The sequence below is a fragment of the Sminthopsis crassicaudata genome, chromosome 1, assembly GCF_048593235.1.
Source record: "Sminthopsis crassicaudata isolate SCR6 chromosome 1, ASM4859323v1, whole genome shotgun sequence".
NCBI lineage: Eukaryota > Metazoa > Chordata > Mammalia > Dasyuromorphia > Dasyuridae > Sminthopsis > Sminthopsis crassicaudata.
In genome coordinates, this window is record NC_133617.1 from 397,421,102 (window position 1) to 397,478,449 (window position 57,348).

The 57,348-nt window shown below is 37.8% G+C and overlaps 2 protein-coding genes and 1 long non-coding RNA gene across 3 annotated transcripts; 1 reads left to right on the forward strand and 2 right to left on the reverse strand.

The window, feature by feature from the left end:
* Nucleotides 1-2,109: 2,109 nt before the first annotated feature.
* Nucleotides 2,110-8,654, reverse strand: ZSCAN10 (zinc finger and SCAN domain containing 10). Its single transcript, XM_074280345.1, has 5 exons — nucleotides 8,250-8,654; nucleotides 6,094-6,292; nucleotides 5,763-5,836; nucleotides 5,154-5,211; nucleotides 2,110-3,752 (listed from the first exon to the last, which is right to left on the reverse strand). Exons 1-5 carry the CDS (start codon nucleotides 8,652-8,654, stop codon nucleotides 2,110-2,112), a joined length of 2,379 nt encoding a protein of 792 aa, XP_074136446.1.
* Nucleotides 8,655-16,737: 8,083 nt separating this feature from the next.
* Nucleotides 16,738-43,721, forward strand: LOC141549914 (uncharacterized). Its single transcript, XR_012484464.1, has 2 exons — nucleotides 16,738-16,856; nucleotides 37,959-43,721. It is a non-coding gene; the product is annotated as an uncharacterized LOC141549914 (long non-coding RNA).
* A 4,502-nt stretch (nucleotides 43,722-48,223) lies between these two features.
* Nucleotides 48,224-53,942, reverse strand: LOC141549908 (uncharacterized). Its single transcript, XM_074279961.1, has 2 exons — nucleotides 53,641-53,942; nucleotides 48,224-50,688 (listed from the first exon to the last, which is right to left on the reverse strand). Exon 2 carries the CDS (start codon nucleotides 50,485-50,487, stop codon nucleotides 49,555-49,557), a length of 933 nt encoding a protein of 310 aa, XP_074136062.1. The 5' UTR covers nucleotides 50,488-50,688; nucleotides 53,641-53,942; the 3' UTR covers nucleotides 48,224-49,554.
* Nucleotides 53,943-57,348: the final 3,406 nt, after the last annotated feature.

The following is a 57,348-nucleotide window of genomic DNA, read 5'->3' on the forward strand; positions in this document are numbered from 1 at the left end:
CCTCATCTACTTTTCACTGCCTTTGCTTACCTGTAAAAGGCTAGAACTGAGCAGATGCACTTAATGCAAGATAACCTAGCACTTGAGGCTAATTACCAATTGGACAATACTCTATATGCTTGGAGGATGACCCTACTCAACTCTGTGCTGGCTTGCTCTGTGGGTGTGGACAGAAAAGGGGGAGAGAGATCAGAGGGTGGAGTGGGACAAGCAGATCATTCTTTGGTGGGGGAAAGAGAAAAGTGTGTAGAATCCTATATCTAATCCCCTGAAGGTGACCCCAAAAGACCAAGAATAAAGACTTTTGCTTATCCTGACTCCGGCCAATTCTAAGTTATCTAGGGTACTAATGCAGTCACAACACTTACCTTGTCCCTATTTCTGAAATGCTTTCCTTCAGTCTCTACCTGATTAATTCCTGCCCTTTCTTCAAGAACTATCTCAAAGTCCCTTTTTCTAGAAAGCCCTCCTCATTTTCTAGTTGAATAAGACTTTCCCTAAGTATTGAAATGCACTATTTTTTATCTTATGCTATAATCTTATCCTATTTTGAATTATACCTGTCCGTGAGTCATGTTCTTACTTGACACTACATTCCATCAAGACAGAAACCATCTTTCTAGCTATTTTTCCCCATCACCACGCACAGAGAGATTTAATAAATGGTTGAAGGAAACCTATGCAGAAGGGCCCACAGAAGTCACAGTTGGAAATTTGGCTAGGTTTAAGGATCTGAAACAAGATGGAAAGATACTGAATATGTATAATTGATTTTTAAAAAAGAAATGTGGGATGTTTTTAAGGAAAGGAATAGGGCATCTGATTGAATGCACTAAAGGTACAAAATTAACTTTAGAAAGCTAGCCAAGTAGATATGTTTTTTAATATTCCTTTTTTATAAATTCCTATGTTTTACATTTCGGGACATGTCAAATATATGGATTTGCTTGACTATGCTTATATTACAAGAATTGTCTTTTTAAAAAATATATTATTTGGCAGTAGAGGGAATAAGCATTTATGCAGTACATAATCTGTGCCATACACTATGCTAATTCCTTCTTGCAAATATTATTTTATTTGATCCTTATAACCTTCTTGCAAAATAAGTGATATGATTATCTCCATTTTACAGTTGAGAACTCTGAAGCAAACAGATTGTGACTTGACCATGATCACACTGCTTGTAAAGATCTGAGACCAAATTTGAATTCATGTTCCTGACTCCAGGCCCAGAGTTTTAACCATTGAGAACAGCTATCAATAATATTGGGAGAAAAAGAGATAATTAAAGAGATAGAGAGATGAGGTCACTGGCAATATTTTTCTTACATACACAGAAGGAAATTCAGGGAAAAACACAAGCATATTAACTTTAAAAGTAGCATAATATATTTATTATAAACTTTTAAAAAGTAAATTGTATTAGAGGCTCAATTTTACATATACTCCTTTGTTAGTTTTACTTTGTATGTAGAATTTTTTTTGTTAAATTCAAAATACAAAACAATTTTAAGAATAATTTTGTCTAAAGAAAAAAACATTTCAAATCTTGTCTAGGTGGACACTCCAGTTGAGTGGGATTCTTCCCCAAAATGCCTGGGAGTATGTTAACTGTCCTTTCCCTAGAATAGTTAAGGTAGGAGTCTGGATAGAATGCTTAGAACGTTTAATTTCAGGAAGGTAAAGGGTCTCCCTCCATATGAAGTGTTTTGTAAAGCTGACTGTTTTTAAGCCTTTTACCAATATAAGGTAGTGTCCAGTTTTAGGATCTATTAATAATCAGGTCCCAAGGAGGAGTTAATTAGGATGCATAAGATCAACAGCCCAAAGGTCCAAGTCTTTGGGTCTGCAAAATCAGGGTCATTAAAGAAACATTCAGGATAATCCTGTCTGTAAGAGGGTTGTGCATGAAGAGTCCAAGAAGACTAAAAAAAAAAAAAACCAGTTATTTTGTTTCAAGGGAGGAGTGAGAGAATGATGCACAAATGCGGAGCTAGATGAAGTCACTTTCTCTGAAGACTGGAAGTCCGCAAGCAAGCCCAGCACAGACCCCTCTGAGCAGAGCTCAGGATTTGGGTATTGGTCAAGTAAGGATTTCATGGTTGCCTAATACAGAGTTTCCTTGACGTGGGTCCTTAGGTGTCTCATCAGGTGAGAATTCCGGCTGAAGCTCCGCCCACACTGGTTACAGGTGTAAGGCCTGGCCCCGGTGTGGATGGCTTGGTGCCGAAGCAGGTTACAGCCCCGGCTGAAGCTCTTCCCACACTGGTGGCACTGCTGGGGAGCCTCCTTGACGGCCCCCCCCATTTCTGGAAGCTCTTTGCTTGCTTCTGGGGCATTGGTGACCGGGTGGGTCCCCAGGTGGCGCTGCAGGTGGGCATTGCGGCGGAAGCTCCGCCCACAAGCTTTGCAGTGGTAGGGCCTCTCCCCCGTGTGGGTGCGGATGTGCCGGACCAGGTTGGAGCTGTTTCGGAAGCAGCGGCCGCAGGTGTCACAAGGGTGCGGTTTCTCCCCGGTGTGGATACGTTGGTGGCGAGCCAGGTGGGCGCTCTGGCTGAAACTCTCGCCACACTCGCTGCAGCGGCAGGGCCGCTCCCCGGTGTGACTGCGCTGGTGGCGGCTCAGGTCTTGGCTCTGGCTGAAGCGCTTGTTGCACTGGCCGCAGTGATGGGGCCGCTCCCCACCGTGGGTCAGCATGTGGCGGGCAAGGCCCGCCCGGCGCACAAAGTGCTTCCCACACTCCGTACAGGCGTACGGCTTCTCCCCGGTGTGTACGCGGCGATGGCTGGTGAGCTGGGAGCTCTGGCTAAAGGCCCGCCCACAGTCCTGGCAGGAGAAGGGCTTTTCTCCGGTGTGGATCCGCTGGTGAGTGACCAGGTGCTCGCTCCTCTGGAAGGCCTTGCCACATTCACCGCACACGTGGGGCTTCTTCTCCAGGGGAGCTTGCTGCTGCTGCTGCTCATTGGTACCTTGAAGGAGGCTTTTGCCACACTCGGCCCCTTGGAGGGGCTTTTCCTCCGCATGGAGACCCAGGTGACGTTGGAAATTGGCTTGCCGCTGGAAACCCTGCCCACAGATGGAGCACAGGAAGGCGGGTTTGAGGTCCGGCTCTGTTTCCTTGGCGTGGCTGTGTAAATGTCGCAAGAGGCTGGACCGTTGTTGGAAACCCTGACCGCAGTCGGCGCACAAGAAGGCTGTCTCCGCAGAGTGGGTCTGCTGGTGTTTTCTCAGGTGACCACTCTGCCGGAAGCATTCCCCACACTCGGAACACACATAGGGACGTTCATCTGTGTGCGTTCTCAGGTGCAGCTTGAGGATGGAGCCCCGGCCAAAGTTTTTCCCACAACATGGGCACTGATGGGACTTGGGGGAATCGTGGGTTCTTCTATGTGCCTGGAGGCATGACAACTGGGAAAAGCTTACTCCACAATCAGGGCACGTCTTTGGTGTCTCCTCAGGTCCAGAATCCGGCTTATCTTGGCCGTCACAGACTTTTCCTTCCCAAACTTCGTTTTTACTGGAGGGGGCTGTTACTTTGCCCTCTGAAGTGGTAGAGCCCCTCTGAATCTCTTGTACATCTTCCCTATTGGACATCAAACAAATATCCTTGTCCACCCTTTCTGGAAGTGTTGCAGGTTTTTCTGAACCTTCTTGCTTTATTTTTTCCCTATTCTGCATCCCAATTCCAAGCCCTGGGTGATGTAAAACAGACACATAGGTAGGCAACAGGCTCGTCACAGAGAAGGATACTTGATGACAATGTGGGACATGGGAGAAAACCACAAGGCAGAATATGGGAGGTAAAGCGGTAAATCAACTAAATACTGTACTTCAGGAGAGGAGAAAGAAGGATCTTACTCTGGTGTTCCCTCAGAGAGGGGAATGAGGAAGGGAGTGAATGACACTAGGAAGCAAATAGCATCAATGAGATGAACTCATGTACTGAAATTCTTTCCGGCAATTTAGTAATTATAGAATTGTCTATGACAGTGAGAGGTGGAGTGACCTGCCCTACATCACAGAAAGAGCACAGCAGCAGAGGCAGTGGCAAAGGCCATGTCTTATGGCAAAGTACTCTTTCTTTGCTTCCGAATAACAATATAATTTTCACTTGTTGGAGATGACACATTTTTAAAAATTTATTTTGCTTTGAGTCACAGAATTTGGGGACTGCCAGAGATATTAAGATAGCATTTGACTCAACGAGAAGCCCAGGTCACACTCTCACAATAAGCCAATAGTATCCTGGCTGCGAACAGTCTATGCGTCCTATCCCCCATTGATTCGAATTGCCTGGGTTATGATAGAATGTTCTGTTTGTGGCTATTTGTAATGCTTGGAGTGATCAAGGATAAAGAAATGCTTCATATGAATGACCATAAACTAGCACTCAGGGCTGAACTTCTCCTCTCCCTATAATTTCTTTGCTCCTTTCTAGAATCTTTTGGGATAGCAGTGACATAGCTATAGTTGCTTCAGATCCCCTCCTAGTCCACTTTTGCTCTCCTGAGCTATATGAATATTAGCAAAGAGGAAACTTTCTTAGTTTAAGGCAAAAGGAAGATTAAGCAATAGATATAAAGCATTGACTACTGGTCTTTGGTAGTTTTGCCCCCATTTGCAAAACTGTCATTATTTTTTAGAACCTATGTATTAAGACATCAACTATTAGTTGTCCCTATCCTAGAAATGTACTGAGGCTGCTGAGAGTAAATTATTTAGATAATTTATAGGTTAGCAGTATAGTTAGAACTGGGGAATTGGGTCAGATCACTGGCATTTACAAAAGGCATTTTCTTCCTTTTGCCTGGTCTTCCCATTCTAGTTTAAGGCTTCCCAACTGGGGTATTTATGGGTGTGGGTATTGCAGGGGTCAAAGAAGAGCTGTGAGCAAGCAAGAGGGAGGGCTCATTGCTTTAAAGATCTAGTGTGGAGTCTATTAGGGAGCAAGGAAAACACAACAGAAAACAATCTAGTGTTTTTCTTTACATTCCCAGTAATTAGTGCATAAAAATATACTTGGTGAATTGAATTTTACCCTTTCCTTGATGGAATGCTTATTTACATGGGGATAAGTGATTTAAAAAGTCAAATGAGAAGAAATTGCAATACAGATAATGCTCAAACCTTCTATAGGTGAGGAATCTTACCTAGACGGGGTGCAGGCCAGACTTTCTCCACTATAACATCCTCAACAGTCAGGGACTCCTAGAAATCCCAAGAAAGAGAAAGAGATAAAGATAAAGACACAATTGGCTTTCCTCACCCCCCCCCCCACCCTTTCTCAGAATTACAAAAAGAATTATAAAATAGAATGGGGGATTGGGAACAAAGTATATACTGTAGATTTGGAAGAAAGGAGATGATGAACAAAGTATGAGGAAGAGATTGGGAAAACCTACTGGCAGCAATAATTAAGAGACTAGAACAGACAAGTCAAACACTCTGCCTGAATCAGATTAAATTTTTAATCAGGAAATAGAATGCAATTAAAAAATAAGATAATAGTGATGTAGCTTTTTTAGTCAATATATACATACAGGGCTTCCTTTTCCATTTGAGATTGATATAACTGGTCTAAATGACTTATGGTTCTCTTTGAGGGAAAGGAACTGAATTCCCAAAAGTTAATTTGTTGCTAGACTGGGTCTGTTTATCCCTGTCCGTATTCCCATTGCTCTCTTTCTTTCCTCCCTCTTGGGATCCCAATAGGAGTCATTCTGTAAACCTGAGAGAAACGTTTACAACCCTTAGCTCACCAGCACAGTTGCCAACTCCAGGTCTCTAGATCTCTCCTCCTGGGAAGGAGAAGGGCCTTGAGGAACAGTTGAGCCTGAGGGAGGTGAAAAGCATTATTAAAATGTCCATAACTATCTTACAACTTCTCTGCTCACTATTCAGGGCCAATTATAGCAATATGTGGGATAGGAAGAGTTAGGACAACACTTACTGATGAAGAAAAGACCTAGCAAAAACTAACTACTAAACATTGTTCTCCTTTTCCCTGCCATGTGTTTATACCCCTATTCTCTCTCACCTTGGACCATTCCCAAGCTTCCCAGGCTCCCCAGGAGAAACATAGCTCCTCACCTCTCTCTTGGTAGACATGGCATTCCCCTTGTAGGCCAGGAGTTAACTGTTGCTTGGACTTAGCTAGAAGACTCCACTTTCCCTCTTTTGAAGAGTTGGCTGGTTCCAGTTGGAATTTCCGGGGCTCCTCTCCAGTGATCAGGCTTATTGGCTTTTCCGAGGGCACTAGCCACCTGGATGTGTGGCCAAAAACCTGGGACTACCCATAAAGATGAGATTTTAATAAAAGATCATTCATTCCTCAGATAGTGAAAATTCTAAACCCCCTTAAAATAAAGCTACCTCTAGAAAGGTGGGACTAGAAGAAACAAATATTTCATTGAATTCTAGGAATTCTAGGTCAGCAAGGAAAAGAGCAAGAGTGGGAGAGAAGAGAGAAGTTGGGAGAGGTTAATACTATATCATAAATCCTGAAAATAAAACCAATTGCCAGTTGGTGAGATAAAAATTAGACAAGTATTTCAGTGGTTCCTCAATGCGTAATGAATTAAGATCAGACGTTTTAGGGTAAATTCAAAGGTTCCATAATCTGACTTTAATCTACCTTTCCTGCCTTCTCTTACATTATTTCCTCATGATCTGGAATCAGCAAGTAAATTCCCACAGGTTCCCATATCTGATGCCTAGAACGCCCATGTTATACTCTTCCTCCATCTTCTGTTGAAGTCCTACCCATCCTTCAAGACCTAGCTCTTATTGCTATTTCCACAAGCTTTTCCTCCCTACTTTCCAAGTGAAAATGATTTCACTTTCATTGGATCACCTGATGACATAATACTTCATTAGATCTGTGATTTCATAGGTGTGGGAAGCTTTAAGGGAGTTAACTTCTTCCACCAATGCAGTTTGGTACCTTCTTTGCAACTTCCTGGGGCAGAGATTAGCTGATTTGCCCAAGATGACTTTGCCAGTATGAATCAGAGATCAGACATGGAACTGGGCCTTCCCTGCTCCCAAGGTGTCTCTCATACTACTTTTATCATAGTCTCAATCTGTGGTGAATTTGCCTATGTAGCCATTTTATATAATTCCCCTAGACTGTAAGCTCCTAAAGGGCAAGAATATTGCCTTATTTATTTATTAATTCAAGATGGAACACAGTGGTGAACTGATGGACTTTCAGATCATTAAGTGAATAAGTCACTAGAACAAATAAAAGAAGGTCCCTTTTCTAAGAGATTTCTTCCTCTACTTCCCCAAATTCAGTTAGCGACTTTATCTGGATGGGGATTTCCCTCTACTATTCCAATTCCATGATAGCTATGTCTAGGTCGCTCTCGAGGGTCACACATAGCAGCAGAGGACTTGATTCTTCAATACTTTGAGGGTAGTTCTCTATCCACATCCACTCTTTATACTTGTACAGTCCCCACTTCATTGCTTTAGGTATTTCTTCTAGCATAATCTCGTAAGCATAGCTCACTAGAAAAAGAAGGCTATGGAACTTCCTTATTACAACTACACGGATGGTACAAAAGTCTCCACCCCAAGGCACCTAACTCCCAGATCTATCAGCTTTAGAAATCAAAGAACCTCCTGTAAATAATAATCTAGTTACTTGTTTTATTTTTGGAGTAAAAAAAGCCTAGTCTCTTTTCCAGGGATCAGCCTTTCAAATATTTGGACACTTTCACTCAGGTCCCCTGAGTTTGATCTTTTCTGGCTGAACCCTAGTTCACCCAGGTCATGCTTATATGTTCCTTCCTCCCCACCTCAGATGACCCCTGTGTTTATATTTCATCCAGCTGGCCATTCCTTCAACATTAAGTCCCTACTCTATGGAGACACTGAGGGGAGACATAAAAAATTTTGATAAGGCCAGCTGTCAGCTTCAAGGAATATATAGCCTAGAAATGCCTAAAATCTCAGTAGCTTTATTCTATACTGTTGACTCACTCTCTCTAGTCTACTAAATGTCTTGGGAGCTATCTGTCTAGGCATGTAATTCTCCTGTCTTAGATCTGTGCAATAACTGTTTCTGAGTCCAAATGAAAGGAATCTATTTCCCCCTTAAATAACATATTAATGATTGGGGTCATTTTTCTAGCCTGAAGAGATCAGCTTTGGTTATTCAGAACTTCTATTACTCCAGCTTGCCTAATCTTAACCCTCTCCCAAGTAGATTTTATTACAACAAACTAGATTTTTCTTCTTACCGTAGGCTTTGCTTTGCTAAACTCTGTCTGCAAATCCTCCACAAGGGTCACCACTTCATCGCCATTCTTGGGGTGCTTCCCACGCACCCAGTCCTGAATATCTCCAGGTAGGACAAGGAGGAACTGCTCAAGTACCAGCAACTCCAAGATCTGTTTTTTGGTGTGGGCCTCTGGCCTTAACCACTGGCAGCAAAGCTCCCGGAGTCTGTTGAGAGCTTCCTTTGGGCCAGCTGCCTCCTGATAGCAGAAGTGTCTGAAACGCTGTCGGCAGGCTTCTCGTCTGGGCAGACCTCCTCCATGGATGGATTCCTGATCCCAAGAAAACTCTTCAAGTTTCACTGTTGGTAGTTCTTGTGTCAGGGGAGTTTGGGAACGGAGGACAGCCACATTTGGTCTAGTAGACATCATAACCTTGGGTGGGTGGATGGGGAGCCTCACTTCAGTTGAGATCAATGAAAACTTTAGAAACCCAATATCTAGTTCACAATCTACAAGGCCCTTCCTTCTCCACACTTTAACAGGTTACCTGGGGGAAAAAAGTTTCTATCTGGGGTGGGTGGGGATATTGCCTAGCCAAAAAAAAAAAAAAAAAACAAACCACAGAAAGAAGATTAGGAGAAAAATCTCCCCAGCCACTAGACTTCTGGTTAATCTACTTTTAAAGGACTGTTTAAATATGCTAACAGAGTAATTGTTAAGAGTTAATGGGTAGAGGTTATCACAATGGTTAGCCTGGAGGGGCTGGGAATTTTATAAAAAACCGGATTCAGATTGCTAAAGAGTTTGTCAGTTGATAAGTTAGGTAGAAATTGGAGGCCCGGATAGAATGGCCACAGTTCTACAATTAGTGAAGCCAGTAATGTGACTAAAACTGGAGAATCAGAATCAAAAAGGTGAAATTTACTTCATTTCAACAGAAAATAAAGCAACTATAACAAACAAAGGCATTGGGACAGACCCTACACATGCTTCTACTCCTACTGCTAGAGGCAGCATTATGAATAGTGGGTAGGGCATAGAACTTCAGGAAGAAAATAACTTCCCATTGCTAGGTGGTAAAATGAATAGAGTATTGGTCCTGGAGAAATAGGAAGACCAAAGTTCAAATCCAGCCCAAGTATTTACTAGCTGTATGATCCTGGGTAAGTCATTTAAAGTTATCTGCCTCAGTTTTTTCAGTTGTAAAATGGGGATAATATAATACCATCTAGGCTCCATGGTTATTATGAGGATCAAATAAGATGTTTTAAATAGCTACACAAAAGCCGGGTTTTTTGTTTTTTTGTTTTATTAAAATGCCCAGCTGACTTGTGGAATGATTGGGAATAGAATCTAAGTTCCCAGACTCCAGGGCCTAGGACCTTCCATTGTACTATGCCGGCACATTATTTAATAACTGATAAGAGAAACTCTGGAAAAAACAATTCTTATTCTTGAGCAGAAGTGGAATTAGGAAAGGAATACATAATTCCAAGGAAACCGAATTGATGATCGCATCCCAAATGACCCCTTTCATCCAGCTGGCCATTCCTTCAACATTGATTGTCTCTACTCGGCAGACATTGAGGGGAGGCATAAAGTTTTGATAAGGCAAGCTGCCAGCATCACTTTTAAGAGTCCTTAATTTCTTTCAAAGCTCATACTCTTAAGATATTCCTGTTTCCTTCCTCTCCTTCCCTCAAGTTACTTAGTTTTTAAGAATTTGAACCTCAAAGGGCAGGAGCTGTTTTTTATATATATATATGTTTTTTTATCATTGCATTCTTTTTTGTGATTTCCCTCCCCCCCATTTGTACAGTAAGTCAGTATAGACATTTATGATCTACATTGCAGTTAGCATGCAATTCAATGAACATTTACAAAACATTTACTATGTAGGTCTCTGTAGCACTTACTATATGAAAGCCTCAATGATTTCAAAAATAAAAAAACCACAATCACTTGTCTTCAGGGAGTTTTTCTATTATAAATTTTAGATAACTAGTATCTTTGGTTAAGGTTTTACTGAATAATAGTATCAATCTACAAAGTAAAGTTTGGCCTACTTTTTCGAGCCTTTTCTGGCAAGAGGCAATTTTCAGATTGCAGGGAGGTCCGCTATCAGCTAATTGCAGAGCACCCTCTGGTGGTCTAGCCCTCTCAAAACCACTTCCATCCCCCAAACCCAACTTTTTTTTTAGTGTACTGTTTATGGCATTGCTAGACTTCAAATCCAGAGTTCTGGGTCAGTTTTCAGTTATTAAACTTGAGAATTCTCTTAGTGTTGCTAAACTGAGTTGAAGGGAACAATTTTGTTTTAACTAGCTGTGTCCTATGCTTAAAAGGGCTCATCTCTGACTTATTGTTTCCTTTGAATCAGACCAAGCCCCACCTTTTGCTGAACGCTTTTTCCAATCTTCCTTTATCTCACTGCTGTCCCTCTAAAGATTATTTCTAAATTTATCCTGTATTTACCTTGTTCAGATAGCTGTTTGCTATTTTGTTTGTATGTTTCCTCTCCCATTAGATTGTGAGTTCCTTGAAAACAAACAGGTTTTTTTTTTTGTTGTTGTTGTTGTTTTGTTTTTTTGTTTTATCCCCAGCTCTTAGCACAGGTCTGACTATGATTGTAAAGAGACTTCAATTTGCAGCTGGAGACCTAGGTTCAAATACCTACAGCTACACATCACCTATGTGACTTTGAGCAAATCACCTAACCCCTCGACTTAGTTTCCTTAAGGGTGTGCATTAGATGATCTTCAAGCTCCCCTTTCTAAAGTTTTATTATCTACAGTTCTGAGCTTTGTTGTTGTAATGCACAAAAGAGAGAATGTATTGCCGGAAGTAGCATTGAAATAGTACTGATATGATCTGGTCACCTCTTGAAGTTAGATGAGATTGGTTTTCCCTTTCCTTGGCGTGATAACACCCTTTAGAGAAGAAGTCCTCTGCACTGCTATTTTTACATACTTTTACACTAAGATGATTTCATCCTTCTATAGATTACAATACTTTTCTTCCACCACCCTTTCTTCCCTCTGCTTTGCCCATCTGCACTACCAGCCTGATTCCAAAGCCTCCTATATTTCAGCCTCTTCCAAAAGTCCAGACTAATGTTAGTTAGCATCATTTACGTATGAGAATACAAAGGGCAAGGTTTTGGGAAGGGAGGTCTATTATTTGAGTTCAAAGACAGGGTTGACAGTTTTCCCAGTAGAAACTCAGCTCTCCTTGCCTTTAAGACTTTGTAGAGAGTAGATGAATATTCTGTATCTCCTAACACTGTCCCAATGTAGTGGAAGTAACACTGAACAATGTGGTCAGAAGCCATGGATTTGAATCCAGATATGGTATTACAAGATTCAGTTGTTGGGTTTTTTTTTTTTTTACATGTAAAATTTGGGTGGATAGTACTTCTGCATTCTATCCCACAGAGTTTTTGAGAGGAAAATTTTTTTGCAACCTATGAATGCTGTAGAAATTCGTACTATAATTACTAATGTTTTGGAAAGGCATTGAAATGAGAGAACTGGATTCTATTCCTGGCTCTACTTCTAACAAGCTATGTGATCATAGCTACCTCTTTTTCTCTAGGATTTCTGTAAAATGGAGGGGAGAAGATAGATTAGATAAGTTTTCTCAAAATTCCACTTTGGTTTTGTTTATAGAAGCAGCAGGAAGTCCAGGTTCAAATCTCTGCTCTAATATGTCATAACTATAAGTCTCTGGGCAAATCACCTTTTAAAGCCTATTTCTGCAAGTATAAAATTAACACGATGATATATTTCTATTACTCATTCCACTGTGGTTGTAAAAAACCAAAAATAAAAATAGGTTAAGTGTGAGTTGTAACTTACAGTTCTCAGTCATTAACATGACTAGCTAATTCTTTTCTCTTCCCACAGTCCAGTCAGTCTGATTACATATTCATGACAGCAGTCAGGTAGATGGAATTGGAGTCAGGAAGCTGTGAATTAGAATTCTTCCCATGCCACTTATACATCTGTTACCTTGGGCAAGTCATTTAACTACATTTAACTACAGTTATGTTGATTTGAGCCTAGTCTGTGGACTTGGCCACATTCCTTTCAACAAATTTTTATAAAGCACATACTTACTATGTGCTTACTACTATGAAAGAAACATGGTATGGACCATGAGGTCCTTGACAGTCTGAAGTCTATTATATGAATTTGGAAAAAAGTAACAAATTTATGGTAATGTTGATATGATGTGAAAATGAAATGAGAGGTACAACATTCATAATCCATATTGAAACATTAAAGCTAAGAAGTATTTTGCATAATCAACTAATTTCTTATTTTCATAAGGAAGAAACTGATACCATTAAAAGGAAAAAGAAATAGTTCAAGATTGGTTACACCATGACTTAGTAGCAAGATCAGGAAACTCATGTCATTCATGCTACCTGAGGGAAAAAGCTTTCCTTCTCATCATAGAAAGGATTAGTTAATTTCATTAACTATTCATTTTTAAAACTGTGGGAGTCACTAATCATGAGGTGAAACACAACTGGAGGGGGAGCATAGAATCAGACATTCAGGGAAAGTAATTCTAAAAATATACTTTCCATACTATGCAATTTTGTCTAAAACACATTTTGCTCAGTCTGAAGTCTATTATATGAATTTGGAAAAAAGTAACAAATTTATGGTAATGTTGATATGATGTGAAAATGAAATGAGAGGTACAACATTCATAATCCATATTGAAACATTAAAGCTAAGAAGTATTTTGCATAATCAACTAATTTCTTATTTTCATAAGGAAGAAACTGATACCATTAAAAGGAAAAAGAAATAGTTCAAGATTGGTTACACCATGCTTGTACAATTGGGATAATAATAGCACCTAACAAGGTTGATATAAAAATCAAATGAGATAGCATGTAAAATATTTTGTAAACCTTAGAGCACTATATAAAAGCTAGCAATTATTATTTGAGCAAAGGGATGCTGGTAGCATAATATACTTTGGTTTTGAGATAATTTGATTAAATTAGGTACAAGGTAGTTCTCAACTGCAAAAGTCTAAAATAAATGCTGAGGAAATATAGTACCACTGTGGCTTTCTCCATCATTGTGGAGAAGTCAACCTCTCCAGACTTTTTTTTTTTTTTAATACATATTGTCTACATTATACTCTGATATACAAGACAAGGCACAATTTCTGAAACATCGCATGAAAAGAGTTTTTTCATATTGCTTGCTTCTTCTTAAGCATTAAATTCCAACTTTTAATGTCATGATATGAGTTTTTGTGTTACTAAAGGAATAATGTTTCAACCCATAGCTAGGTTCCAGGGTTACAAAGACAAAAATAGCAACAGAGTTTACTTTCCACTAGATTTGAATTCCAACTTTAAATTTATGTAACAACAAATACTTCTCAAAAGCTTACAGTGAGCCCTATCTCAGTTAGGAAATGTTAAAAAAAAATTCTGATGGATAACTCAGACCTTGTTCTCATGGAGCTCTCTAACATGGGAATAAGATATGCAGAATATATGACTCTTAGGGGCTTTGAACAAGTTGAAAGATTAAAGTATGAAGCTTCAACAAAACATATAGCTCCCTGTTCAGGGAGAAGATTTCCCTACTAATACCACATTTGGGAATGTGAAAATAGATATCTCTTGGATGGGGTGTGAGCCAGTGACTGGATACCACAGATAGCACATTTAGAGTGACTAACTGAATCATAAGTTATGTTGATTTGAGCCTAGTCTGTGGACTTGGCCACATTCCTTTCAACAAATTTTTATAAAGCACATACTTACTATGTGCTAACTACTATGAAAGAAACATGGTATGGACCATGAGGTCCTTGACAGTCTGAAGTCTATTATATGAATTTGGAAAAAAGTAACAAATTTATGGTAATGTTGATATGATGTGAAAATGAAATGAGAGGTACAACATTCATAATCCATATTGAAACATTAAAGCTAAGAAGTATTTTGCATAATCAACTAATTTCTTATTTTCATAAGGAAGAAACTGATACCATTAAAAGGAAAAAGAAATAGTTCAAGATTGGTTACACCATGACTTAGTAGCAAGATCAGGAAACTCATGTCATTCATGCTACCTAAGGGAAAAAGCTTTCCTTCTCATCATAGAAAGGATTAGTTAATTTCATTAACTATTCATTTTTAAAACTGTGGGAGTCACTAATCATGAGGTGAAACACAACTGGAGGGGGAGCATAGAATCAGACATTCAGGGAAAGTAATTCTAAAAATATACTTTCCATACTATGCAATTTTGTCTAAAACACATTTTGCTCAGACTTTAGAAGTAGAAAGGCTCTCAAAAACCATCTTGGTTCAATTTTCTCATTTTCTAGGTGGAAGATAGTGAGAACTAGGGGAAAACACTTATTAAAGTCACCTGGTCAGAATGAAAGAATGGGAAGAATTCAGGTTTTCTGTTATGATTCTTAAGCCCAGAATATTTATCACCTCACCCTTCAATGCTTATCTTAGGGATAAGAGGTTTAGATAAGGAGAACGATTGGGTCTCGACTTCAGAGATTCATTTGGTCCTTCTCAAGGAAAAATAGGAGCTGCAAAGGGTCAGTTGGAATAAGGTTGTGGTATGTATGTATGCATAGAAAGAGGAGAAGGAAGCTGAGGGAAAGTAAGAAAAAGGAAGGTGGAAAGCAGAGTGTGAAATAAAAAAGGAGAAAATAACTTGATGTATAAAGTCTATCCTGTAATATCTCTAAGGAATAGTTGCTTAGAGCTTCATAGAGTCTTACAAAATTTATGGAAAATAAAACCATATTTAGTATTAATTCAGACACCAAGAAAGTACAAGCCCATTTCACAGAAGTTTCAGCTATTCACTTTTTCTATATTGTTCTAGAGCAGGCTTACCAAAAAAAAAAAAAAAAAAAAAAAAAGGATTGGGTAGCTGGCCTAATATGTGGGCACCTTCGAATCCACACTTTTTCTTTTAGTCATTTCCAATCTTGTTTGAGATAAATCTTCTCCTTCCTACCCCCGTCCTATTCCCTTCTCCTTTTCTTCTTTCCAATCACTTTGGTACATCTCATGTCAAGCCCACACCCTTAGTCCCTCAGACTCACCTTTCTATGGGGAAGCACTTGATTAGGGTTGGGAAAGGCAGAATTTTTTTTTTTTTTTTAATGCCTGTAGGATTTCTCTTCCTTGGGGTTCCAAGAATCAATACCCTGCCACTTCCACTCAGGCTGTTCTGAGATGTGTGAATGAATGGGAATTGGAACAGGAAGTTCCCTTCTCTAGTTCCATGCAGGTACTTAGAGGGTCTTCAAAGCTTTAACCCTTAATGTTCCAGTTATTGGGATAAAAGCCAGTAAGTAGTAAATGAAAAGGAATTTCTACAGTACAATATAGAGCAGACTCATTTTCCAGGGCTATGGATATACATGAATTTTTCATGACTATGCATGTGAACAATTCCACCTGCCACCCTCTGTTCTTGACACTGGTTTTTATCACTACTAATTAATCATGCCATCTGTGACATCTATTGCTGAAATCAAATTATCTCCTTGATTTATTTTCTCTTGTCTTGGCATCCATTTCTCTTGCTTTTTATCTACTTAGTTCTAGTTTCTCCAAGCTAATGGAAGGCAAGACATTATTGTATCATTCTATTGGGCAATTGGCTCCTAGTTGGCAAATAAGAAATCTAGAGCTAAGGAAATCGACTTTTAATGTCCCCTCAATTCCAAAGCAGGTTAAGGAAAGGAAAACTGAAATGGGAATTAGGATAGTGAAGAGAGAAAACCGTTTTGTTGGGAAGAGAAAGACTAAGGGTAGCTATGATACCCTTGATTTCAGTGCTTTGGTGTTTTTCTGTGTCACTCACCCATTACACTAATTCCCAAGCCTCAATTCTGTATGCCTGGACTGTCTGCTTTCCTAGGCTCTGCCGAGAGTACTTAGATAAGGATGTAGACGTTTCAAAAGTCTCTTTTTCAAAGGTCTCGGTCTGGTCTCCCGCCCCCTCGGTTTTAGGAGGTATGGTAGTGTAGAAAAACGTGGAAAGTAGATAAGGAATAAGAATTGAATTTAAATTTCCACTTTATGTGGCTTTTGCCACAGTGACTTAGGCAAGTCACTCAACTTCTCCCGGTTTCAATTTCCTTATCTGTAACTATCTATTAGGTGACTTTGTACGTGCCCTTCCATCTTCAAATTTATGATCCTTTGAAATTGCATGAGGCTTATTGCTATGTTCCCCCCGGAAAATCACTCTTAAGTAACTCTCAGAGAATCTATTTCCCCATCTGTAAGAGGGGACCAGCACTCCACTTTCGAAGGGTATCAATGGTTTAAATGCGAAATGCCAACCCTGCTGCGCCGAGCTGCCGTGGTCGGAACTGGAGCGGCGAGGAGCCCCACTGGGGAACAGCTCCCACCAAGGTTAGGGGCAGGGGAAGGGGCGGAGTCGAGAGACTCCCGGGGCCCCGCCCCCCACTCGTCTGGGCGGAGTCTGGGGCCTACGAGGCGGGACGTGTCCCAGTTCGAAGAAGTGACTGCTGGAAGTGCCGGCCCGCCCGTGGCTAGCTGCGCCGACAGGTCGAAACCGCTGCCCAGTGTCCCGGCATTGAGAGGTGAGGGTGGGCCCGAGGATCCTGGGACTTTGGGCCTCACCTGAGTCGAGCACTGAAGAGACTGCACGGGGGAAAGAGGGGTGGGGATTGCTGGGACCGAATGTTTTAGAGGGAAGTGGTAGAGAGAAGGGGGAGGAGTCTGCAGAGGGGGGAGGGGAATGGATAGGAAATGGGGAGGGGAAGAGAAATGAAAGAGAGGAAAAGGGGTGGGGAAATAGGAAGAGAAAGGAAAGCAAAGGTGAGGAGGAGGGAATAGGCTAGGAAATGGGGAAAAGAAAGGATGGGAAGTGAGATAGGAGAAGAAAAGGTGGAAGGAAGGGGGGAGAAGAATGAAGGGGGAGAAGAAAGGATAGAAAGTGAGATGGGAGAGGGAAAGAATGGGAAGGGAGGGAAAAAGAGTAGGGGAGAAAAGGATTGGGAAGGGAGGAAGAGAGAAAAAGGGGATAGGATAGTGGAATGAGTCACAGGTGCAAAATTCTTGGGGCTTAGTGGTGAGTCCATGAAGTAGTTGTTACAGTTCTGTCTCTAGTCCCCTAGACTTGCTCCCACCCACTAAAGCAGGATTTCTTTCTTTCTCTTTAATGTGTGTGTATGTGTGTGTACACATATATATTTATTTATTTTTAAAGGTTTTTTATTTTCAAGACATGCTCATATAATTTTTCAACATTGACTCTTGCATAGCCTTGTGTTTCAGATTTTCCCCTCCTTCCCCTTACACCCTCCTCTAGATGGCAAACAATCCAATTTATGTTAAACATGTTAAAATATATGTTAAATTCAATACATATAAACATTTATACAATTCTCTTGGTGCACAAGAAAAATCAGATCAAAGAGGAAAGAAAATGAGTAAGAAAACAAAATGCAAGCAAACAACAAAGTGAAGAGTGAGAACTTTATGTTGTGATCCACATTTGGTTCCCACAGTTCTCTGAGTATAGATAGCTCTCTTCAATAATATTGATGTTGCCGTGTACAATGATGTTCTGGTTCTGCTCATTTCACTCAGCATCAGTTCATGTAAGTCTCTCCAGGCCTCTGTATTCATCCTGCTTGATTGTTTCTCATAGAACAATAATATTCTATAACATTGATATACCATAACTTATTCAGCCATTCTCCAACTGAGGGGCATCCACTCAGTTTCCAGTTTCTTGCCTCTACAAAAATGGCTGCCACAAACATTTTTCACATATGGGTCCCTTTCCTTCAAGATTTCTGCTGGATCAAAGGGTATGCCCATTTTGAGAGCCCTTTGAGCATAGTTCCCCAGAATGTCAGATCAGTTCACAGTTCCACCAAACATGTATTGGTGTCCCAGTTTTCCCCCATCCCCTCCAACATTCGTCATTATCTTTACCTATCATGTTAGCCAATCTGAGAGGTATGTAATGGTATCTCAGAGTTGTCTTAATTTGCATTTCTCTGATCCATAATGATTTAGAGCACCTTTTCAATATGATTAGAAACTGTTTCAATTTCTTCATCTGAAAATTGTCTGTTCATATCCTTTGACCATTTATCAATTGGAGAATGGCTTGAATTTTTATAAATTAGAGTCACTTGTCTATATTTTAGAAATGAGGCTTTTATCAAAACCCTTGAATATAAAAATGTTTTCCCAATTTATTTCTTCCCTTCTGATCTTGTCTGCATTCGTTTTATTTGTACAAAAACTTTTAAACTTAATATAATCAAAATTATCTATTTGGTGTTCAATTATGAGTTCCAGTTCTTTGGACACAAATTCCTTCCTTCTCTACAGATCTGAGAGGTAAACTATCCTATGTTCTTATAATTTGCTTATAATATCACTCTTTATGTTTAAATCATGAACCTATTTTGACCTTATCTTGGTATGTGGTGTTAGCTATGGGCCAATGCCTAGTTTCTGCCATACTGGTTTCCAATTTTCCCAGCAGTTTTTGTTAGATAGTGAGTTCTTATCCCAAAAGCTGGGGTCTTTGGGTTTGTCAAACACTAGATTGCTATAGTTATTGACTATTTTGTCCTGTGAATCTAACTTTTTCCACTGATCAACTACTCTTATTTCTTAGCCAGTACCAAGTGGTTTTGATGACCACTGCTTTATAGTGTAGTTTTAGGTCTGGCAGAGGTAGGCCACCTTCATTGGCATTTTTTTTCATGAATTCCTAAAGCAGGATTTTTTAACCTGGGATCCCTGTTTACGTGATATTTTTATAACCAATGGTTCATGTTCACTTAATATTTTTATAATAATTTTCAGCATAATTGATGTCCTTTGTAATCTTATGTATTCTATGCATTTAAAAGCATTATTCTGAGAAGGGGTCTGTTGGGTTCTCGAACCCCTGCCCTAAAGTATAAACTTGATGTTTAGACTGCCGATATTTAGGCTGTTTTCCTGCCTCCACTCCTTTCCATCCTTTTCCTGCCTCTTTTCTCCAAGCCAGAAATGAGGCCTAAAGCACTGGCTTTTGAGGATATGGCTGTATACCTTGCCCAAGGGGAATGAGGGCAGCTGGACTCTGGGCAAAGAGCCCCTCATACAAGCATGTTTATGAAGGAGAACTACCGAAGCTTACTGCCATTGGGTGTAGGCCTTTTTTGTGAGATCAACATCCTAGAATAGTTTTTTTGTAGAAGAAAAACACCTTGCAAATATCAACATTGAGTCAATATTCTCCACCAGAAAAAAATATTACTACTTATTGATGTATCAGAAGAAAATTATTATTTTTTAATAATGAAGTTTTTTAATTAATGTCTGAAAGGCAATTGGAGATGGGAATTTGGAGATTAGGAGAATGATTAGAGGAGGAAAGGTAGATTTGGGAATCATCAGCATAAAGATGATAATTAAATCCATAGTCACTGATGAGTTCAGCAAATGAAGTAGTATGGAGAAAGAAGAGAAGAAACCATAAAAGACCACAGTGGTGAGAAGAAGAGATGAAGTGGTTAAATAGATAGGAGAACCAAGAGAGATCTGTGTCTTGAAAACCTAGAGAGGAGTATCAAAAAGAGGACAATCAATGGTGTCAAAGGCTGCAGAGTCAAGGAAAATGAGGATTGAGAAATAGCCATTGGATCAGCAACTAGGAGATCATTGGCAACTTTGAGAAAGCAGTTCTGGTGCAGTGATGTTAGAAGTCAGATTTTTGAGAGGGGAGAAATTAGAGCACTAATTATAGAACACTTTTTTGAGAATTTAGCTACAAAGGGCTGAAAAGATAAAGGATCAGAGTTAACAAGGATGGAAGGATTGATCAAATGAGAGTTTTTTTTCAGGTTAGGGGAGACATGGACACATTTATGGGTAGTAGAGAAGGAGCCAACACAATACAATAAACATTTATTAAATTTTTACTTTGTGCTAGATACTTCAGTAAATGCTGTGGATACAGAGAGGCAAGAGAGTTCCTAATCTTAAGGATCTTCATGACTTGAGACCAGCCACTGTTGTGGAGTTGTACTCTGATCCCATCACCACTTAGCTGCCCCATGGGTGAAATACAGGAGACAATTAAACAAATACATGTGTATGTGTGTGTGCCCCTCCCCACCCATGAGATAAATAGGAAATTAGAGAAAAAGCACTGGTATTAAGAGGTGTTAGAGAAACCATCCTGTAGAAAGTGGGATTTTGCTATTTTATCCTTTAGGAAAATAGGAGAGGAATGGAATAAGGGGGAGAGGGAGGGGGACAAAAGAGAGGGCATATTGGGGGAGGAGTGGTCAGTACCAAAACACTTTTGAGTAGGGACAGGATGAAAGGAGAGAATAAATGAGGGGAAATAGTTATAATAGTAATTGTAAAAAAAAAAAAAAAAAAAATTTCCAAGCAAATTTCTCTGATAAGGCCTCATTTTTCAGACATAGAAGGAAATGAAATGCTCTCAGAAAAAAAACAACAATAACTTGATAAGTCTCCATGAACTCAAGCAAAGTGAAACGGATTGTATACTAAGTAACAGCAATGTTCTGGGTTGACCAACTGTAAATAACTTTGCCATTCTCAGCAGTACAATGAGCTAAGCTTGCTCTGAAGAACAGAGGATAAAAAATCCTATCCATACCCAGAGAAGAAACTGATTGCGTCTGAATACCGATTGAAGCTTTCTGTTTCTCTCTCTCTTTCTTTTTCACTTAATTTTTCTTAGGGTTTTTCTTTCATTTGAGTAGGAGATGTTTGTTTTCTTTCACCACTTGACTTTTATGGAAATGTGCATAGCTAGCTTCATGTGTGGTTTCTTAATTGTGGGTAGGGATAAAAGAGAGAACCTAGAACTCAAAAAATTTTAAAACAAATATAAAAAAGTTTGATTTTGAATATAACTGGGGAAACATTTTTTTAAAAAGAAGGTGGGATTTTAGTTGAAACATAAAGGAAGCGATGGATCAATAGTCGAGTAGAACGAGAGTGTTGTTACAGACTTTAGGGACAGCCAGAGAAAATGCCCAGACCAGAAAGATAGTATGTTCTAAGGGAACTGCCAGGAAGTCAGTGTCTCTGGACTGTGGAGGGAAGTAAGGTATAAAAAGATTGGAAAGATAGGAGGGGGCTAGAATATATAGAGAGGGGGAGTGAAAATAATGAAATGATGAGGATAACTGAGGGAATAATCTGTTGAAAGAGACAGGTTGGAACAGCATTTTGTGTCTAATTCTGGAGGTAACAGGAAGTTGAGTGAATTGAGTTTGGGAATAAGATGATCAGATCTTCACTTTAGTAAAATCACTTTAGTGGATGAATGTAGAATAGACTAGAGAGAGGAGAGACTTGAGACAGCCCACCTACATATATATTCCAGATCTGAGGTAATAGGACTTGCACCAATGTAGTGGAAGTATTTGTTGGAAAAGAGAAGGGCCTATTTTATGTTTTCTTCCTTAGATTGTTGTTTGGGAAATAGAGCCCACATTTCTATAGCATTCTGTTGCTTGAAAGTAAATTTTCACATTATGATAACCTTGTTAATTAATGCTACGCACAAGCATTCCTTGTTTTGCCTTTCAGTGAGGAAATAGATTCAGAGGTGCAATGAATGAGTTCCCCAATCACATAGCTAGTAAATTGAATTCAGAATGATTCCAAATCTGATACTTTTTTTATTATGCTACATTGTCCCTAGCAAATCATACTGGTTACAAATGTGAATTAAAAAATATTTCAGCCATGTCAGCATTAGAAACTTTAAAAGAAAGGTGCTAAATGCTCATTCAATTTTTACCTTCCTGATGATTTATAAATTGGAAAAGAAAGGCTAGATATCTTGTTCTTTCAGTTTTGAAAATATCTCCAAAATTTCAGGAAAAAAAAAGCTTCTTTTTAGGTTTCAATTATCTCTAATGTGTCTGATTCATCCACGTGTTTGATTTTTCAAAACTTTTTTTGGACTGGTTGTTCTTTAATTAGGTTAGTTTACAAGATAAAGAGAGGATTGCTGCATACTTTTGTCTGGAAAAAGCCTTAGAGGTTACTTAGCCTAGTTGGGCACTCGAATTGCTCTCCCCATTTCCTCACTTTACAAGTGACTTACCCTTAAGTCTCTGTATTGCTCTAGAGAGCTATTGTAATTTCTGTCAGGAAGTTTGAGCCTGGCCTCGGCACGAGAGCCTGTAATAGGTTTTACTAACAAGTGATTTTATTGTGCAATAGTTTTTAGGTATGGGTGTATCAAACACTAATTTTTTTTTAAAATCAATTTCTTCACTCTGTTGTGTTCTATTGATTTTTTTTTTTCTCTTCAGTACCAAGGAATTTAAAAAAAAATATTTCTTTATGTTATATTTTAAAATCTGTAGGTACTAGTTCCAGTTTTTTGTGCATTTTTGTCATCATTGTAAAAGGTTTTTCTTTATCACATTTCTTTGATTCTTATATGTGTATTGGAATTTAGATGATTTTAGTAATCTTATATATCCAAAAATTTCTTTGAAGTGCATATTTCTGTAAAGACATCAAAGTTTAAGTGCTTCTCTATGGTATAGTCTCGACTTAAAAAAATGAAGATTGAAAATAATACTGGGTTTCTGCCAGGTGTCTTAATTTTGAATATGTTGTAGTGCAAGTTTTTTTTTTTTTAATCTCCCCAATTTTTTTTTTTGAAAAGAGGCTTTGATCTTGATTTCATAAATATGTATATATTATATTAATATTTGAAATGTTTTAGCTATTAATGTTTTAGTTGAATTATTATATGTTAATCTTGGGCCCTTCCTTTTTTGTGTCTTGCACATTCTTTCTTTTTGTATTGCTAATTCTGAGATGTTTTCTTAAATATTTCCTGGCACATCTTTCAGTGCCTTTTGTTTTTCTAAATTTTCTAGAATGGCAATGATCCTAAGATTGCTGGGAGCGATTTTTTCTGGCTTGTCTTTGGAATCTGCATGCTTTCTTTTTGATATTCAGTCTGTTAACACTGTTAACATGTTTATTAAATTTCTAAGCAATTCCAGCCCTAGAGTATCTTGGGGAAAAATTCGCTGAATTTCTCTCCTCAACTTAGCATCTTAGTTCTTTTTTTCCTATATAGTAGACAAGTTTGTTTCTCAGGCTTTTTCTTTTCTTTTTCTTTTTTTAAAGTTTTCTCCATGTTGTTAATTTAAAAAAAAAAATTCAAATTTTTTCCCATTTTTTTTTCTTTAAGAAACTTTTTAAAATTTCTCCAGTTTTTTTTAAATTTCAAATTTTATGTGATCTTATGATTTTCTTGATATTAGATTATATTTATTTTCTTCAAATGTGTTGTTATTTGAAGATGTTCCAATCTTATTGCTTCTGTTTTTGAATCATTTATAAAGAAATTTTCTTTCTTTTTTTTGAGACTAGAATAAAATTGATTGTGCCTCCAAGGCTATAGTGAAGTTGTATGAAACATAGTTATGTGCTGCCAGAAACACCTTAGATTCATTACGCATTTAATTTTGAATTAATTTTTGGTCTTTGTTTTCAGAAACCTTTTGCTTTTGCCAAATTTTTCATGATACCCACATTCAGATACATGTCTCCCTCCTACCTGCCCCCCCCCAATATGGGGTCATGATTCACAATTTAAGTTCTGTACTTGTCAGATCCAATGCCATAGCAAATCTGCACTCAGGAATTTTGTGTGTATATATTGAAGAACATAATTTTCATTGACTACCACAAAAAAGAATTGCTATAAACATTTTTGCACATTTAGAACATTTTGTACATTTATATACATCTTTCATATGTTTGATGTATGTGTAGGCCTAGTAGAGGTATGCATAGTTTGGTAACTTAGGTGGGATATTCCACATTGTTTTTCAGAATGGTTGGATCACTTTACAGTTCTTAACTTGCCCTTTTTCCCATCCCAGCAACATTTATCTTTTTCTTCTGTCATCTTTGCCAGTCTAATAACATCTCAGAGTTGTTTATATATATATCTTGAATTATTAGGGATTTAGGTAATTTTTTCACATAGTTATTGATAGCTACAATTTCTTCCTTTAAGATTGATTGTTTGTTAACTCCAATGCTATATAAACTATTTGAAAAAATAGGGATTGAAGGAGTCCTACCAAATTCCTTTTATGACACAGACATGGTACTGATACGTAAACCAAATAGGATGAAAATAGAGAAAGAAAATTATAAACCAATCTCCCTAATGAACATTGATGCAAAAATCTTAAATAAGATATTAGCAAAAAGATTACAGAAAATCATCTCCAGGATAATACACCATGACCAAATAGGATTTATACCAGGAATGCAGGGCTGGTTCAATATTAGGAAAACTATTAACATAATTGACTATATTGATAATCAAATTAACAAAACTCATATGATCATCTCAATAGATGCAGAAAAAGCATAATTTAATAAATTTTAATAAAATTTAACACCCATTCCTATTTTCTTTTTTTTAGCTGAGGCAATTGGGGTTAAGTCACTTGCTCAGGGTTACATAGATAGTTAGTGTCTAAGGCCAGATTTGAACTCAGGTCCTCCCGACTTCAGAGCTGGTGCTCTATCCACTGGGCCACCTAGCTGCCCCCAACACCCATTCCTATTAAAAACACTAAGAGCATAGGAATAAATGGACTTTTCCTTAAAATAGTTAGTAGCATCTATTTAAAACCATCAGTAAGCATCATATGTAATGGTGATAAACTGGAATCCCAATAAAATCAGGAATGAAATAAGATTGCCCACTATCACCATTACTATTCAGTTTTGTATTAGAAATGCTATTTTCAGCAATAAGAGATGAAAAAGAGATTAAAGGAATTAGAGTAGGTAATAAGGAAACCAAATCATCATTCTTTGCAGAAGATATGATGGTATATTTAGAGAACCCCAGAGATTGTACTAAAAACTATTAGAAATAATTCACAACTTTAGCAAAGTTGAAGGATACAAAATAAGTCCACATAAATCCTCAGCATTTTTATATATCACCAACAAAATCCAACAGCAAGATATACAAAGAGAAATTCCATTTAAAATATCTGTTGATAATATAAAATATTTGGGAATATATCTGCCAAAGGAAAGTCAGGAACTATATGAGCAAAATTACAAAATACTTTCCACACAAGTAAAGTCAGATGCTTGTTTGTGTTCTTTGACTTTTTTATCTATTGGTAAATGGTTCTTGATCATAGGAATTTGAATCAATTCCTTACATATTTTGGATTTTAGACCTTTATTATATAAACTTGCTGCAAATATTTCTCCTTCTATTTACTTGGCTTCCTTCTGATTTTCACATTAGATTTGTGCAAAAACTTTTAAATTTTATATAATCAAATAGAACATTGTATACTATGTGATTCTATCATTTAACATTAAATCTTTCCTTAATCATAGATCTAAAAGAAGATAATTCCTCCACTACTCCAATATTTCAGGTCTCTTTGTCAGAGGTATGACCTGTAGTAAATTCCTCGTCCTACGTGTAAGAACAGGCATATAAAGAATATGGAAGCTCCGTTGGCGTGAAGATTGCGGATTAGTTAGCCATAGTTGACATCCGGGCAGATGTGGGCTACCGAAGAGAAGGCGATTAGGGTGTCAGATGTGTAGTGTATGGCTAAGAATAGTCCTGTTAAGATTTAGATTATTAGGCAGATTCCTAGTAAGGATCCAAAGTTTCATCAGGCAGAGATGTTAGATGGTGCAAGAAGGTCGATGAACGAGTGGTTAATAATTTTTATCAGTGGGTGGGTTTTGCGTAGATTGGTCATTAGGTTTTTGTAGTTGAATTACAACAATGGTTTTTCATGCCATAGGTTATGGTTAAAGTCCATACTAAAATTATTATGGAAATGATAATTATTTTTTAATTATCTTTATTATTGATTTTTGGATTTGTTGCTTTTGCTTCTAAACCATCTCCGGTGTTCGGAGGTCTGGGGTTAGTGGTAAGTGGAGGTGTAAGGTGTGCTATTGTTGTAAGTTTAAATAGCACTTTCTTAGGTTTAATTGTTTTTTTAATTTATCTGTTTGTGGTGTTAGTGGTGTTTGGTTATACTGCAGCTATTGCTATGGAGGAGTACCCAGAAAGCTGGGTGGGAAATACAGTGGCTTTTGGTATGTTACTGCTTACTTTGTTAATAGAAGTGGTGTGGTTTTTAATGTCTGGTGATATTGAGGTAGTGACAGCATTAGATTTGTTTGATTCGTTAGGGAATTATTGTGTTGGTCAGGATTGAAGTGGGGTGTCTTTATTGTATGGTTGTGGTGGATGGGCTATAATACTACTAGGGTGAATTTTATTTATTACTATTTTAGTAGTGTTAGAAGTTGTTCGTGGTTTATAATTGTATAATTATTAAGGTAAGTATGATAGAAACAACAAAAGATAGGAAGTATGTTTTAATTATTCCTTTTTGAGTAGAAGCAGAGGTAGATGATGCTGAGCTGTGAATATTAGCTTGACCCTTAGGTCCTGTTTTTTCGTATCAGCTTAAGTCGATAAGTATGGTAGCGATGTGTTGACCTAAATGTAAATTTGCTAGTGGATATACTCGATGAAAAATATGTGTAAAATACCCTAGCATATTTGAGAAGTTGTGAGTATGGATTAGGGACTTGTTTGGTATTTTGTTTGTAAGTGAGTTTAGTTCAATAGCCATTAAGATGCCCAAGATTGACACAATAAGGGTAGATAGTTTTGTAAAGGTGGGTATGGTTATAGGGATCATTGTAGTAGGGGGTAGGTTAGTAGTTAGTAAGAATCCTGCAAAGATGCTTCCTAGGGCAAGTCGTACAATTGGGTTAACTAAGTGGGGGTTGTTCTCGTATAGAGGGCTTATTGGGAGGAATCGAAGTTCTTTTAAAAGGGCGAAGTGGATTACTTGTATGCTGTAAACTGCTGTAAGAGTGGTGGCAATTAGGGTAATAAGTAGGGCTCAAATGTTTAAGTGTGATGTGTTTATAGCTTCGATGATAGAGTCTTTAGAATAAAAACCTGCTAAAAAAAGGCGTGCCTATGAGGGCAAGGCTTCCTAGTATAATTGCTGAAGAGGTGATGGGTAAAAGTGTTAGTAGTCCTCCTATTTTGCAGATGTCTTGTTCATCATTAAGACTAGGGATGATAGAACCGGAGCAAAGGAATAGCATTGCTTTGAAGAAGGCATGAGTGCAAATGTGGAGAAATGCTAGGTGCGGCTGGTTAAGGCCTAGGGTTACTATTATTAGACCTAGTTGACTGGATGTAGAAAAGGCTACGATTTTTTTAATATCCATTATTTTACCATATCCATTTAATTGTTCAATCTTATCATTTTTTTTAAATAGAATCTTTCCTATATGTCTGCTTTTTTCAACTCACCTAGTTAGGACTCTAATGCAAGTGGTCATCACTTCTCACATTTTTGTTGTTCTAGACTATTGCAGTGGACTCACAATCTCTCTTCCTATATCAAGTATCTCATCACAATTCATTTTCCACTCAGTGACAAAATGATTTCCCTAAAGTACATGTCTGATTTGTCACCTTTTCCCCAAATAAATTCCAGTGCCTCTCTACTATCTCTAGATTCAAATATAAGTAGTTCTGCTTAGCATTTAAAGCTCTTCACAACCTGGCTTCTTCCTGCCTTTCTATTTTTCCTATTCTATTTTATTTCTATTCTATTTTCCTTTCTGTTTTTTTCCTCCATGAATTCCTAGTCCAGCAAAACAAGACTTGGCATTCCTTACTAATGCCTTTGTTGTGATTATTCCTGTGCACAGAATACTCTCCCTTATTACCTATGCCTTTTAGCATTCTTCAAGATTCATCTCAAACCCCACTTTCTTCAGGAGGTCTTCTCTGTCTCTTTCCTCCCCTCATCCATCCCCTCTGAAGTTATCTTCTATCTGTTCTGGATCTGTCTTATTTATGTATGTGGTCTCCACGTTTGAAAAAGAAGCTCCTTGGGGACTGGAACTATTTTTACCCTTTTAATTTCCCCTGACACTTAGTAGGCACTTAATGAATGTTGGTTGATTGCTTCATTACAATAAAAGTGCTTTCTATATATTTCAGTGAACCTAAGAGCTCATTAATGTAGATATTCCTTCATTATGTATGACAGTCTTTCTATGCATTCTCAGTTTTTCCCCCAGTTCCTCTTTAGAGGATCCTATCTACCCAACACACCAGGGAACTTATTCTAGCTCTAAATAACTTTTCATGAGTCCCAGGGCAGTGCTCAGGTTTTCTATTTGTTATCTCACTTTTACTAATTTGCTTGGTGGGCTTCTGAAGTTCTTTCCCTCATCAAATCTATGTTTATGCATTTCTCACTGGTTCTAGTTTAGGACCCTTATAGTTTGTGCTGGAGTCACTTGTATTCCAGCACAAACTATAAGATGTGTGGTGTTCCTATTAAAAAGGAGGAGTGTTTTTTGTTTTTTGTTTTTTTGTTTTGTTTTTGTTTTTTAAGTTAGGGAGAGAATAAATTTCTACAGGTGCTTGAAGGCCTGGGGAGGACTCATGAATGAGGATGATTAGAAAGAAATAGATACTTGTGAATGCTGTAAGGAGAAGATCTGGCTGTTGAACCTGAGGAAATATCTTTATTTAACTCGGAACAAACATAACAAAAGAAGTCTGTAAAGAAAATGTAGACAGTTAAGAATGGTAGAAATTTAAGTCTGGAGTAGACTCAATCCTCTGGAGGTAGCAGGAATGGCGTAAGGAAGAGAAATTAGAGTCAAAGGCTACAGAAATTTATAAGGAGCCTGAAAGAGGCAGGTGGCACAGTGGATAGAGTACCTACCCTGAAGTCAAGAGGTCCTTAGTTCAAATCCTACCTCAGACCTTACAACAGCCCAATGAATTAAATTAGTATTAACTGGTATTATTAATTCTCTTTTACAGAAGAGGTACCTGAAGCACAGGTTTTTTCTTGTCTGTGGCCAAACAATTACTATCACAGATGAGAATTTTAGTCCAACTTTGGAATCTTTCTGACTCCAAATCTAGCACACCAAGCAGTATGGCATAGTGTTGTTTCAATACTACTAACATATGTATATGGTACTTTAATTGTTTATAAAGCACTTTTCTCAATAATCCAGTGAGATAATGTAGGTATACCCATCTTACAAATTATGATACTATTACTAATAACTGAAGGACCATAAAATAGAATTAGTCAACAGGCATTTACTAAGTGATGATCATATGCCAAGAATCATGCTAAGTGCTGGGGTTACAAAGTAAGACAGAAACAGATTAACTGCTCTCAGAATGTTCATATTCTAAAAGAGGATGCAAATGAGTAGATGGAAAGTAATCTCTTAGGGAAGGCACAGGTGTAAGGAGGACTCTAAAAGGGGAGATTTGAGCAAAGTCTTAGAGGAACCTAGAAGGTAGAAGGGAGGAGGAGAGCATTCCAGGTATGGGGCACAGTTAGTGAATACCTACAGGATAAGAAATTGAGAGTCAGTTAAAAACAAAAAGAATCAGTATCCCTAGATCAAAGATTACATGGAGAGAAGCAAAATATCAGAGGACTGGAAAAAAGGGTCAGATTGGGAAAGGTTTTTAAATCAAAATAGGCATTTTTACTTGATTTTGGAAGTAACAGGGAGCCCCTGGAGTTTATTTAATGAGGGGTGACAAGATTAGACTTGTGCTTTAGGAAAATCACTTTGACAATTGAATGGAAGATGGACTGGTGGGGAAGATGTGAGGTATGAAGGCCGACAAGGAGACTATTGAAATAGTACACAAGTAAAATGCTGAGGACCTCTAACAGGTAGCTAAGTGAATGGAGTGGAGAGGATGTGAAGGGGAGTTTTTGTGAAGGTAAACATAACAAGAATTGGCAGCAGATTGGAATATTTGGTGTAAGTGCAAGTAAGGAGTCAAAGATGACACCGAGGTTGTGCATATGAATGACTGTGAAAATTGGTGAGACACGAGAGAGTTAATAGGGAAGTTGGGAAGAAAGGAAGGCTTGGAAGTGTAAAGACAATGAATTCTGGTTTGGATATTTTGAATTTGAGGCATAAAACATTCGATTTGAGATTTCTAATATTTCTAATAATAAAACCAGAGGTATGGAGAGAAATTAGGATTGGATAAATTGATCTGAAAGTTGTCTGCATAGAGATGACAACTGAACTCAAGACAATTTATAAGATTACTAATTAAGAGGGTGTAGAGGGGGGGAAAGAGTCCAGAACAAACCTTTGGGGAACACCCTCAATTAGTGGTCATGACTTGGATGAAGATCTAACAAAGTAGACTGAGGAATGATCAGATAGATAGAAGAATCAGGAAAAAGAAGAACCTGGAGAGGTGAGAGTATACACAATTAGAGTTCATGAAAGATGAGAATTTTTAGAAGGCCATTAGGTTTGGTAATTAAGAAGTTATTGGCAACTTTGAAAAGAGCAATTTCACTCAGCATCAGTTGATGTCTCTCCAAGCCTCTCTGTATTCCTCCTGCTGGTCATTTCTTACAGAGCAATAGTATTCCATAACCTTCATATACCATAATTTACCCAACCATTCTCCAATTGATGGACATCCATTCATCTTCCAGTTTCTAGCTACAACAAAAAGAGCTGAAAGGCATCCTTTTTCAAGGATGTGGGAAACATGTACCTGTTTGTAGTCAGCAGTGAAGCAGCTACTTGATAGAGTTTGAAGATTAGTGAAAAGGCAAAGATATTAAGAGAGGACAATAGAATTCAAAGGTACATATAGAGGTGTTGGCTTTGTTAAGGAGAAGGAGAACCTCTTTGTATGAAGTGGTGGCAGAAGACACCTGAGTGATGTGAGGTGAGAAGGGGAGAAGAGAGAGTTCTTGGCTAATGGTTGTTTTCTTTTTCTTTTTCAGTGAAATATTCCATAGGGCCTAAGGAAGAATGAAAAAATGAGCATAAGGCTTTGAAAAAGCCACTATGGTGAATGGGATAGTGAATTGATTTAGGAAGTGTAAAGGGTTTGCTTTACTGTATCTGGGGGCCCAGGTGAAATTATGTAATATATATTAATAGTGGACTCAGCATATTTTCATGATTTTTCTCTAGTTCCGTTTCAAAGGCATATGAATAGGAGTGAAGACAATGAATAATGGGAGTAATCTAATGTTGGGGCTAGGCAAGGCATGTTTGGTGACTGGATATGGGTGAAAAGGATTCAAGTATAGACCATAGTGTTAGACCTAAATTAATTAACAAGGGATTGAGATAGGGAAGGGATAGCCTGGGAAAGAACTGGAATTAGAGTTCCTACTGCTAATGAAGAACAGGGCTAAGGGCCTTAAGGTGGAGAGGGAAATGAAGTAATAAACATAATTATGATCACATAAAAGAATTTCAGAGTTCTTGAACATGGAAGTGAAACACTTGTAGGTGATGACAAGATCAAGGATATGACCATCTCTGTGTGTAGCTTAGGTGGAGTGGAAAAATAGTTCATAAAAAGTAAATATATTGAGGAATTGAGAACTTAGACTTTTTGAGGGAATATTAATATATTTATTGTAACCCCTCAGTTTGAAGGCAGGAGTTGGAATGAAAAGAGAGATTTAAACCAGCTATTAAACTATTAAAGAAGAAAGGAGAATGTCTTAGGGATTGATAAACTACATGTACACTGAATCTTGGAGATTGAGTGTTGGATATTTAGATTAAGAGAGATGGAAAGAGAGGGAGAGTCTGGAAGTGGCGATCAGAAGAAGAGAGTATTCAGATTTTCCCTGTGATCAGTGAATCAGAAAGTATTAATAAAAACACAACTAGTATTAAAATATTTCTAGGGATGCCTTGCCTTTAAGAAGTAACCAGGTCTCTCTCTCTCTCTCTCTCTCTCTCTCTCTCTCTCTCTCTCTCTCTCTCTCTCTCTCTCTCTTTTTTTTTTTTTTTTGAGGCAGGTGGGGTTAAGTGACTTGCCCAGGGTCACTCAGCTAGGAAGTTTTAAGTGTCTGAGGGCAGATTTGAACTCGGGTCCTCCTAACTTCAAGGCTGGTGCTCTATCCATTGTGACACCTAGCCACCCCAGTAACCAGGTCTTAATGTGAGTTAAAAAGACTGAGAAAATGGGAAAGTTGAAAGTTTAAGATGAGAGCAATTTTGTTAAGTATAAATCAACATTGTAGAGTGTCATGGAAGGAGCCAGTAAATGTATAGTGGGAGATTTGGGGACTAATATAACTGGAATTTATCCTTCTGTGGATCATTTGTTAATTACTTATTACGTGTGGGGCAGCTAGGTGGCGCAGTGGATAGAGCACCAGCCCTGAATTCAGGAGGACCTGAGTTCAAATGTGGTCTCAGACACTTAACACTTCCTAGCTGTGTGACCCTGGGCAAATCACTTAATAAAATAATAAAATTACTTATTATGTGCCTGGTGGTCCAGTTAGTGGTCCCAGTAACAGCAATATTGCACAGTGATCAACTATCTTAGACTTAGCTCTTCTCTGAAATGCAAGGATCTAAGACAATTCCAAGGGACTGGTGTGTAGAAAATGCTGACTACATCCACAGAAAGAAAGAATTGAAAAGTGTGAGTGTAGATCAAAGCATACTATTTACAGCTTTTGGGGGGCTTTTTTCTTTGTTGTGGTTTTTTCATTTTGTTTTGAGTCTTTTTTTACAACCTAATATGGACATATGTTTAACATGACTGTATATTTCTATATCTGATTACTTGGGGAGTGTGGAAGGAAGAAAGGGAGGGAGAAATTTTGGAGCTCAATACTATCTTTACATGTAATTGAAAAAAATCCTGTTAAGCAAAAAAATAAAATGAGTATTCCATATCATCAGAATAAATTCCAAATGTTCATCTGTTAATACTTATATTATAGGATTGTATGTATTTCATCTGTAAAAATGTCTTTCATACTTGTTAGAATTTATTTTCTGAAATAAAAAGGAAAGTGAGGACAAAGTTACCAAGCCATCTATAATTTAATTTGGCATTTGCATGTTAAACCAGATCACTGGACTCCTCATAGATCACAGACAAGGAGTAATTTACAGAGTTGATCTTTATAACAAAAAAGGAATAAAAAAATTACAAGGACTTATTTGGAACATAATTCAATTGGATTAGACAGGTCACCTGACTACTTAACTTCTCTCAGACTTCCTAAACCTTTGCCAGAAGTTCTTTCTTGCAATTAGAAAGAAATTAGAAAAATGAATAGAGCCAGTTACACCCAGTGAAAGAACTCTGGGAGATGAGTGTGAATCACTACATAGAATTCCCAAACCCTCTATTTTTGTCCGCCTGCATTTTTGATTTCCTTCACAGGCTAATTGTACATTATTTCAAAGTCCTATTCTTTTTGTACAGCAAAATGACTGTTTGGACATGTATACATATATTGTATTTAATTTATACTTTAACATATGTAACATGTATTGGTCAACCTGCCATCTGGGAGAGGGGGGTGGGGGGAAGGAGGGGAAAAATTGGAACAAAAGGTTTTGCAATTATCAATGCTGAAAAAATTGCCTATGCACATATCTTGTAAATAAAAAGCTATAATAATAATTTAAAAAAAGAAGTCCATTACTCAATTTAGATGCTAGCTCAAGAGAAAAGGGAGCTTATACATTAAGATAGAAAAGAGGCCCCTTTGGCTAACCTTTCTCCAGCTGCCAGCTTAGGGAAACCTAGCTTTTTCAAAGAATAACCCTAGAATTATTTCATTATGTCTTATTTGAAATTATCTGAGAGTAAATGATAACATTTTAAAAATCTATCTATTCACTAAATATACAACTAATCCAGATTTGAGAGACTACCTATAACTTTAGCTGTTAGGGCTAGCTCTTCTTAAAGAAGGGAGCTTATTCCTATTATCAAAGTAATCAAAAATAGCTTATTTCCTTTTCATACTGCCAAATACGGATATCAAATCATACTTATGATTTTAATTGAACTAGTAAAATAATAACCAAGCAAAAATAAAGCCTTTAAAAAAATAAAGGAATAAAATAATAGAATGAAACTAACTAAAGGCTAATAACCTTGAAGTTTAATTTCTTTAGACATATTTCTTTGGCTACTGCAAACAATTTAATAAACTCACTATCCATATACAATTTTCCTTGGCTAACAAATGAACTACTTGGAAAATTATCTTGATTGAAGCCTGATTTTCATTTTTTTTAATCAAAAAATTCTGCTGTGATTAATTTTGTTTTAAATTTTCTAATTTTTCTGACTATTGCTTTACTGTGAATTGAAAATCTTGTGGTGAGTGCTAATGCAATGTCATTTTACACTGTATTCTTTTAGCTGAACTACAGTGCCATTGCATAAAAAGAAGAGTACTTGGCCAAATGTAATGTGAAAACAAAATACACTTGCCAATTCTTCCAGCAGACACCCCCTTGGGTTTACCCCACTGGTGGAGAGAGAGAACTTAGTGTCTGGCCCCTTGTTTATTCCCTTCCCAGCTTTCCCAGTTTAAGTGGCTTCAGTGCCTGAAGTAAGAAGAATTCTTGTGTGGTGGTGGTGTACCTGGGTTATGCAGCACTGCTGTTCTAACTCCCCACAAATACACATACAAACATACACACACTTCTGTACTGCAGTGTCCTGTGAGTACATTTGCATAATGTGAATTTGTGTAAATCAAAAATTGTCTGTAATCCAGATTCCACTATTTATTAAAAGCAAAGTTCTTGTTTTAATATAATGGTATGCCCCGGTCATAATTTTTTAAAATGTAATGGTATTGTGTGAGATATTTGAAAAATTATAAGATTTTAACTTTGTCCCTGGGCTGAGGTGCAATGGGAAGTGATAGTTTCTGTTCTAAGTATTCAGCTTTGCTTTTGTAGTATGAAAGCAGCCATACATACATAAATTAATGAATGTGCCTGTATTTCAGTAAAACTTTATGGATACAAATTTGAAATTATTCTTAGCTTATTGGCCACACAAACACATGAGATGGACCAGATTTGCCACTACTGGCCATAGTTTGGCTCCCCTTGCTACAGAGTGGGGCCATTTATTCCCTTGCTATAGGTTGTGGTGTTTCAAAAATCAAGAGAGGTGAGTGTTATCCATTAGGAGGTATGGCCAACAGGTTCAGAAGCTGAAGAGAGGTAGGAAACTTGAGAACTGAAAAAGAATATTGTCCTTATTTTTTTAAATGTCATTAACCTTCAATATTAGGAAAGTTATGAGTGAAAGCCTAAATTTCTGAGTAGTGATTTAATTTCTAGCTTAATCAAGATAGGAAGACCCAGTCTCTCCCCCTGCATTCCCCCTTCCCCCAAAAAAGCACTTAGGGAAGTACTATTTGGGGATTAATTATAAGAAAAATATAAGCCATAAAATAAAAGTAGAAAGAGAAATATAATGTGACATGTAGCAAGTTATTGATCTAGTTTAATGTAAAGGTCAAATTATCAGTAGCTTGTCAGAAAGAAATGGTAATGAGAAGACCATTTAAGGACCACCATTGGACCTCCAAATACTCAATTTCAAAAGAATTATATTAAAAATTAGTAATAGTTTGAAAATAAATATGGTCAAATCCATAAGAGATAATAGCTTATATTTTTAGAACATACATTTTCAAACTTCTTTATAATTGACTCACCTCCTTTTCTAGTCATATGTGTCCTTTGATATCATCATGCTGCTTCTCAGTTGGTTACATGTGTTAATCCACCAGTCAATCAACAGATATTTAATAAACAGTTAATACATTTTTGGCATTGCTAAGGTGATGGGGATAGAAGTATAGTGAATGAAATAATTCCTTTTCACAATAACCTTGTATTCTAATAGGAAGAAAAATAAGTACTTATATTTTGTATATATATGTATTAATTGCACACACATAAATTTAAATACAAATATATATAAAGTTGCTAAATGCAAAGTAGTTTGGGTGGGAGGGCACTAACCATTTGAGGGATCAGGGAAGGTGCCAGAAGATAGTGCCAGTGCTTCCTTTTAAAAGAAGGGACCCTTTAAAGAGGGGGCAAGAAGCAAGTAAATGTAGATAGGGTTGGTTAATACAAAGACACAGAGATGGGAAGGTAGTATTCAATTGCTTAGACAGAGCTTTGGAAAGTTGAAACCTGAAAATGGGGGTTGAAGGGTGGAGACAGAAGTTGGTAAAAGAGAACAGTAGACATCCTTCCTATATCTTCTCTTGTAACCATCTAATTCATGTTCTAGTTTTATATTTGGATTACTAAGATTGTATCACAATATTATTTCCCTCTAACATAGTGCCTAGTCACACTAAAAAGAAAAAAAAAAAACGCTGTGTAAGAAAAGTTCATAGATAAGAAAAAGAAAGGGAGAGAGAAACACTTTGTAAAATCTCCATAAATGTAAACTTGCCAATTTCTTGGAACCTTCTACTTGGATAAGATCATAAAATCTTTATCAGTCCTACAAAAGAACTTGCTAAATATGGCAAAATTCTGAAATAATTAGTTTAATGAGAAAGTAGGATCCACTCTTCCATCACAAACACCACCAAAGTGGGAAAAGGTAGGACTTAAAAGTTTGTTTGTAGAAGTAATTTTGTGGTTTGCAATTTTGAAAACTGTGAAATTATTCCCAGAATAGTACATACTGAAATTATAACTTGAGCCAACTTAGTCTCAACAGGCTCCAGTCTTAAAGATTTATTTTTGTTTTAAGAGGGTTATATATAACAACTTAAGAGATGGTTATCTGGCTAGCCTCAGCAATAAGAGTTGAAAAAGAGATTAAAGGAATTAGAGTAGGTAATGAGGAAACCAAACTATCACTCTTTGCAGATGATATAATGGTATACTTAGAAAACCCCAGAGATTCTACTAAAAAGTTATTAGAAATAATTCATAACTTTAGCAAAGTTGCAGGATATAAAATAAATTCACATAAATCCTCAGCATTTTTATGCATTACCATTAAAACATCTGGAAGATATAAAATTCTGGAGCACAAGGTCTTACAAAAAGGAATGTTGAAAATTAACTTTACATGTATTTGGAAAATAAAATATTGAAAATAAAAAATTTTTTTTAAAAAAAATTGGATTGGAAAACCCATATTTTTTTTCCACTTTTTGGTGTGTGGAAGTAATCTCAGCAGTTCCAAACAAAGCCCTTAATCTTTCTTACAATCTACAGCCTGAAAAGAGGTTTGGAGTTGGAGTGGGAAAAAAATTGAGTGAAACATGCTACAAGAGCACTGCACAGTTGATTCACAATTTTACTTCTCTGATTTAGGAAATAATGTGGCCAATGTTTATTGCTGGTCATGTAAAACTAGAGAGTTAGTGGAATTGAATAAAATTTCTCATACATGAGGTGGTGGTTGAAGTATGAAGGTGCAGTCCCTAGGAGCGTATATAGGAAACCTACATGGATGTTTGGTGCATCTGTTTCTAGAAGTTCAAGGTGACATTTCAGAGCACTTAATATATACCTTACAACTGTTTCCTCTCCGTTTCTTACATTGATGAAGAAAAGACTTCTTGGTTGATTGCTGAATCAGCCAAGTTGGCCTCTTTCCTGATAGTTGATTGAGATAGTACCATTGTAAGCCTCTGGATGAGGAGTGAGAGGTAAGCTGGCTATCTCCTATCCAGGCAGACACATGTCCATGAGTATGATGCAGCTTATGGTTTTTTTTGTTTTTTTTTGTTTTAAAGAAAGGATGAAGAAGTATTGGAGATGACTTCAACCTTATGAAACTTTTAAAGTTTGGAAGAGCAAGTCTAGAGTTTGTTGACAGCCAAGGCTGGTACACTTTTGCAATTACAAGGAATGACTTTTTTTCGAGGAAGATAGAGGGCTTCACCACATTAGATCAAAACAGATGCTTTGTCAAAGATGAACAGACAATTTTCAGATGATGAAATTAAAACTATTTCCACTCATATGAAAGAATGTTCCAAATACTATTGATCAGAGAAATGCAAATTAAGACAACTCTGAGATATCATTACACACTTGTCAGATTGGCTAAGATGACAGGAACAAATAACGATGAATGGGAAAACTGGGACACTGATGCATTGTTGGTGGAGTTGTGAAAGAAGCCAACCATTCTGGAGAGCAATCTGGAATTATGCCCAAAAAGTTATCAAAATGTGCATACCCTTTGACCCAGCCATACTACTACTGAGCTTATATCCCAAGGAAATACTAAAGAAGGGAAAGGGACCTGTATGTGCCAAAATGTTTGTGGCAGCCCTTTTCATAGTGTCTAGAAGCTGGAAGATGAATGGATGTCCATCAATTGGAGAATGGTTGGGTAAATTATGGTATATGAAAGTTATGGAATATTATTGTTATGTAAGAAATGACCAACAGGAGGAATACAGAGAGGCTTGGAGAGACTTACATCAACTGATGCTGAGTGAAACGAGCAGAACCAGAAGATCATTATACACTTCAACAATGATACTGTATGAGGATGTATTCTGATGGAAATGGATATCTTCAACATAGAGAAGAGCTAATCCAATTCTAATTGATCAATGATGGACAGAATCAGCTACATCCAGAAAAGGAACACTGGGAAATGAGTGTAAACTGTGAGCATTGTTTTTTTTGTTTGTTTGTTTGTTTTTGTTTTTGTTTTGTTTCTCTTCCCAGATTATTTTTACCTTGTGAATACAATCCTTCCTTTGCAACAACAACAACAACAAAATTTGGTTCTGCACAGATATATTGTATCTAGGATATGCTATAACATATTTAATATGTATGGGAATGCCCGCCATCCAGGGGAGGGGGTGGAAGGAAGGAGGGAAAAAACTCGGAACAGAAGGGAGTACAAGGGATAATGTTGTAAAAAAAAAAATACCTATGCATATGTACTGCCAAAGAAAATGTTATAATTATAAAAATTAAGAAAAAAAAAAAAGAAAAGGGAAAAAAAAAACAAAAACAAAACAGATGCTTTGTCCTGAAGAAAGAGAGAAGCTTGTCCAATTTATATGCTCCATTCAAGGTGAGGTTGGTAAGCTGAATATTTGGTAGTAACCACATTAGGAAAACTTCCCTTAGAGTTATCCTAAGAAACCTAAGGAGGACATATAGTCATCTTTTGGAGACCTGATTTGCCAGTGCTAGTGGAAGTTAGGAATAAGGAATCCCAGAGTTTTGCTTCATGGAGAGGGGAGTGAAGGGTATCAATATAATTGATTAGCACCCACTAACAATATAATTAACATCAATTAGGTTTTACAAAAAGTACTTTATTGAAAAGCTATAACAGTCCACTTCCTATGATGATTCAATGTAAATGGAAACTTTTTATTTTGATATGGCATTTTGTTTTGTTTAATTTTATATATTTGTTATATGAATTTTGTTCTTCTTTTTTTAATGTGGGGGATGGAGAGGTGAATTTTCATTAATTGAAAACAAAAATTAAAAAAATAGCAAGAACCAGAGTATAAACATCTACTCTACCCTATCTTGGGGGTATATTCTCCTTTCTACCATTTCAGTCTTTGGGGAGAATGATCTCAAAATTTCAAGTAATTGCTCACCCACCATATTCACTTCTGAAATCACTCCCTTGCTGCAAAACACAGTACCTTGACTTCTGAGTGGGTCATTCTTCATGCCTGGAATGACATACTAGGCTCAGATGCCAGCAAAGCCCTGCAATTATCTGGTGCACTGCAGCCTGTCAACTGATACCTACCTAGTACATTCCCAGCCTATCCTCCTGTCACAGATAGAACTAGAGAAGAAATGTAATACTTTGTATCCAACTCTCTTTGTAGTACCTTATAAAGTATCATTATATATTACTTTTTATCCTCTTACAAAATAGGTAGAGTAACAATAATCAAACCTATTTTAGGATTGTAGATTTGAGCCAAAAGGGGCTTCGGATAATGAGCAAATTTAAGGGACTAGGTAAGTAGATAATTACAAATGAGAAAGTTGGGGCTTACAAAAATAAAGCAACTGCCCAGTGTGAGAGCTAAGTGCTGGTACCCTTTAAGAAACAGGAACTGGTAAGTATGAGGCAGGTTAAATCACATTCAACAACATCTCTCCAGACTAGTAGGAACTGGTCAGGATCCAGAGCCCAAGAACCCTGGCCCCACCACACCAATAGCTGAGGACCCTACTTCCAGCTCAATCCTTGTAGCCATCACTGAAGAAAGCAAAACTTGTGGAGAAGGAGCCTGCCATGCCAGCTACTGCCAATGCCATCTGCTACTCCCAGGCTTTTAGCCCTGGGAAAAGTGGTACCCCTCAGATTGCTGGTCCTGATTCCAGCATGGACTCTACATCCATAATTCAGAGAAGCAATCTATGGAGAATATTAGGAACTTTATCTATTGGGTTCAACCTTGATTTCAGCAAAATATTTCATAGTTTCATGTTAGTCTTTTATACAAGTTATATGATGATGTTATTAGTAGATTAGATGATGTTTTTGTCAGTTCTGAAGGTGACGTGAAGCTAAATCTGGGAGAGAGTGTTAGCATACTACATGACAGATGTGATTTTTTCTAAGCGCACAAAAATAAAACAAAACCCTGAAAGAAGCAGAAGGGTTTGGGAAGTAACATAGAATTTATTACTTATATATGTTTTAAAGCAGTATGAAATAGAAATTTAAGTTTTCATATAGAATCTTATGTTTCTATGTATCATTCATAACCTTTTTTTTGGGAGTCTGAATTTTTTTAAGTTTAGATTTTTTTTTTAAATGATTGGAAAACAGAAGTTCTAAACAAATAAGAGCAATGGGCTAATTTTATCTAGTGAGATGAAGTTTAATGGCTATAGATATAAAGATGGATTCGGAAATTAATATAAGGCTTGGGCTGTGACTACACTAATTCCTGTGAAGAAAGATCGGAGGGCTTTATCAATACAAGCTCAGTGAGTCAGGAGACTTAGCAGATAAGCAACTATAGTATTCAGGATGTGAGGGCTAACAGACAATTCCTTAATATTTGGCTACATTTAGACGCAGATAGGTGGTACAGTAAGACCCAGGAATACCCAGATTCAAATATGTACATTAGCTGTGTGAGCCTGGGCAAGTCACTTAGGCCTATTTGCCTCAGTTTCCTCATCTGTAAAATGAACTGTATCTTTGCCAAGAAAATTTCAATGGGTTCACAGTTAGATGTGACTGAACAATAGCAGATGATGTTCAGTTCTGAGGACCACACTTTAGAAAAGGCTTGGACAAGCTAAAACAACATCAGAAGAGGATGATCAAAATGGGAAGACTAGAGACCACATTATATGAGGATTAGTTGACAGAGCTTGGAAAAGACATAAAGGCAATAATTTATTTCAAAAGACATTTACAGTGCCTGTACATTTATTTCTCAAGGCACTGTACAAGAGCCAAAATGACACTTCTGTCTTTAAGGACTTTTTAAAGATTTTCTAAGAATCTACACTATCTTTGAGTGCCCAAAGAGCTATTATGTGGGTAAAGATATTAGATTTTTTTTTTTTTTTTTTTGGCTTGGCCTCAGATGACAGAACCGGGAGCAAATTTGAAATGGAAAAGAAGTAAATTTAGGTTCAATGTAAATTGCAACAATTTGAACTATACATAAATTGAGTGGACTGTCTTGGGAGCTAGTAGATTCTCTCACTGCATGCCTCCAAGCTGTGGATGGATACCCAATTGTCAATAACATTGTGGTGGGCCTTCTTGGTCAATTATAGGCTGGACTGGATAGAAAACCCAAAATCCATTATAACTCTGAGATTTTGTTGTTAATGCCCAGCCCATGTTGGGATACATGAGCCTCGTAAGTGATAATAGAAAAAGGTTTTTTTTTTTTCCCTTTATAAGTACTTCTGTATAGGAATTCCCATGACTAAACCTATCTAGACATTCTAAATAGAACAATAGAAAAGAGCCCTGGGAGCTAGCCAGGACAGGGAAAAAACCATAAAAATCAATTGGAGAATAAGGTGACTATTAGGCAGTTTGGAAATGAAAGGCTTTCTATATACACAGCCTTTCCTTGTGACTTCTGCCTAGCAGGTAGATTTGGCCCATGATGTGGAAATGCCAAGTGCACGTCTAATTCTTGGTATTTGTCTTTTGTTCTTCGCTGACTTGCCAAATTTTTATGAGAAATAGTTACAAAGGTAGCAGAGTTGGTTTTTTTAGATGTGGATTCCTGGGGATTATGTATCCTGGGTTAAAAATAAGAAAGTTGTAAGGGGAAGAAGCAGAAGTGGAAGAGATTAAGAAAATAAATCATTTATCAAACTCTTATTATGTACTAGGTATATACTAAGCAGTAAGATTACAAATACAGACAAGCAAAACAATCTTTTTCCTTGGGGAGCTTAATTTCTAATGGGGGAAGATAAAATGTGAAGGGGAACCAGAAAGATATGTTTGTTCATAGAAGGATGGGTGGGAGTGATACATGGCAAGGTTTGGAGGCAGACAGGAAGAGCCTGTGGAAGCCTGATTTAGGGGTGAGATAAGGTGAAAATTCACCTATAAAATTTATTTTATATTTTATAGAGAAATTATAGATGGCTTTTTTGTATGTGCATTAGTAATTGAAAATTAGTATCCCTATTTGACATATAAGTTTATAGTATCCAAGACATACAATTTCCCTCTTGTGATTTCTTAAATTATGGAAGACTGACTTTGAATTTGATGTACCTTCGTCAAAGTGAGGAAAGACTAAAGAGCTTACTTCCCAAGCTCTAACTTCTAAGGAATGACTGTTTCTGTTGTTTTTTTCATTTTCAGCAGACATGAAGTATTGTAATAATTAAATAGCATGACAAATACTTGAATCATTCCTTCTAAAAGAACAATGTGAAGAATATGAAATATCTCACTGGTGTTCAGGATGGATTGGTCTCGTTTGACCTTGAGGAAGCTTGCTTAGAATCACTCTCCTCTTCATCTATTTCTTAGTCTGGCTACTTTTTTATTTCTCTGCTTCCTCCTTAAGGTTGTTTCCTGTTGTGCTTCTTTTTCCACAAGTTTAAAATACCAGATTTGTATAATTATATAAATGCAATGACTCTGCAAAAAACTTTAAAAAGAATTCACATTTTTTTTTTACATCATTTGAGAATTCACACAAGTGAGAAACTTTATATAATAAAGTGTTTGGGATCAACTTTTGCCAAAGAACATTTCTTATTTACAGAGAATACGCATATAGGAGAAACTTTGTTTTGGCTAAATTCCTGGAGAAACCTGTCCCTAATCAATACTTCCCTTTCTTCTCACTATCTTCTGGCTTCCAATATCATTATTCTACTGAAACTACTCTCTCTAGTTACCAGTGATTAGGCTAAATGTATTTAGTCTAAATTACTTTCCTGATCTCCATTCTCATATCTCTAACAAATAGCCTACTGAAGTGAATGTGCATTTCATCTTGCATCTGATGGTCTGCTCCATCAAATAAAGTGCCCCTGTACTGGTACTCCCTGGTGTCCCATTTCTCCTCTCACTTTACTGCCTCCTTCTTTTGCATATTATCTCTGTGTTTAGATGGTTAGCGCAATGAAAGCAGGAACTGGCTTTATTATCTTCTCATAATTTAGTATAGTACTTGACAGGTTGTAGGTGCTTAATAAACATGGATTGGATTGAGTGTTTTGTAGACATCAAAACTCAAAATATTCAAAACAAAACAAAAAAATGTTCAAAATTCAACTCATGGGGACAGCTAGATGGCACCGTGGTTTGAGAACCAAGTCTGGAGTCAGGAGGACCCATGTTCAAATTTGGTTTCAGACATTTAATACTTACTAACTGTGTGACCTGGATAAGCCATTTACACCCAACTGCCTAGCAAAAAAACAAACAAAAAACTCATAATCTTTCCCCAAAAAGTCCTTCTCATTTCCCAATTTCCATATTACTATCAGAGTTAATACCATCAGTCCAGTCAATCAAGCTTCTAATATGAGTATCATCCTTGGCCTCTCTATACTCTTCATACCTCTATATATTTTGTAAAATCCAAGTCCTGTCAATTCTACCTTGGTCACATATCTTATGTATGCCCCTTTCTCTCCTCTGACTGCCACAATCTGGATACATTCCTTCATCCCCTCACATTTGTATCACAATAGCCTTTTGTGCGATTTCCCTACTTCAAGTATTCCCTCTAATTCAATCTCCACTCAGCTGAAAAACATCTTCCTACAGTGTAAGTCTGACTATGTGACATCCAGTGATATATACCTGTTACATCTAGGATAAAATATAAAGTTATCTGTTTGGCTTTTAAAGCCCTTCATAGCCTGACTCCTCACATTTGTTTTCTTCTACCTTATCCACCTCTATGTACTCTTTGATCCAGTCAGTGAGCAAACATTAAACATTCACTATGTGCTAAGCACATAGTTCCAGGGATACAAAGAAGACAAAAGATAAGCCTACTGTTGAGAGGTTCACAATCTAATGAGGAAAACAACATGCAAATAACTATGTGCAATCAAGCTACATCTCAATTAAATTGGAAATAATCACTAGAGGGGCAGCTACATGGTGCAGTAGAGATTGCTGGAGTCAGAAAAATCTCATCTTCCTGGGTACAAGTCAGGTCTTGAACACTTAGTTGCCATGTAACCTTGAGTAAACCCTGTTTGCCTCATTTTTTTTTTCATGCTAAATAAGTTGGAGAAAGAAATGGCAAGGCTTTGTAGTGTTTTTGCCAAGAAATGGGGTCATGAAGTGCCATGATTGAAGACTGAAAACAGCTAAACAGTAGAGGGGAAACACTGGATATTAAGAGGTGTTGGGAAAGGCTTTCTTTAGAATATAGGATTTTAAGTGGAGCTTAAAGGCAGACAGGGAAGCCAGAAGGCAAAATTGAAGGGGGAACCACATTCCAGTCAAGGAGGACAGACAATAAAAATGTCCAGAGTTGAGAGATGGAGTGGCAAGAGTAAAAAATCTTGAAAAGTAGAGGAAGCAAACTAGGAAGAGTTCTGATTGCCAAAAAGAGAATTTTGTCTTTGACCCTGGTGGTGATTGGAAGGGAATTTATTGAATATGGTGGTAACATAGTCAGACCTGTGCTTTGGAAGGCTGTTTTGATAACTTAGTGGAAGATGCACTGGAGTAGAGAAATACTTGTGGCAGGCAGGTCAACCAGCAAGCTAGTGCATTGTACAGGCATGAGGTAATGAGGCACTGAATTAGGGTGCTGCTAGTGTCAAAGGAGGAACAAGTACATATGAGATGTTTAAAAAATTAAATCAATTTAACAGATTGCTATGAGGGATGAGGGAAAAGTAAGAAGTTGAAGATACTACTTAGGTTGCAAGCTTAGATAACTGGAAAGAACACAGTGCCTTTAAGAGAAATAGGAAAGTTTGGAAAGGTAGAGGGTTTTGGGGGGGTGTGATAAAAACTAGGTTTGGACATGTTGAGTTCATATGATATCTATAGAACATCTAATTCAAGATGTTTAATAGACAATTGGATATGAGACTGGAGGTCAAGTAGAATAGCAGGATTGGATAGACTTGAGAATCATTAGAAATGGTAATTGAATCTGTAGGAGATAATGAGATCACCAAGTAAAATAGTATGACCTAGGTGAAAATACAGAAAATCTTGGGAAGGTGAAATCAGAAACAATGAGACTACTTTTCTTATGTTTCTCTCCAACTGTGCATTTTCACTGGCCATTTCCCGCATCTGGAATTCTTTCCCTCCTCTCTGTTCTTCTAGCTTCCTTCAAGTTTCAGACAAAATACCACTTTCTACAAGAGGCTTTTTTTGATTCCCCTGTTAATATCAAGGAGTTCCTTCCCTCTGTTGATTATTTCCCATTTATCATGTTTATATCTTGTTTTTTGAGATCAGAGATCAGAGTTTTTGTTTCATTCTGTCTTTCTTTGCTTCATTAGAACTTAGCACTATGCCTGTCATATTAGTCAATAAAACTTGTTGATTTGACTTAACTAAGTATCCAGAGAATGGAAAAAGCTTTAGACAGTGCTCTATCCCTATTACCCATATAGGTGAAAAGCCTTATCAATAATGACTCCATCTTTAGTTAAAGAACACAGTTCATCAGCTATTGGAGGGAAAGTCTTATGATTGTAGCATTTATTAAAAAAAATATTTGTTAAAGACTTGTCTTTCCTCTATGACCCTAGGTAACACACTTTGGGGGAAAAACATATGGCTTGAGAGTAGGGGGAACACTGTGGGCCCAGTGACCTATGGTCACCAAGGTTGGTACAACCCTCTTACTTTCTTCAGTCTTCTCATTTTGTTTTCAGAGATCTGCTGTGAGATGTAATATGGTTTGCTTGGCCCCATATGTCACTAGCTTTTCTCACTGTTTTATTTTCCATATGTTCTTGCTGCTTCTATTTTTTTAAAATACCATTTACCATGTACTACTCATTGCCTTTCCTTCAAGAATCTGTGTAATAGTAAGGATAGATTTGTATTTGTAAAATAGGGATTTGAGTCTGCCTCAAGAAGTTGGCAACATTTGATTATAGTAGAATAGAATATTTCCAATAAAGTTTATCACTGAGCATCATTAATTTGGGCAAATTACATCCTTTCTCTGGCTGGGCTCAGTTTTTCTGTCTGTAAAATGACAGGACTAGACTAATAGGAGTCCTTCTAGCTCTCTGAACCCTGATCCTGTTTAAATTGTGCTTGTATTTTAAGTGTATCACCCTCAGTGTCAAAAATATGAATATCCTAAATATTAGGATATGACAGAAGGACCTAGATTACTCTAATGTTGAGAAGATGTGGCACTTGCTGGAAGATGTATAGGAATTGAATTCAGCATTATTGCTAGATCTTCTGAACTTAGAGAATGATTACTTTCTAATTTGCACATTATCTAAATAATAGAAGTTAACAACCCTCCCCCCCAAAAAAAAATTCTAGAGAAGGAATCTAACATTTTTATGTGGCAGAAAAACATTGACCTGTTTGTGTCATTTGATATAGGTTCTTTTTTGTTTGAAGAATGGGGTAAAGATAGAAGTAGATGAAAATCCTTGAAGGTTCTTTTATCTCTAAGATTCTACTAGTTGGCTATTTCACTGACATTTTTACTATTCTTATCTTTTCTTTCCTGCCCACCCTTTTAATAAAATTTCTCTTATTTGACTAAGCCTAAATGCAATTACCACTTGAGATATCCCCCTCTCTTTTGCAGGAAGCTACTACACAATATGTAGTCACCTACACACATTTTGAATTACTCTTTCTTTAGCATATATGATGTGCACATCCACATGAAGGTTCATAGAAATGAAAAGGTGTGTGTGCCCTTAGTGTGGTGACATTTTCACCACCAGCTTAGTCCTTATTATCCACTGTGATGTGACATCTGCCCTCTCCTTACTTAACGTTCCCATTCCTGGGATTATTGTAATTGTCTTCTATTTAATATCTTCCCTCTCTCATTTTCTTAATTTTCCTATTGCACTACGTGGTATGACTCATGTGCTCAAAAATTTCACTGCCTTCCCAATGCATAATGAAAAAAGACCAAACATAGTAACTAATCATACTTCCCTTTAACTTTCCAGTCATCTTACCTTACTCCTCATATTTTATGCTCTACCCAATGTAAAGTACTTGCTTTATTTTTTTTTTCTCCACATGGTATCTTATACCTAAAATACCTTTCCTGTCCCATCTCTTGTCAGTTTACTTCTAACTCATTCTTCAAGGCCCAGAACCTCCATAAAGCCTTACCTGATCTCTCCCAGCTAGAATGAGTTATTATTCTCTCCTCTGATTTCACAGTACTTTTCACTCTAATGCACTGAATTCCTATATATGTGCCACTGTGTGTGTCTGTATATGTCTCCCATATTATAAGTATTTGAAGATAGTTAGAAAAAGTAGTTGGGATACTTAATCTTAATTACCTTTGTATCTTCTCTAATGCACTGCACATTCCGATTTTTGAACCAAATTTTGAAATTACATTTAAATAGTTATGCTATAATTATGAGGAAAGATGATACAAAATCCAAGAAGCCAGTTATCAAGCTCCAGATGATGTTTTTGTGTCAGAAAAACCTTTTAAGGTCGATTATGCTGGAAAAGAAACTGAGATAAAATTCAGGGTGATCTCTGCTTAAATCCTGAATTAAGCCCAGAGTCTTAAGCTTCTGGTCTGGTTTCCTTCTGGCTACATCCCAGTTAGTTTAGTTGTCTATAAGCATTTGATACACAGCTGTCCAGTCACCTCATATAAGCACAGTCTACAATCTAGTCTTTAAAATTGCAAATTCCCTGAAAAGTGAGATATAGTATCCTCCCCCTTTCCTCAGGTCTTGCACATGGTCAGTACAAACTGAATAAAGTTCCCAATTTCATATCCTAAAGTGCCTAAGATTCATTTTCCAATGGGAGTGCAAGTAGTTTTGGTCTCAAGAGGCAGTGACATGAGAAAAAGACTGGGTCATATATTCCCCACTTAATTACCATCAGCTACCAATTTACAGATCGGTTCATTTAAGTCTCAATCCTTACCTATTCCAGTGGCTACAAAGTATGCTGGAAATTGTACTACTTATACTACTAACTGGAACCAAAAGTCCAATCAACCTTACATGAAACTGCCCTGATTCAGAAAGGATGAGTCTTTGCGTCACATATAAGCCCAATTTAGAGATTTTGAATGATTTTAAGGAGATCAAGCTCCTAAAACCTATTCTGGAATTGAGCTGTATTTTTTAGAATGGTCTTAGAATCAGCCTGGTCTCCTGAAAGAAATGAAGGAGGCCAGACTTCTTAAGATCCCTCCAACTTTGAAGGGAAAAGGCACTTTCTATGCCATTATATAATATTCTTGGGGGTATTTTAGGCAGGGTCAGAAGCTAGAGTAGCTATAGATGGTTCTGCTTCTAGACAGGAGTACAACAGTTTCATTTCCCATCTAGACCAAAAAGTCATTAAAAAAAAAACCATGAATTTTTCCTATAGAACTCTTATGTTCTCCTCAGGTCACAGAATGTAGAAATAGGGCATTATTTTTACATCTTCTTCCCCAAAACTTTTTCCAAGTTCCTGTAAGCTAATGATTTGGGTTCTTCCAAATTTTCAGGACTTTCTCCCTTCCTTCAGCAATGGTTCTCCCACTTTTACTGCTGGTTCATTTAAATATAACAGATTTTTCTTTGGCAACACAAATATTTCCCTCAACTTTTCCTTCTTGTTGTTATCTATTTCTTTCTAGATCTTTTTTAGGATATGCCTTCCATGTGGGTTTCCTGATGCTGAATGAGGTTGGAACCAGATCTGAAGCCTTACCCACACTGCAGGCATTTATATGGTTTCTCTCCCATGTGGGTACCCTGATGAGTGATGAGGTCGGAGCTTCGGCTAAAGGCCTTCTCACAATATGGGCATTTATAGGGTCTGTCTGGACTGTGGGTCTGTTGGTGCTGAAGGAGGTTAGAAGCCCGATTGAAACTCCTTCCACAGTCTGGACATCTGTATGGTTTCTCTAGTGTATGACTCCTTTGATGGGTCAGGAGGTTGGAACTCTGGCTGAAATTGTCCCCACATTCAGAACATTTATAAGGTTTTTCTCCAGTATGAGTTTTTCGGTGGCGACTTAGGCTGGTGCTGTGCTGGAAGTTCTTTCCACATTCTCGACAAACGAAAACCCTTTCAGAAGCATGGGTGCGTTGATGATGGGCCAGATTAGAGGGTCTGGCAAAGCTCTGGCCACAGTCCCCACAGGTGTAAGGCTTCTCACCAGTGTGAGTACGATGATGTTCCATAAGATCTGAACTCTGCCGAAACCCTTTGCCACACTCAGGACATGTATAAGGTTTTTCACCAGTGTGGGTTCTTTGGTGCCGAGTGAGACCAGAGCTCTGACTAAAGCTTTTCCCACACACAGAGCATTGATAGGGCTTTTCTCCTGTGTGAACCCTAAGATGAGTGTTGAGATTGGTAGCATCGCTGAAGCATCTTCCACACTCTGGGCAAGTATGAGACCTTTCCCCACTGTGGAACTTCTGAAGGGTGGGCAGACTGGTATATTTTCCAAAACTGTCCCCACATTGAGAACTATGATATAGTTTCCTTCCAGTGTGTGTTTGTTGGTGAGTCAAAAGGTTGGACTTCAGACAAAAGTTATTTCCACAGTCAGCACAGGAATGGATACTTGTGGAAAGGGGCTGAGGAGGAAAGGTTTCAATTTTTTTTCCCAAGAGCTGGTTTGGTTCCATCTCTTCTCCAAAATAACTCCAACAGTCTGATTTGAGGGAATCCCTTGAGGTTTTTCAGCCTCTGGCCTTTGGATGGGAATTTGGATAAGCTAGCTGAAGGCAACATGTAAGATTCCTCATTTCCAAGATGGGCCTCAGATAATATTCCATCAGATTGCTTTTCTGGAACTTCTCCCATTGGAATTTCTTCCTCTTTAGCTCCTGTAGAAAGAGATAAAACAGTCTGGGCCTGTTTCCTCCTTTGTCCCACACACACACACACACACACACACACACACACACATTATATAACACATATTATGTATGTAAAATGAGATATTTGTAAAGTGTTTAGTAGAGCACTTAGCACATAGCATGCACTTATTATATCCATGTTCCCTTTTTCCCCTCCCTCTTATATATGAAAAATAACTATCTGTCCATAATCTAGTCAACTTTCTCCCACCATTATCTCCTATTAATTCTCTGTGTCAGACAGTGACAATCCAGCCTGCTTATTTCTTCCTTTTCCTGAAAAGCAGCTTACATTACAGGACACTGATGTGCTTTGTTACTTGCTAGGCATGTTATCTTGCCTGGACCTCCTTTTCCTTCTCAGTAAGATGAGAGGCCTGAACTAGATCTCTAAGGTTCTTTATAGTGCTAATAGTCCATAATTATTTCTCTTGCTTCTTATTTTCTTTTTACTCTATTTATCTTCCAAGGCCCAACTTGTGGACTAGATTTAGGAGGTCATCTAGTCTAGTTCCCTCATGTTATAGGTGAGGAATATAAAACCAACTTGCCCAACATGACACGGAGTAAATCGACATGGAGTAAATCAACGCGGAGTAAATCGGAACTGATTTTTTTAAACTGATTTTCTATCTCCTAATTGGGAGGTTGTTTTTTTTTTTTTTGTTTGTTTTTTTCAGTTAGAATATTTACAATTAAGTTTCAGCCCTTTCACAAGGCCTTTCCCACTTGAGGCTAGAATACTCTCCTCTGCAGCACAGTATTTATTGTCCAAACTTCTTTTTAAGGATTTAATATTTTAGTTTTGTTATGTTCCTTAATGGCAGTGTTTTTGGGTGACATAATGGCTAGACTAGGGTTCAACTTTTATTTCTGACACTAGTTGTATGGCCCTGGGCAAGTTACTTAAGTGTTCTCAGGTTCAGTTACCTCATCTTTAAAATGAGGATAATAAAACCTACCTCAGATTACAAGAGGTTCAAATGTGATCATAACTATCTATAATTAACCAATTAATTGTTATACATTTCATTATTTGCTTAAAAGAAAGTCTCACAGTTATGCATATGAAGTATTCTTCAGTAATTATTTGCTGAAGGAATGAAAGGCAGGGATATTGAGTTTCAATTATCTGGCTCTAGCAAATGATTGTAGGTGAGATGTGAAGTTAAAGGTCACTGGAGCTGAGGAATCTCTGAGGAATCTCTGAGGAAGCAGGTATATGCACAAAGCACAGGGTAGAAGTACCAAAGGGAAAATGATGCAAGCTCTCAGAGTATCACCTGAGTGCAAACTCTTACTCACATCCTACTCTTCCAGATTCCATGTTCTCCTGTGTGAACCCTAAGGTGAGTGTTGAGATTGGTAGCATCACTGAAGCATCTTCCACACTCTGGGCAAGTATGAGACCTTTCCCCACTGTGGTCCTTCTGAAGGGTGGGCAGACTAGTATACTTCCCAAAACTGTCCCCACATTGAGGACTTGATATAGTTTCCTTCCAGTGTGTGTTTGTTGGTGGGTTCAAAAAATCAGGTTCAGTGGAAGAAAATAGGTAACTTCTGGAGTGCAGATCTTTTGGAAGAGGGTCTCCTTGCCCTGTTCCTTTTATTCTTTGTTTCTCTGATTGCTGCTTCTATCAGCCTTTGTACATTTAGATTTATAGACCTCTTCCCTAGTTAGTTTTTCTAATAAAAGTTAGAAACAAGCTTGGAGAGGGAGAAGGCATAAAAGAAAATGAGAGTCTCAAAATATTTCATATTTTTTCAGCACTCTGTACTGGTTTGAAGGCAAAAAGAGAATGGACTAGGAATGATAAGGCCTTGCACTGCTTTGGGTTGGGTGGGGTTAGGACATCTTTAAATGATTAAAGACTAAGCAGTCATAGAAGATGCCTCTGTAGTAGCTGAGGGTTCACTAGTACCATTTTTTCTTTCAGTTTTATTAAAATGATATCAACATAAAACAAAACAAAGAGGTCACTTCCAGAGAGGGCCTACCTCTCACAATATCTAAGACCTCTCCTTCACTTCTGTAAGACTCACTAGCTTTGGGGAGATTACTCAGTTTAAGTGTGGACAGAAAATAAGGAAGAATTCTCTTTGGGGGATAAACTAATCTGAGATAATTCTTGGTTGAACAGATTGTAAATTTCCTTAATAAAGAGTAAACTTGTGAACTATTACTCTGCACCTAATACACTGCATGTTAGTTGAATCACTGGTTTTGGTTCTTTTGTTTCAGGGTGCTGTGGTGGTGGTGGTGGTGGTGGTGGTGGTGGTGGAGGAGAAGAAGGGCAAGAATCGGGTAGGAAATGACAAATGCACAGGGACACCTCCAGCCCCACCCCAATTCGGTTCCAGAGAAGAAACTTCCATCAGTTTTCTGTTGTAATCTATTAGTGACAGTAGTTGTTATAACAATTAAACCGACATCGTTCATTTAAGTAGTATTTTCCCCACAACAGCGCTGTGACGTAGTTCATGTGGTATTAATGAACAAAAACTACCTTACGTAGGGATCTAGGATTTGGAAAGTGTTTTATGTACAGTATTTTGCTTGATCCTCACAAAAGTGACGTTAGGACTATAGATGTTATTACCCCCATTTACAGATAAGGGAAGGGGGAAGGAGGGATGGGCACCGCTAGGAGAAGATAATTTTTGGAAGCCAGGTTCCAAGCCCAGGGCCCCCAGACTCAGATCTAGGGCTCCTTTCACCCCCTTTTATAAGAAAAGGTTCGCATCCCAGGTATGTCATAAAGTCACCAAGCGACCTTCCAGGGTCTCAATTTCCCCCAAAGTTAAATAGGAAGAAAGGGTGGGTTGGAGACTGATCTCTAGAATATGAGCAGTCGTTTGAAAGATGCTCTTCTTTTAATTCTCAGCTACAGACATACAAAGGTGCTCAGTATTACTCACGGGGCGGAAACGAAGACTTAATATCCCGCTTTTGGCTCAGTCAACTCTGCGGAGCCAGAGAGGATTTTTCCCAGCTGAGCATGCGCAGGCCTGCCTTCAATTAGTGCACAGACACCCACAACCAACCCCTCGAAACTTCAGGCACGCCTTTTCTAACTTGGCTCTGCAGTTACTTCTGCGTTCCCTCTAGAACCCCAGGCCTCAGCCTCCACAATGTGATTCCCCCTCTCTCAGGGGGTTTCATTGCTGAGGCTGGGGGAGACCGATCCGGAATGATCAGAGCAAGTAGCCGGAAGCCCCAGTATGGCTGTTCCCCCCTACGGAAGCATTTCCTGCCACTCTAGGATGATGGAGGTTGCTTTCGCTCTATAGTATCTTGACTTGTTCTACCCTTTCAGTTACAAGTAAAGCTCAGGAATTTGGGGCTAGAGAGAATATTCTGGGGACAGTTGAAGGGAGAGGAATCCATATAGAGGCACTAAACACGTGTTTTTGGAAAGGCGAGAGAATGGGTTTATCTATGTCAGTCAACCAGATGGAAGTGCAGGGTCACTCCGAGGCTCAGAAGCTTTGACCTGCCCTTTCTTTCTCGCCTGGGGCCTCTGTACGTATTGGCAAGAGAGAAGTAGTATAAGCATTTTCAAACAGTGTTCTCTGATGGCAAATGGAAATAATTCATTTTTTAGGGGGCTGCCCCAAAAATATTCCAGGAGGTTCCTGGATCAGTTGCTGGAGGAGACTGCCACGTGGTGGATGGGTCAGATATTGCAGCCATTTGCGGGGTAACTAAGTACGGCCTGTTGTTTTAGAAGGTTGCGATTTTTGCAACCAAACTGGCACACGTTTGTGTCAAACAGTTTACACACACGCGTGTATATTTCAGGGCTCTTATACTTGCTTTATAAGTATTTATAATTGGTTTAATTCAGACTTTCCATAGTTGAGTGAGCAGAGGGATAATATAGACCCTCAATACACAATTATATCAAGTTCCTTTAGGCACATGCCTGTTTTGATACTTTCAAGGGTCGACCCCAACCCAGGAAAGAAAAAGGGAAATGAAAAAAAAAAAAAAAAAAGGAGGGAGAAAACTTCCAAACTAAAGAGAAAGAACTACTAGGGAGTCAATCAACCCCCTTCCTATGGACCTGCAGTCTGTAGGCATCCTGGAAGAGCTCTCAAATATAACCACCACCACCACCATCATCATCACTAACATTTGTACAGCACCAATTATGTGCCAGACCCTGTGCTAAGTACTTCACAAATATTCCCATTTGATCCTCAGAACAACTCTGGGATTTAAGTGCTACTATTACTCTCATTTTACAGATAAGGAAACTGAGGCAAATGGAGGTTGTGTGCCTTGCCCAAAGTCATATAGTGTATGTCTGTGGTTAAATTTGAACTCAGGTCTTTCTGATTCTAGGACCTGTACTCTGTCCATTGCGCCACCTAGTGGTCTCATAGCTTGCCTCTGTAAGTGCAGAACGTGGGATAATGGGTCATAGGGCTACACTGATTTATTGTGGATCAATTAAGGATGAATACGTTGGCTCAGCACTTTGTACAGCAGATCCTTTTGTGCTAGGACTGGGAAAAAAGAGGTGTAGGGTCTCCCTGTCTTCAGGTCCAGCTCTCTATTTTTTTTTTATTAAGCAACTATTATGTATAACAATATACTATATGTATATTAAATTAACCAACTACTATGTAACAAATACAAAGTATTTTTATATATCTTGGATAACAAGATCTGGATTTCTTTGTAGAGAAATTTGATAGATTTTTTTTCCCACACTCAACCACTTTCCATTTTATGCTAGATGAATTAATATTGTAACAAATGTTGCAACAAATACATAGTAGTTATTTAATAATTAATTGTTAAATTGAAGGGGAAAAAAAGAAAGAAGGAGGCAGAATTATTCTTTTTTTGGGGGGGGGTTCTGACAGATCAGAGTACAAACTACAGAACTACAGTAGAGGTGAATGTTTTTGTGTCCTGAAGAGGTCCAGAGAGGAACAGAGTCCAGCAATGCAATTTCCACTCTGGGGAACCTCTAACAACAGATTTGGAGCAGAGATACAATATGGTTACATTTCCTCAATCACAAGGATTGGGAGTAGCACCAGACCCAAGCCATGGAGAGATAATGGTAGATTGTCTTAAAGACAGAGATAAGGAGAGGGGAACCATGTGCCTAAGTTATGGGAGCTCCTATGTCCCAGCTTTTGGGAAGAATGTTAAAATTCTGAAGATTTTCACATGGCCCTGAATTTGGAGGATAACAAAAGACTAAGCCATGATTTGAAGCAAAAAACCTGGACTCTGTCTTTCACTATTACTGTAAGTTTTCTGGTTGCTGCAAATCAGATGGAAGAGGTTACTGCTTTAACAACCCCAAGTCTGTTCCCTTCTAGGGAGTCAGAAGGAAGCTTAGGAAAAAAAAAAACAACAACTTAGGGACTATCTAGTGCAAGCCCCTGATAAAAGTTAACAGATGCGATGTAGATCCTTGACACAGCAGTCTGAAGATGAAGTTTTGGTATTTCCTTATATATAAGAAGGAGTGTCATTCCCTCATGTAGATTGAAGTTGACGAATGTTCAGTGTGCAGTAATGATGTAATCGTACTGAGGTATTTAAGTGAGTCTCAGACACAGAAACAGAGAAGACTTGAGACTCCAGATTCCAGACTCCGGGCTCCATCTTTGACCAGCCTCATGGTGGCTCTCCTGCCTTCATCACTTCTCCACCTAAAAATCAAGGCCCATCCAGAGATCCTCCAGAAAGCTAGCCCAGACATTACACCCTCACAAGGGCTTTGAAATGCTTGTTATTTTTTCCTCTACTCTATAGGTTCAGGGGCTCAGAGTCCAAACTAAACAATCCTTGGGCTTAGATCTGTAAAAGAGCCTATCTGCCCATGTCCCACTGGGACATAGGAAAAAACAACAATATACAGATACATATCTCTCATCATAAGGAACTCTCAGACTAATGGGGGAGATGACATGCAAATTTTGTATAAACAAGGTGTGTAAACAAGGAAAGGCTGATTGATTATTTTGAGTGGGGATGGATTATTATTCATATTTGTATCATGCTAGATGGTTTCTGAGGTACTTCTAATTCTGAGATCCTATAGTAACTTTTACATCATGATGAAACATCAAAGGTGAATATTAACAGACTAACAGGAAGGGATTTTAAAGGATCCATAAGAGAAATGAGCATAGTATCAAATACAAACCAGGAGAATAGAGATGGAGACAGGAGAGACAGTGTCTCTGAGAATGGATTAGTCCACATTGTTTACCCAGAATATGGGGAGGAAGGTGGCCCTTTGAGAGATATGAAGTTGAAAGTATGTGTGACCCATGGGACAGTGATTGTACCCCATGATATCTTGCTCGGCAATTTTGAGAGGTAACGTTTGGTGACAGCTCCTTCTAGGGAGGAAGTATGCTATACTGGCAAATTACTGCTAGTCCTAGATTAGTTATACTTCTGCTGAAGGCACTTTATTCTAATAGACTTTAATCTATGTATCAGATTCATTCACAATCCATTTTTGGAATTCTGGAGGTTAGAGCTTGAGTTTTATGATCCTAGAATAAACAGCTAGATTGCAGAGAGAGTTCTGGACCTGGAGTTAGGAAGTCCTGAATTTAAATCCAACTTTAGCTGAAATTCCTTAGTGC

Excerpts from the sequence above, each read along its gene's own strand:
- ZSCAN10 (XM_074280345.1), bottom strand. The coding sequence starts at position 8,654 with ATGTCTACTAGACCAAATGTGGCTGTCCTCCGTTCCCAAACTCCCCTG. Across the intron at positions 5,212-5,762 it reads TGGAGTTGGCAACTGTGCTG|GAGTCCCTGACTGTTGAGGA; the intron begins GTGAGCTAAGGG and ends TGGGATTTCTAG. Across the intron at positions 3,753-5,153 it reads CTGGCCTGCACCCCGTCTAG|TATCCTTCTCTGTGACGAGC; the intron begins GTAAGATTCCTC and ends ATTGTCATCAAG.
- LOC141549908 (XM_074279961.1), bottom strand. The coding sequence starts at position 50,487 with ATGGAACCAAACCAGCTCTTGGGAAAAAAAATTGAAACCTTTCCTCCT.